A 68,607-nucleotide genomic window follows, 5' to 3' on the forward strand; every position below is an offset into this window, starting at 1 on the left:
AAAGGTTTGAGAAAAGGTAACGTACTACTTTTGCTCTCTGTTCTTGCAGGCGCTCAAATCTCAATTTCAATGAGAAGAAGCAGTGCAGGGCATAGCAGCCAGATAAGTTTCTCCAGAGTCAAGCCGGGAATCAAGCAAGTGCAATTGTGAAAGTATGGTCGAAGTCTACACTGCGGCTTGCAACACAGGTTGTTCAACAGGATGGGACGAAGAACAGGATAGGTTGGTCTACCTTGCAAATTGTGAATACAAAGCCATATGCATTCGTCCCAAGCAGCCTCGTGGACTGTGGAACCATCAGAAGTGTTCAGGAGGACAAAGAAACACGACGTTGGTTGCCTGGAACACGAACATGCACGTCTTCTATCAGATGCAACGAGAAGCTGGCCTGCCTCCAAACGCTGAGACTTTGCATGGAGCAGCAAAACATTGTTTCCTGGGATATGCCAAGAACAACCTTTGCTCTTGAGTGCTACGAGCAAACTGGCAGCCAAACGCTCAGACTTTTCATGGTGGCGCTCAAGGCACGTGGCGACTTAGCAGAGAATAGCTCCACTCGCAGATCCGGGAGAGCGGAATCCACTACTCACATGCTTGCTCAGTGTGGAGACATGCCTGCTGCTCGAGAAGTTTTCCACCCCAAGTTTAGAAGTACTCTGGCGTCACTGTCACGATGACACACTTCTTCTTGCACTACTCATTTGGAGTAACTAGAGAGCGCTTTACGAAGCATCTGAGAACTGATGTTCACAGGTACTCTAGTTTTTTCACTAGTTCATAGCTTTTTTGTTTTCACAAGATGTAATTTTAATGTGGAGAGGGTATTAAAAAGTCTTTTGCACATCTCACCTTGGAAGATATTTATCATACTTCCAATTTAGGTGTTTAGGAGCTGCTTGAGAACTAGGAATGGTGCATCAAAACTATCACTGAAGGCCAATTTTATGGATCTGAAGAATTTAATAAAAAATGAGAGAAAAGGTTTTCTCCAGTAAACTTTTCGAGAAAAATAACCAAACCCAAACAAAGAGAAAACAAGCGAAAGGATCTTAGGCGGCACATCATGGTCAAATATTAGAGACAATTGTTGGATCATATATTTATATATGCCGAGACAATACAAGATCTATGGTGATTGGTCTTTTATATAATTGCAGACTAAGTGCTTGAGTCTTTTGCAAGCCAAAGCTTACTTTAGGTCTCGATAAGATGAATTTACCCTGCCTGTAACTTTGCTAGACTAATGGTAATTGTTTTTTATTTAAATTTTCGTCTCGCTCTCTGACATTTTTATATACCGAAGAGATTTATAATGCATTGTTGTCCCACATGTACAATTTATAAAATTTATGCACGGGAAAAATGGATATGACTTCATGTGTGCAATCTCGCCCGAAAAAAAATTAATAAATCAAGCCCAGATAGTCTTTCAATCAATGCCAGAGTGGGATTTGATTGCGTGGAATGGAATGCTTGCCGCATATGCCACAGCTAGGCATTTGGCTGCTACCAAATCCCATTTCAATTCCATGCCCGAGAGGAGCCTCGTCTCCTTACACAATGCTCTCGGCATTCTTGGTGGCAGGGGAAATGGAGGGAGAAGAGGCGATCAAAGTGGCAGAGCTCTTCTTCGCCCAAATGCCCAACCGCGACCTCGTCTCTTGCAATGCGATGCTGGACGCGTATGCCAAGAGAGGGCATCTGTGCCGCGTACGTATCCTCTTCGTCGCCATGCCGGAGCACGACGCCATCACGATCACTACCATGATCCACACGCTCGCTCGGGGATTTGGAATCGGCGCGGTTTCTCTTTGATTCTACCCCCGTCCGGGACGAGCTGTGTTGGAACGCGATGATCACCGTGTATGCCCAGCTCGGGCATGCCGTCGAAGCGAGAAAGCTATTTGATTCCATGCCCGCCAAGATCGATTCTTCCTGGAATTCGATGCTCTTGGCTTACATCCAAGATTCAGATCTGGCGAGCGCCGAGGATTTCTTCTTTCGTGCCATGGCCAAGTGGAATCTCATCGCCTGCACAGCGATGCTCGCAGCGTATGCCCAAAACGGGCATCTGTCCAAGGCCGAGGAGATCTTCCCGGCGATGGAGGAGGTGAGCTTGGTTTCCTGGACTGCTATGCTCGACGGATACGCGCGCAATGGATTCTTTCACTCCATGCCGGAGAGAAACTTCGTTGCGTGGAGTGTCATGGCTTCTACGTTTTCTCGCAAAGAATGCCATCGCCACCTTTCGAGAAAGACGAGCGAATTCTTAGTTTTGGCTGACGTCTCAGTGTGAACTCTCTCCTGGCCTGTTGCGCTCAATCCCAGAGCGCTAGCCTTTGCTCGTAAAGAGCGTTCCAGATCTTGAGCTCGATGAGTTGCGATGGTTTACGGCCAGATGAGAGCTCTTTCGTCTCGATCTTGCTGGCTTGCAGTCGATCCGGCCACGTTGATGCTGCTCGTCGATGCTTTAGCTGCCTAAGCTCGGATTTCTTCGTGGTGTCCAGTAAGAAACTCCATAGCTGCGTCATTGACACACTATGTCGGGCAGCAGACGCGAGCGAGTTTGTTTTCAGCATGCCTTTCAAGCCAGACTCGGTGGACCTGAGCTCGATTCATCAACTGTTGTAAGAGATCGAGTGGATCGATCTAAGAGTTTATCGAAGAGCTTTTAGTTACCGGTTGATCCATTCATTGGCATGGCCACCCGACTCGTCCACGGCTTTGCCAATGCGTGGCCTCTCTTCTGTTTTCTCGAGGCTGGAGCGAATCACCGTGGCTCCCCAGCACTGGAGAGCGTTGGCCACATCGTCCAAGTGTAGGAGATATTCTTCCTCACTCAGTGGAAACGATCTCTGGAAGAAAATATGTAATTGTTCAGGGTTTAAACTCAAATGTCGCAATGTTTCACCTTGAATGCTTCTAGAAGTTTCAGGGGAGAGGAGGAAGGTTAGACACTAGATCAAACTTCAAATTTAAATCAATGTTGTTTAGAATTGTGGCAAAATGAGACCTCTCTAATCTCAAGAGATTACATTCTTGTCATCATGTCCAGGATTTTATGAGAGTGATCAAAGAGTTTCAAATCACATTAATTTATATATTTTTTAATTTGTGAACATGTTTATAATTTATAAAATCTCCAAAAAAAACTTTCTATGATCCAGGACTAAAAGATAAAAAAGTCTAGCCTCCCTAGGCCTCATCTTGAGGTTCCTCACCCCCAAGCTTTTAAGGTAGGTTAAGTTACTTACCCTAGGTGAATTTTCCCAATGCCTTAATGTAACTGTTGAGCTTTCCTTTGACTTATGTTGACCATGTTGCTGAAGTTAACAATGCCTCACACATTGAAAAGGTGCCTTAAGAGCCTCCCTTCTAGTACAAAAAACTAACACTTTTATTATGAGTTGAGTTTGGACACAAAAAAAGCCTAGAAAGTTGGATAGGTGACCTCTGCTAGTGCCTGTGGCAAAGTCATCTATATAAATAGGAAGAGAGTGTAACATAAGGTCAACATCATCAACTGCTTAAAGGTTGATAGAGTTCCAAAAGGGAGAACTTGATAAGAAAAAATTCCCCATGACGTGTGAAAATAAGTCTTAAGCTGGTCCTCTTTTGCAATTTGAATTTGGTTATAACTTGAAAACCCATCCATAAAACTGTGTACTTCCTTTCCTGCCATCACATCAAGAATAGTATATACACAGAGTCAGGACCTTGCTTACTTCTAAGCTTCCATTAGCTTTAAGTACTAGCACTCCAATTAGCAACCTCCACCAGCTAAATATAGTTGAATTGAATCTCTTGCTTGATAAGAGGCTTAAGAACAAGATTGATCTGGTGAGCTGGTTGTTGAATCAGTATTGCATTAGTCTTGAGTAGAATATGGTGCATGATAACATCAGGATCTACACCTTTCAAGTCCTTATAACTCCACACAAACATGTCTAAAAACTCCTTGGATAAAGCCTCCACAGATTTGTGCTTCTCAGAAACGATCTTCTATGTGCCTCGTAGAAACAAAAATTGGGGACTAATATGGCACTGAATACACCATTGGTTGCCAAGCCTGCATACTTGATAATACCGGAGCCAGTGGTGGTGGCCACTGAGGTGAATTGTGATAACTAGGAGGCACAGCAGTCTGATGGGAAACCACATCCTTGACCTCATGGTCTATAGTAACTGTTCACATGATAAGCTAGAAAAAATTCCAGAGGCAAGCCATCCTGTTGGTAAATAGACGTTTTTGCAACTAGGTCTGAGACTGTCGAGGTAACCACCGAGTTTATAGGAATGTGTTCCTATCCAAGTCATGTTGATGCCAATCAAGCTAGCAGCTTCTCTCTCTTGACCTTTGTCTATGGTAGTGAGAACGTCCTGCATGCAAATTTCCAATGATGATGTTGATTTCTGATGCACTGAGAATATAAAGATAGAGGAAGATGATCCCATCTCGATCAAGTACTTTGGCTCTTGAGTTTCTGCCTCTAATGTCACAGCCTTCACTATAGTTGGTTTGTTGTAATGTACTTTCTGAGCCAGATCAGGATGCAACACATGAATGTAGGTTCATTTTCAGATATACATCTAGAAGCCCTTAGAGACTCTTGCGGTTGCTGACAGATAAAATCAAGCTTTGCCATCACATGATCTTTGCTCTCTAGCATCTCAAAACGAGTAAGGAAAAGCTTTGTGAGAGACTCAAAGTTAACCGCCTGTTGTTGTGTGAGCTGCCACAAGAGAGCCTCACCAGAAAGTGACAAGCAGAAGTATGCCACCTGTGAGTCCTCCATCGCTGCTAGAAATGATTTCACACTTTCCAAATGCAGCCTAGGTCTTCCTCCAATTCTCCTATGAATTTAGGGAGGTTTGCTACTATGGCATCAAGAGCATTTTATTGTCTCAGGGCTGCCATCGCTTTTGTCCTTCTTTTCCTTGCAAGCAGCAAAGAGTAGATTTCTTGAAATGTTTATCGGTTTTGGAGCAAGTTGACTCCAGTACAGAAAAGCACACCCTCCCCCTCAGCGTCCCAGGGCAGTTCATGAATTTCTGTATACATGCAAGCTCTAATCCATCTTTCAACCCTCAAATACCCTCTAAATTCCCAAATCTGCCTGCACCAATCTAATCCCCTGAGTCACAAAGATCCCTTAACTCAAGATCCATACCTCTCAATGTAATGGTTGTTTAATGTAGCAAAAAGCAAGCTAGGTAGTGATCACAAGAGGCCAAAGACATACACACCACTGAAAATGTCTCCCAAAAGGACACAAACTGTTACCCTAATCCCTCTCTTTCTCCCCTTTTATTTCCCTTTTCTTCTGTTCTCCCAAAAGGACACAAAGTGTTACTTTAGTCCCTCTATTTCTCCTATTTTGCACCGTACATCATCAAGATCTCTCCATATCACTCTTGAATTTGCTAAGCAAAATTTCAGTACCCTTAAAATGTAAATGTGGTCACAACCATTAAAAATATTTTAAACAGGTGGCTGCATTGTGACTGTCGATTTCAAGCACCACCACTCATATTATTCAAAGTTTTTGCAACAAAATATTCTCCTTTGACTGAAAAACTTAAAACTTACATATTGAAAATGCCAAAAAGAACCCCTACAATGCACATACATCTTTGGGTTAAGAGTGTCCAATTAGGAAAGGGGAAAAATGTTTTGCTTGAATTCATTTCCTGCAATGACTAAAAATATCTATTTATCTATCTATCTCCATCTCTTATAAACACAACACCTTAAAGAGATCTTAATTTCAGAATTATATACCTGATCATATGCCATGAAGTGCCATAGTGAAAACCTATATTTTCTGAGTGCTCAAGACGATGCACTGACTTTGAAACAAGACCAATCAAGTCTGACAAGGTTCTTTAGTTATTTCACTAACCTGGATAATTTGCATCAGAAATTTTCAAGACTGGATTTGACTATGTGCAAGCTTGTCGTGTTTGTGGGTGATCATGTACTGTGCTGATATAGATTTTGCTGTAACTTTGCAAAGCCATGATATTTGCGCAACCGTGCCAAGACCGCAAGTACAAATAAAACATATCTCAACATTCTGGCTTAAAACGAGGAAGCCATCCTTTGTGAATTTTGCCACTTCTTCACCAGAGTATTGTCACTCTCCAGAAGAGAAGGCTGCTCCCAACGACACACACAGTCGAGAAGGTATTTTTGTAACGAATTCTCATCACAGTAGACAAGAGCCACAAAGACGTCGTCGAGACATGAATGAGCAATCAGAGAAGATCCAAAACGCTGTGCTAAAGACAATAGAGGAAGGGAAGTACCTGACGGGCGATCTGGGAGGCAACGCTGGCACAACCGAGTACACGAATGCTGTTTGCGAGAAGCTATAGGAAGAGTGACGACGAAAGGGAAAACAAATCAAGGAAGCGAACGAAGGAACGAACCTGTGCGCGTTGCTCATTACGACGTTAGGCTCTCCGGTGGCTTCGTTTTCATCCTCTCGCCCAAGACAAGTTTTACAGTAAGATCGATTTCCAGGCTCGCGATGTCTCTATTGACAGAAGACCGTTTCTCTCTCTTTTTTTCTTCTTCTGATGACTCGAATGAATAAAACTGGTGAAGCAAAGTTTGCAGACAAATAAATTTTTACGAAAGAACTTCGAGAAGAAAATAGGAAATTCTTTGAGCTTAAGAAGATCGAAGGTAGAAAGAAATTTCTGCCCTGGATCGGAAAATCCGGTTGTTAGAAACAAAGATTTTACCTTTGGTGCATGCAATCCTCCGTGTGAGCCACAGGCTGCCAGCTGCTACGCCCATGCCAGCCCCAAATCCAAATAAAAAACCAATGGATCTCCTCTTCTTTCCCACACAGCTCCAATTCTCCATCTCCAGTCCATCAATCACAAGCTCTTCGATCGCCATGGCCTCCAACTACAGCGATCTCGCCAAGTCCAGATCCAATGATTCCGGCATCACGCTCCAGCATCTCAAGCAGCGATCGCCCTCGGCACGCCGCGTTCTTGGCATCCTGGCGATCCTGGCGGTGGGAGCGATGGCGCTGGGGGGTGGCGCCGTGGCACTCTTGCTCATCTCGCCGATACTCCTCTTTTTTAGTCCTATCCTGGTGCCGCTGGCGGTCCTGGCGGCGATGGCGACGGGGGCGGCAGTGGCATTCATCGCTTTCGTGGCGGCCAGTACCTGGATCTATAGGTATGCCAGAGGCGGGCGGCCGGTTGGATCAAAGAGCCTGGATGCAGTGAAGACCCGCTGATGGAAAAGGCTTAGTGACAAGTACTCGTTCCCTTTAGCTCCCGCCCAATGTTTTAAAATAAAAGTTATAAATTATTTCTGGTTTGCTTAGGCACTAGGATAGTAGTGAATATACTTAGGATATATTTAAATGTTCTAGAATATTTTACCATCTAACGGTTATTATTTATTTAGATTAATTTTTATTTATAATTTATAAACATGTTTTTAATTTAGAATTTTTTTTAGTATATTCTTCTTTATATCATTAGTTTATATGCAATAAGATTAATCTTGTGTTTATAAATTATAAACATGCTTATAAATATAAACTTTATTTGATCAATTAATAATACTACTATTAAGTATTAAGTGTTGTTACATGAAATGTGTAGTAACTTATTATTATTTGTTAATGGTAAAATTGAGATTTCATTAAAAAAATGTTTTGGCTAATGGATTTGAAAAATAAATATGATATCAGGCATGGGTAATTGAGAAGAAAATTTTATAATTTTTTTTTCTAAAAGTGAGTTTTGTATAGTAATGAATATATGATTGTATACACATAATTATTTTTTTGATTACTATATAAAAAATTGAAATATGATTATGTATATACTCAAAAAATATGACATCACCACAAATTTAGCAAAGGTTTTACACAAGTATGCAACATAGGTTTTACACAAGCAAAATTCATAAGCAATCTGTGGAAAAATGGGATGAGAAGCACCACACCAAAATTAAGGTATTAAATAAGAGTTTTCTGTCTTGTCACAACATCACACATTACAATAGTGCTTAGTTAATGTTTTCTTGGTTATGGCTGCTAACTTCTGTTCTTTTAACAGACATACAAATGTTAATTTCTATATAAATTAGCCATAAGTATATATGTAACTTTGTTCCTTTTATCAATCTTCACTAAAGTGTTGTATGCAATTTTCCCAACCTACACATCTTTCTATTTCTTACACATGCTCAAAATGGTAGTTTAGGTTATACAAGTTGGCTCTAGAGACATAGATTTTAACACTATCATTGCATTATCCAAATGATTTTACTCATCCTAAAAGATCAATCACTCCATAATAGTACTCACATCCAAGATAAATTTTATATTTTATCTCCATTGCATACAAATACTCATTTCCTTGTTTCACAAGCCCAATGATTGAGAGAAATATAAAGCTATCAGAATGAAGACCAAGATCTTACATGCTGTGAAAGCTTTTAAACATGGAGGTAGTGTCTTCTTAGCCATTGTATCCACTGTCCAGGCCACAAGATCTTTCAATGGCATCAAGTCAATAATCTATTGAGTTAAGACCACGCTTCCAACTTTGTAGTAAAAGTCCACTATGACTTGGATTCTCTCTAGTTCAGAGCAACAAATCTCTACGTAAGCTCTTCATCCCTATTGCTAGGCCCCAATACTGCTGCAAACTTTGAGTCCCCACTGTTGCTTTTGTTGCTTTGAGTTGCCTAACAGTGCAAAGCTATGCCTCACTCCAGTGCCACTAGTTTCACAAAACCTATATCTATCTCCTTGCTTTCTTCTTTAGTAGCAAAACTCAAGCATACATTGAGAGTAGTCATATAACTTTGTGAATTTAGTATATAACCTTTGGATTGCATGGCTTGAAGTAGTTCTAATGTTATATCATATTACTCATCCTCAAGTGGATTTCTCGCATAACCCCAAGAACATAGAGATGGTGAGTTTAGCCCGTGGTATCCAAAATACTCTCAAAGATCTAACTTGCCCCACTAGAAAATATCATGAATCTTGCTGATATATAAAAAAAAATTGATATAAAGTTGGAATTTACATAGCAGAAAAAATTGCATATGTCTGGACTTTTATATGGTAAGCACTAAAGCATGCCCATGCATAAAAAAATTGTTATGTTCAAAATATTATTTTGTAAGTCATAAATATATATTACAACAATTTAAGCACATATATGCCTTTTTTCATATATTTTGGAGGCTACCATAAGTTTTTGCATGGCTGCTTACCCCAGGTATACCTCCCCTCAGGAGGTGTACTTCCCCTCAAAGTATTTCTTTAGATGCTTGAGGCATCAAGCGCAATAGTTTTTTTGTGAGTAAATAGATCTTGTTATAGTTGTGATAGTTTCATAAATTTCTTGTGTTTTAATCATCTGAAAAGTGTTTTTCATTACTTTCACCAAGGAAATAGCCCCAAGCACACAATGATGATGAGTTTAGCTTGTGGTATCTAGAAGACACTCAAAATCCAACTAGTGTGTTCTATTTCCTTGTATGAATTAAAATACATTTTAAAATAATATTAATATTTATATAAATTAATATATATATATACAAAAGAGGTAATAAAAGAAATAATAAACTAAATAAATCTATAAATATGTTCCTAGTTTGGATTAAGCTTTTCACCATAATTTTAGCTATGGAGAATGTGGAATTATTGGGCATAAAGAGTGAATGATAACTCTCAATTACAAAATTACAATCAAACAGTATGTAAGGTATGAACTAGTTTTAGGTATATCTTTTATTACTAAGTAACATGTCTTTCCACAAATCTTTCTATGCAAGTTTATATATGCTACATAAATTAATGGCTAATGGGCTTCTCCCAAACATCAAGTTGCTTGTTGAGGAGATTGGAATCTCTTGGATTTTTTAGTTAGGTTGCTTGCTAAGGAGATTGAAATTGATTAGTTTCTTTAGTTAGTGCCTCTTGTTCATAATGTAAAATCAGGCATAACTTCTGTACTTCACTGAAATAATATATTAAACAAATACCTTTTATTACCAAAACATACATTTATAAGTTATAGTGACTTTAATCTTTCTCAGGCACTCTAGACCAATAAGCCACTACTTTGATTGGTGTGGAGGGTAGGGAGGTTTGCCTCTGAGCAGCAAATTGAAACAGGGGGACCTTAATGTTTGGGTTTAGCTTTATAGGTTAATGATCTTGGGAAAAAAACCAATTGCCCCTCTATAATTAATATATATACATATCCTATCCTATGGTTCATTGCCATAAAGGACCAAGAACAAAAGGATATAAAACATGTAATAATAATATAAAACCATATTTGACTCTAATATCTAATATAATGTGAACTTCTTACTTGTTTATCTTATATTTGTTTATAAATATATAAAATGTAATGTCCAATAAACTAATCCTCCAAAAATTATGTATGTATAGAGGCTAAAACACTTCGTATAAAGAGATCAAGAACAATTAGCACCACTTACAGATCTACTAATATCTCCTCCTAATGTTCCTCCAGATCTTGGCCCATCCACTAGAGAATCTTGACTATCTTTTATCATTCCGAGAAGAGGGGATGATATGAGGTCCAAGTGTACAAGTATGATGCCATATACTAATATTAGTGTAGTGAGATTGTTTTCAATTCAAACCACTCACTCATATATATTAGCTAGGGTTTTTGAGCTAATTAATATGTATATTTCTATATTCCATTTCCATATTCTATGCATTCATGCCAAACCTTATAAACTTGCGATCCAACTTGCCACAACACATGATATGGTCCCTTCCACTGAGTAAAAAGCTCTTTAGACAAACCATGTACTGTAAGATTAGGAAAATAGATTAATACTAAATCACTTATTTTGTACTCCATATGTGGATGACGATGGGAGTTATAGCGTTGTTGTTGTCCCACTTGTATATGGCTCAAGTGTTTAGTAGATTGTGCTTAGATTAGTGGAAGAATGCTTGTCAAATATTAATCCCAAGATTTAACATCGACAACTCATGGCAATTACGAAGATAAACTCAATTCTATTAGTAGTATCAGATCATTGTAAGGAACCAACTCGCCGAGGTGTCGTAGGTTAAAGGAACCCCGAAAGCATGACCAAAATGACAAAGAGTTCATCGAATGGGACCAAGTCGAAGATCGAGTCCAAGACCGACTCTAGGACCGAGTTCGAGATAGAGTCCGGAATCGAGTCCGAGACCGAATCGGGGACCGAGTTCGAGTTCGAGTTCGAGACCGAGTTCGAGACGGAGTCCGAGATCCGAAATCGGGTCCGAGACCGAGTCCGAGGTCAAGTCCGAGGTCAGGTCCGAGATCGGGTCCGAGGTCGGGTCCGAGATCGGGTCCGAGATCGAGTCCGAGATCGAGTCCGAGACTGAATCCGAAGTCGGATCCGAAATCGGGTCCGAGATCGAGCTAGAGACTAAGTCCAAATACTAATACGGGTCAAGGGGTGAAAGCCCAAAGCGTGCGTCTCCCGGGGGGGGGGGGGGGGGGGGGCTGTAGGCGGTTCCAAAAGTATAGTAGGGATAGTGAGGTCCAGGAACCAGTTTTGAAGGGACTCTCCAGATGGGATTCCAAACTGACTTGAGGTTGAGACTGGGACCGAGGGGCCTTGGGTGGGAGTGAGCATGGACTTGGTTGGTGCCAGAGGGGCCATCGAAGGAAGTGCTCAAGAGCAGCTCCCACTCCTGAAAGGGAAACCGATTGCGGTGCTCCCAGCTCATGTGGAGTGGTGCCCCACTTGAGTACCATGCGGCTCATTGGTCCTCGCCCTTCCTAGGGGCTTGGGCCTTCCTTCGGGATGGAAGTGGGGGGGTAGAGGTACCCATACCGGGCCGCTAGGCCACGGTGTTTCGCCCCGGCGTCCCGAAGCAAGTGTTGCACTCAAGACTTGGGATTTAGAGGGTCTTATGATCAAGTCTTGTGGTACCAAGGAATGTTAGGAACCTGGAAGCTTGGTGTGCTTGGCTGCTTGTGCTTGCGGGGAGTGTAGCCGAACCTTAAGTCCAGTCTAACCCGGAGAGGGGGATTGGGAGTGATTTGGGAATCCGTGGATGGATGGCTAACACTCCGTTGCTCATGCAGTGAGTAGCTGAAACCAAGTAGGTGCTGGTACCATAGGCGAGAACCTTGGCAAGGGAACTTAGCAAAAGCCAAGACAGTGTTGGACGGATAATCGAGGTAAGTTGGCAAATTGGAAAGGAAAAATTTGTGGCTTACAATTTGGTATCGGAGCCTTTTCCTCAGTTCTAGTGAAGGATAGAGGCGGATTGCTGGGAGATGGCAAGGGCAGGGCATAAGCGAACCCAGGCGGAGACGGAACCTCCACCAGAGCTGGAGCCTCCGGTTGAACAAGAGGCTATGGATGAGGAATCCTTGCATGAGGAGGACTCCAGTGAGGAAACTTCCAAACAGGAGTCCTGTGGCGAGGTTCGGTCGTCCAAGGCTCGATTGGACGTGCTAGAAGGACAGTTGGCACAGACCAATGCCCTGCTGGAGACTCTCGTACGCAAGTTAAAGCGTGACGAGAAGCGGAAGAAAAAGCGAAAGACTGCGGATGCTGGCAGCGCAGAAGGTGCGGACCCTTTGGCAGGGATTGAGGCAAAACCAGACAAGGTCGAACAGACCGAAGTGGAATCAGTCCCTCAGGCAGTTCCCAAGTATAAACCAAAGCCCCCACCGGTGTTCAAGGGAGTGAACGACTATAAGGTTGTGGAGGATTGGTTTTACGATATGGAGGACTACTTCCGAGTGTGGCGGTTACCGAGCTCGGAGAAGGTCCCATGTGCAAAACCATACTTGGCAGATAATGCCAAGTCTTGGTGGAGAACAACGGAGGCCAACGAAGGACCGGTGGCCACCTGGGACATGATGAAGGCGAGGATCCGCGCAACATACGTTCCTCTGAATGCCACTCTACATCTGAGAGATGAGCTGAGTAGGCTGAAGCAGACTGGAACCATCCAGGAATATGTGATTGGGTTCATGGCAAAGAGGATACTTGTCACGGACATGGGGGATATGATGCGTTCCATGCCTTTATATCAGGTTTGCAAACCTGGGCTCGCGGTGAGGTGATGCGCTGGAACCCGACCAACTACAAGGAAGCGTTGGATGTGGCCATCAAGGTGCATTTCAACGATAACCTGCGAAAGGGGAACACGACGGGGTTAGGATTCACATTTAGCAAAGGGGCCAAACCAAGGGGAACATATAGCAGGGGGAAATTCAAGAAGAGTTTCTCTAAGAATGAGTCCTCGGGGTTCCGGAAAGGCAAATCCGGTGGCCAGCGAACGAGTACGTGGGGGAGTCAAGCGAAAAGAGACAAACCCACGGATAAGAAAGTCAAGTCATATAGCAGCGTGGGAAACAACGTATGCTACAACTGCGGTGAAGCGGGACACTTTTCGAGGGAATGTCCCTACCCGAAGAAGGCCAGAGCCAATATGGCCATCAAGTCGGGTGAAGTCCAAACTGAGGTATGTGATCCAGTCCCTAACTCAAAGTTACTCATTACACGAGCAACTTTGGTAGAGAGTCGTTCGCGACATCTACTAGCCCTCCGAGGGAAGCTCGGAGGTAGCTTTGTTAAGATCCTTATTGACATGGGTGCTTCGGATAATTTTGTGGCTGCAGACATAGTCCGGCAAGTCGGACTAACGGTGCAGCGGCTAGGCAAACCAAGGACTATAGAGTTTGTTCAAGGTAGCCAAAGCACCGATGAGGTACTTCGACAAGCGAGAGTCGAAGTAGGGACTTGGAAAGTAGACATGGACTTCACCGTGTTGGACATGGCGGGATTTGACGTGATCTTCGGAATGGATTGGTTCAATCGGTTCGTGGTAGCCCTACATGGACAAAGTAGGAACCTTGTGGTACTGGCGAATGCCCAAGGAAGAAGATCTAGGGTGGAGGCCCAGGATCTAAAGGTAGGGCAAAGCAAGGCCAAAGAATCCTGTTTAAACCTGGTGTCCACGAGAGGACAACTCACTAAAGGAACTAAGGCAGCCTTTTTGTGCTTACTCTCAGTGAAGAGTGACAAAAAGACAGGAACGAAAGAAGTACCTTTAGTGATCTAGCGGGTGTTGGAACAATTCCAGGATACCATGCCGGAGGAGCTACCGGCGGGGTTGCCCCCCGCACGACCGATAGAACATAAGATTGAGCTGGTCGAGGGCGCTGAGGCGGTGGTTCGTCCACCCTATCGTTTGAACGAAAAAGAACTCGTGGAGCTCAAGCGCCAACTAGAGGAGTTGGTGGACAAGAGGTATGTTAGGTTGAGCAAATCGCCGTATGGGGCGCCAGTGCTATTTATGAAAAAGAAAGATGGGTCTATGTGCATGTGCATAGACTACCGGTTGCTCAACAAGTATACAAAGAAGAACAAGTACCCTTTGCCAAGGATTGAGGACCTGTTCGATAGGTTGGGAAAGGCCAAATACTTCTCGAGAATTGACCTAAGGTCAGGATACTACCAGATCAGGGTAGCGGAGGAAGATGTCGAGAAGACAACCTGTCGAACGAGGTATGGGAGCTTTGAGTTTCTGGTGATGCCCTTCGGACTATACAATGCGCGGGCAACGTTTTCGGCGTTGATGAACCATATCTTTGTACCTTATCTGGATCACTTTGTGGTCGTCTATATTGACGACATCCTGATCTATAGCAAAACGTGCCAAACACTTGACGAAGGTGTTTGAGAAACTAAGGGAACACCAGCTGTATGCTAAAGAGAGCAAATGTGACTTTGCTCAACAAGAGGTAAAGTTTCTCGGGCATGTGGTGGGCAAGGATGGGCTCAAGGTGGACCCTGAGAAGGTCCAAGCGATCCAGGATTGGGAGCGACCATCGAATGTACACGAGTTAAGGGCATTCTTGGGGCTATGCAACTACTATCGAAAGTTTATCAGACACTATTCGAGAGTAGCCCTGCCCTTAACAGACCAAACGGGAAAAGGGAAAATAGTATGGACAGCAGAATGTGAGGCGGCATTCGTCCACCTCAAAGGGAAGTTGAGGAAGGCCCCCGTGTTGGCATTACCAGACTTTGGTAAAGACTTTGAGGTAGAAACAGATGCTTCAGACTTTGCGTTGGGCGCAGTTTTGAAGCAGGACAACCATCCAGTAGCATTCTTCTCGAAGAAGTTGGATAAGGCTCAACGGAAGTGGCCTGCCCATGAGAAGGAATTGTTTGCGGTGGTCAAGGCGCTCAAGGAGTGGCGACACTACCTTGGGAGACACTTCAAAGTTTACACGGACAATGTGGCAACGAAACACTTCTTGTCACAGCCCGACCTAAGGGGAAAACAAGGTCGGTGGGCCAATGCTTTGGCCGAGTTTGATTGCGAGATCCTGTACAAGCCTTGGAAGAGCAACATCGTGGCAGATGCGCTAAGTCGAAAAGCGAGCTTGAAGTTGGCGATATCTAGCGCGACAGCAACCTTTTGGGATGATGTGTGGACCGCATACGAGAGCGATGGTCTAGCACAAGAAGTGTTGCTGAGGAATCTAGAGGCGCGGGAAGCTCACCAGAGAGGTGAGCTGCCAACGGAAGAGAAAACGGGCTATGCGGAACGCAACGGACTCATATATTACAAGCAAACGAGGGTGTATGTTTCAGAAGGGGAACTAAGGAAGGTAGCCTTGGAAGAGTGTCATGACGGACCTCTCACGAGACATGGCGAAGTGCCCAAGACGATGGGCTTACTCAAAAGGAAGTATCACTGGCCAGATATGGCTAAGGACGTCCAAGACTATGTAAAGACATGTCCAACATGTCAGCAAGTCAAAGCCATGACGAAGGCTAGTGGGGGCTTGTTGCAAAGCATTCCCATTCCAGATCGTCCGTGGAAATGTCTCACGATAGACTTCATCACGGGACTACCCCCAAGCGAGGGGTTCGATGCGATATTCGTGGTGGTTGTCGCGAATGTGACTTCGGGTATCGAAAGATACTTGTCGGCCAGTCCTTACGGGCACTCTTTCCTTACTGCCACGACGGCAGGAGGTCAGTACTGCTGGTCCCTTTTATGGTCTCCACTCAAGCTAGTTGAGAAACTGGTCATCGCATGTGCACTTGACCAGATGAGCATAAGGACGGAATTCCTACATGCTATTAGTCAAGCATACTTGACCTGGTTAGAGAAACTCATTCGTTGACTTGCACTTGCTAGTGTTGGGAACCCCCGCAATATTGAGACTAGTCCTTCAATATTCGCTAGATGATAGCTTACCGTGTCTGCCAAACACCCTCGCTATCATACCCTTTGTGTTGGTCTCATTTCGGTCCCAAATGCTATTTATGGAAAGTGTCTAGATTAGCTCATTTGGCATATCTACAGAATGTAGAGATCGGCCTGAACACAATGGTGTTTGTTCCGTGTCCAAATTCGCAATCTAAGGACATTCCATATTTAGTAAGTTTCGGACTTGTCCCAAAGACTAACTCCTGGTACTAAGGGAGGCTTGGGGTGAAAGCCCAAAGCGTATGTCCCTCAAGGGGGGGGGGGGGGGGGCTTTGGGGGGTTCCAAATGTATAATAGGGATAGTGGTTGGAATGCATGTCCCACCCCCTGAAACATTAGTTTGGCTCCCGCTGGGCTGTGTCCCTCCTTGTTCTGCGTCCGGCTTGGGTCTAAGCCCAAGCTCCACGCTGCTCTAGTCGGGGGAGTACCCTCCTTCTCGCGTTAGGCCACCGGTATGCCAAAATTGTGCCAGACTCCGTCTGACACCATTTTGCATGCAAGTGCTAGATACGGGGAGCTGGTGCTCGTGGGATTGTACCGGACCCTCGTTTCGTAGCGCAACCGGCTTGGAGTTCGGCTCTAAATTCAGGTGCGCTACATTTGGTATCAGAGGAATTGTCTTAGTGATTTCTATCCAACTTTTGTCAGATTTTCTGACTCAAGTTGCATACGCAGAGACTTTTCTAGTAGATCCGAAGCGACCTGTGTAGGATTAGTTGGATAGCACCATTCGGTAAGAACGTTGTATGCATGTTCAGTTACTGATAGAGGCATGCATGCAGCTAGCAGGATGGTGAAGAGGAACCGTGCTGATGACGCTGAAACCTCTAGACGGGCGAATCGAGAGGAGGAAACTCCTGCTAGAGATGCTGCAGAAGAGGCAGAGGCTGAGTCAAAAGAGGAAGAGCCGAATGCTGCGGTGCTGCAGCGTATGGCTCAGGAAGTCGAGATCGAGAATTTGCGAAAGGAGATTCGCAAATTGAAGAAGGAGAACAAAAAGAGGAAGAAAGAAGCTGAGGCAGCTAAACCAGCTAAGCCTAAGCAACCAGACTCCTCTTCAAGTTCTGAGGACGATGAAGTTTTGCAGCCGCCCCCGGTTGCACGAGTTTCAAAGTTCAAGCCCCCAAAACCACCCAACTTCAGAGGCATGCGGGACTATCAGGTTTTGGAAGACTGGGTCTATGATATGGAGAACTACTTCATAGCGGCAGACGTAGATGATCGTACGAAAGTTGCATGCGCGCAATCCTTTCTCACCGATCATGCCAAAACTTGGTGGCGCCAAGTGTGTGCTGAAAAGGGGTAGACTAGAAGTTGGACCAAGATGCGGTCTCGTATCCGTAAGGAATACTTGCCGGATGATCTTGGTCTGAGACTTTGTGCGGAGCTGCGGCGGTTAAAGCAGCGAGGGGATCTCATGCATTATGTTAATGCGTTTGCTCAGAAGCGCATTATGATTGCAAATATGAGTGACGAAGATGCTCGGAGTTATTTTCTGGAGGGTTTAAGTTCATTTTCTCGCAATGAGATTTTGAAGTTTAAGCCGAAGACGTACCTGAAGTGTAAGGAGGCAGCGCAGCAAGTTGCCTTTAGTCACTCACTCATGGAACAATATCAGCAACCGTATGCTAGTAACTCAGACAAGAATAAGAATTCTGGGAATAAACAAAGTGATCGGAAACAGAGGGTGGAAAGTAGGTTCCGCCCTGGAGGCTCACAAGCAACAGTTAATAAAGGTGGTGGTGGTTGGACACCACCAGCAGCTTCTTCTGGTCCTAGGCCCTCTGCTCCTCCTCCTAGTGGGTATAAGCAGTAGCAACCTGCAAAACCTGCCCCTAGCGGAACGGGTAGTGTGGGTCATTGCTTCCATTGTGGAGAGTCAGGACATAGGTCCTCAGAATGTCCCAACAAGCATAAGACAAAGTCTCGGGTTAATGTCATGAGGGAAGACGGTGGTGATGGAGCTGAAGGGGTTGACGAGTTAGTCAATGCAGACTATGAGGAAGAAGAGGTGAGTAACTTTTGTTGCTTTCCTCAAGCTTTTCTTGCAGTCAATGCAAACACTGATCTGTTGATGTATCTGGTAGGCTTTGTCCGTGGACACCGAATCCGAGTGATGATTGACACGGGAGCTACGCACAGCGTGATATCCGAAGACTTAGTTAAGTTGTTAGGATTGAATGCTGAGCAAATGTCGCCTATGCACTTCTGGTTTGCGGAAGGTGGGCAAGTAGCCAGAAAGTTTGTGAGTGATGTTCCAATAAAGATATCCAAGTGGAAAGAAAGAGTGGACTTGGTAGTGTTGAAGATACCAGATTTTCAGATGGTGTTTGGTATGGACTTCTTCAACAATTATATAAAAGGGATTTATGGTGCTGGACAAAGTTGTATCACATTGAAGTCAGAAGGACGTCCTGATGTATCCTTTCAGTTGCAAAAGTGTTCCTCAAAGGATTGGGATGCAAAGTTCCTGACTGCGAGGGCCGCTCAAAAAGCAGCTAAGAGGGGATGTCAGACCTTTTGGGTTCAAGTGATGGAAGCTGAGGGTGTTAATGACTCAGTTCGAATCGGCGACAGGGTTGATCCTGTACCAAAGAGGATATTGGAGTTGTTGGCGAGGAACCAGGATATCTTTCCGAAGGATTTGCCGCCAGGGCTACCCCCTAGCCGTGAGGTTGATCATCGGATTGAGGTTATTCCGGGTTTTAAACCACCCACGAAAGCTCCGTATCGGTTGAACATCAAGGAGATGGCTGAACTCAAGAAGCAACTCACGGAGCTTCTTGACAAAGGTCATATCCGACCAAGCAAGTCACCTTATAGAGCACCAGTTCTTTTTGTTATGAAAAAGGATGGAACCATGAGGATGTGTATTGACTATCGGGCACTCAATAAGATCACGGTCAAGAACAGTTATCCTTTGCCTCGCATTGATGACTTGTTTGACCAACTCTTAAAGGCTAAGTATTTTACGCGACTTGATTTGCGGTCCGGGTATCATCAAATACGGGTGGCAGATCAGGATGTGGAGAAGACAGCCTTTAAGACTCGGTACGGATCTTATGAGTTCCTTGTCATGCCATTCGGGTTATGCAATGCTCCGGCAACGTTCAGCACTATGATGGATAGAATATTTGGAGATTATTTGGATGCATTTGTCGTCCTATATATTGACGATGTTCTAGTCTTTAGTGAAACATTGAAGGATCATTTGAAACACTTGGAGCTGGTGTTTCAGAAGTTGCGCGAACACAAACTGTATGCTAAGGAAAGTAAATGCGCTTTTGGTCAATTGCGCGTATACTTTCTCAGACATATAGTTGGTGGTGGCGTGATTGAAGTCGATCCAAAAAAGGTGGAAGCGGTGAAGTCCTGGGAAGTTCCAACCACTGTATTAGATGTTCGTTCCTTTCTCGGTTTGGCGGGATACTATCGCAAGTTTGTCCGCAATTTTGCAAGAATTGCTCTTCCGTTGACTGAGTTGACGAAGAGTAGTATTCCGTTTCATTGGACACCAGCTTGTCAGCGTGCTTTTGTATGGTTGAAGGAGATCTTGACTACAGTTCCTATTCTTAGGATCCCAGATCTTGATAAACCCTTCGAAGTGCATTGTGATGCGTCTGGCTATGCTATTGGTGCTGTGTTGCAGCAAGATTGTGACAAAGCGGTTGGTGTTACGCTAAGGCGACATGGTTGTCCCGTTGTGTTCTATTCCAAGAAATTAGATGAGACCCAACGAAGATGGCCAACGCATGAGAAAGAGATGTTTGCTATAGTGTCGGCCTTGGAACACTGGAGACACTACTTGGGTGGACATACCAAGGTTTATACAGATAGTAACACACTAAGCTACTTTGCTACGCAGCCTAAGCTTACACCGAAGCAGGCTCGTTGGCAAGAGAAGCTTGCTAGATATGATATTGAAATCATATATAAACCTAGTAAAGACAATATTGTTCCGGATGCATTGAGTCGTCAAGCTCAATTCCGGGCAATATCAGCAATCAGTTCGGACTGGTTGGAAGACGTTCGGGCTTCATATGGAAGTGATCTATTGGCGAAGATAATCTTACGCCGTGCGGAGTTGTCGAAGCAAAGCCCTGGTAGCGAAGCAGCGAAAGTTGCTAGCCGCACTAATGCAAAGCTTCACTTCTCAGTTCGGGATGGGCTTATATTCTATAAGCAAGAAAGATTGTATCTTCCCTCTAAGGATCTTCAGCAGTTATTTCTGCGGGACATGGTGGACAGCAGCAGGACATGGTGGACAGCAAAAGACTCTAGCTTCATTGAAAAAGGGATTTTTCTGGTCTGGTATGGTGATGTAGCGGCTTATGTCCATTCCTGCCCGATATGTCAGCAATGTAAGCACAGAATTGAGAAGCAGGCTGGAAAGTTGCAATGCATTCCAGTACCGGCATGGCCATTTCAAAGTGTGACACTTGATTTTGTCACTTGTTTGCCGAAGTCTAAGGGTTATGATACTTTGATGGTGGTTGTGGATCGGCTGTCAAAGATTGCACACTTCATTCCAACTGTGAGAACAGTAAATGTGAAACAAGCAGCAAAGCTCTTTTTCCATGAAGTAGTGCGAGTTCGTGGTCTTCCTGAAGAAATGATCTCAGATAGAGATTCGAGGTTTACGGGGAAGTTTTGGGGAACCCTATTCCAGTTGTTTGGTACCAAGTTGAAGTTTAGTACAGCTTATCATCCTCAAACTGATGGGCAAACCGAACGCGTGAATGCTCAAGTTGAGGATTATCTGCGGTACTATGTCGCGGCGGACCAACGTGACTGGGTTGAGCATTTGGATACAGCAGAAATCTGTTATAACAACACATTTCACAGCGCTATAGGCTGTTCTCCATGGGAGATGCTGCAAGGGAATGCTTGTGGGGTTCCTCAACAGATTGTTGTACCGAAACCAATGACTGAAGTGTTGGTCCCAGCCGTTGAAACTTATGCGGAGCAGCTACACCAAGGTTGGTCTAAAGCTACCGAGGCGATGGGCAAAGCTCAGGATAGGTATCGACGTGATAAAGATCAGTATCGTTGGAATGTATCCTATCAAGTGGGAGATCAGGTGTGGCTATCTTCCCGAAACTTGAACATTAAGGGTTCTTTGTCTCGGAAGCTCTTGCCAAGATATGTTGGACCCTATCGGGTGCTAAAACGCATTGGTGATGTATCCTATCGGTTGGATCTGCCTGTGGAGAATTCCAATGTTCATAATGTATTTCATGCCAATCTATTGGCTCCTTACACTATGGATGCTGCACGTCAAGGGGAGATTCGTCTGCCACCAGATGTTGTGGACGGTTAACCTGAATACGAAGTTGAAAGCATTCTGGCTTGTTGCCGGAAACATGGTGGTTGTGCAAAGGAATATCTCGTTAAGTGGAAAGGTTACCCGACCTGTGAATCAACCTGGGAACCTCTTAGTAATCTTACACATGCTCGTGAGCTTGTCACGGAGTATGAGCATCGTAATAAAGATTAGTTTTTGTAAATCTTGTAATCAATCTTGCAAATTAATAAAGTAATATATTTCTATAAATCAAAATGTCATTTCTCTCGTTCATTCGTACTTGGGTCAGTTTTGGCAGGCTGACTTCGGCACTTCGGTGCATGGGTCCAATCCATAACCATGGGGATAACTATTATAGACTGATCACAAGTCCCCGCCTCTCTCTCAGTGACTCACTTTTGAAAAGGGGCGTGGTCGTGTAAACAACTTAATTTGCCAGTTTATAATAGTTGTCTAAATCTTCCCGACGGGGTTGATTTCTTGCTCAGGGGATGTGAGCCTCTAGCCTTCTCCCTATGTCCCTGCGGGCAGGGATATATCATTCCTTTGTAAGCCGAGTGGTACTCGGAGCAGCAAGGGGGGCTAACTCTGTTAGTCCTTTCCTTGTCGGTGACGGCCGGAGGGTGTCTGAGTCTTAACGTCTTTGGACGTAGAGGAGAGGTCGTTCCATAACTCATTTAAGTCAGTATGTTTCCCACATAGTGTGCTTTCCGTTAAATTTCGGAGTTGTTTCCTTGACGGTTTGCTAAACTCGGGTATACATCGACGAGGACGTCGATCTTCCTCAAGGGGGGGAGAGTGTCGCGAATGTGACTTCGGGTATCGAAAGATACTTGTCGGCCAGTCCTTACGGGCACTCTTTCCTTACTGCCACGACGGCAGGAGGTCGGTACTGCTGGTCCCTTTTATGGTCTCCACTCAAGCTAGTTGAGAAACTGGTCATCGCATGTGCACTTGACCAGATGAGCATAAGGATGGAATTCCTACATGCTATTAGTCAAGCATACTTGACCTGGTTAGAGAAACTCATTCGTTGACTTGCACTTGCTAGTGTTGGGAACCCCCGCGATATTGAGACTAGTCCCTCAATATTCGCTAGATGATAGCTTACCGTGTCTGCCAAACACCCTCGCTATCATACCCTTTGTGTTGGTCTCATTTCGGTCCCAAATGCTATTTATAAAAAGTGTCTAGATTAGCTCATTTGGCATATCTACGGAATGTAGAGATCGGCCTGAACACAATGGTGTTCGTTCCGTGTCCAAATTCGCAATCTAAGGACATTCCATATTTAGTAAGTTTCGGACTTGTCCCAGAGACTAACTCCTGGTACTAAGGGAGGCTTGGGGTGAAAGCCCAAAGCGTATGTCCCTCAAGGGGGGGGGGGGGGGGGGGGGCTGTGGGGGGTTCCAAATGTATAGTAGGGATAGTGGTTGGAATGCATGTCCAACCACCTGAGACATTAGTTTGGCTCCCGCTGGGCTGTGTCGCTCCTTGTTCTGCATCTGGCTTGGGTTTAAGCCCAAGCTCCACGCTGCTCTAGTCGGTGGAGTACCCTCCTTCTCGCGTTAGGCCACCGGTATGCCAAAATTGTGCCAGACTCCGTTTGACACCATTTTGCGTGCAGGTGCTGGATACGGGGAGCTGGTGCTCGTGGGATTGTACCGGACCCTCGTTTCGTAGCGCAATGGGCTTGGAGTTCGGCTCCAAATTCAGGTGTGCTACAGTGGTGGACCGATTTTCAAAGATGGCACATTTCATACCCACCACAACGAAAGTGGATGCGGAAGGTGTGGCGAAGCTGTTCTTTGAACAAGTGGTTCGAGTGCGGGGAAGGCCGGAAGAGATTATCTTAGATCGAGATAAGATCTTCACCAGTAGGTTCTGGAGGACACTCCTAGAACAGTATTGCACCAAATTGAAATTCAGCACAGCCTATCACCCACAGACAGGTAATGGGTATTAAGTCAAGATTGATGGCACTAACACTTCTTGACAGACGGACAAATGGAAAGGGTGAATAGGCAGCTGGAGGATTATTTGCGATGCTATGTCTCGGGAGACCAGACCGACTGGGTAAGTCATTTGGGACTTGCGGAAATGTGTTACAACAACTCACCACATTCGAGCATCGGGGTGAGTCCATGGGAAGTCATCAATGGGCAAGCTATTGAAGGTCCTGTGGAACTCGGCGTGGCCGAGTATCATGGAGAGTTACCCGCAGTGGAGGCATTCACGGCGGAAAGACTCAACATTTGGAATCTAGTGAGGGATTCCTAACGGGCTCAACAAAGGCAAACTAAGTACGTGAACCAAAAGCGTCGGGATGTGGAGTTCCAAGCTGGGGAGAAGGTGTGGCTGAACACCAAGAACCTTAGGCTACCAAGTGGGATCAGCCGGAAGTTGACCCAAAGGTAAAAATGCATGTATTCCTATAAATGAATTGATCTTGAGTTCCTTAAGCAGATTCGCGGGGCCTTACGAGATTGAGGCTCGAATCGGTAAAGTGGCTTACCATCTCCGACTTCCTCGAGAGATGGGGAAGATGCATCCCGTGTTCCACGTGAACTTACTCAAGCCGTATTTTGAGGATCCGCTTCGCAAGGACCAAGTAAGACCTTTACCTGAGGTTATCCAAGGGGAGGAGGAATACGAAGTCGAGGCCATCCTCAATGCGCGCAAGAGCAAGCGACAAGGACGCGAGGTGAGAGAGTTCCATGTGAAGTGGAAAGGATTTCCACACTGCGAAGCAACAGGGAACCGGAGGAGAACCTAACGAACGCGCGAGATCTAGTGGAGGAATTTTTGCATGGCAGAACTCTATGTACTTATGCAAAGTTCAATTAAAAGTATCAATTTGAGAAGTTGAGCAATGGCATATGTTGGGACCCGAAGGCGCGCCGAAGGTAAGCTAATTAGCATGGGTTAGCTAGGTCGACCAAGCGTAGGGAGCTACGCCCGACTCCCTGCGGGGATATCGAATCCGTAGACGTATTCTACGGAGGTTGGGTTCGAGTCCCAACCCCCTAGTAAAGCAAGGCTGGGTTCAAGTCCCGACCCCATACTAGGGCATGGTGAGGTGAGGAGTATAGAGACACCTATATTCCGTTGTCATGGGCTCTTGGCCGGGGAGGCTAACTTAGGCACACCGCTAAGTGGGGGGATGCCCCCGGAGACATGGTCAACAAGTTGTAGGATAAAACGAGATGTTCGATGTGGGCATCGAACTTCTTCTATGGGTGGTGGAGTTGTAAGGAACCAACTCGCCGAGGTGTCGTAGGCTAAAGGAACCCCGAAAGCATGACCAAAATGACAAAGAGTTCATCGGATGGGACCAAGTCGAAGATCGAGTCCAAGACCGACTCTAGGATCGAGTTCGAGATAGAGTCCGGAATCGAGTCCGAGACCGAATCGGGGACCGAGTTCGAGTCCGAGTTCGAGACCGAGTTCGAGACGGAGTCCGAGATCCGAAATCGGGTCCGAGGTCGAGTCCGAGGTCGGGTCCGAGATCGGGTCCGAGATCGAGTCCGAGATCGAGTCCGAGACCGAATCCGAAGTCAGATCTGAAATTGGGTCCGAGATCGAGCCAGAGACTAAGTCCAAATACTAATACGGGTCAAGGGGTGAAAGCCCAAAGTGTGCGTCTCCCAGGGGGGGGGGGGTTGCAGAGGGTTCCAAAAGTATAGTAGGGATAGTGAGGTCCAAGAACCAGTTTTGAAGGGACTCTCCAATTAGGCTTCCAAACCGACTTGAGGTTGAGACTGGGACCGAGGGGCCTTGGGTGGAAGTGAGCATGGACTTGGCTGGTGCCAGAGGGGCCATCCAAGGAAGTGCTCAAGAGCAACTCCCACTCCTGAAAGGGAAACCGATTGCGGTGCTCCCAGCTCATGTGGAGTGGTGCCCCACTTGAGTACCATACGGCTCATTGGTCCTCGCCCTTCCTAGGGGCTTGGGCCTTCCTTCGGGATGGAAGTGGGGGGGTAGAGGTACCCATACCGGGCCGCTAGGCCACGGTGTTTCGCCCCGGCGTCCCGAAGCAAGTGTTGCACTCAAGACTTGGGATTTAGAGGGTCCCATGATCAAGTCTTGTGGTACCAAGGAATGTTAGGAACCTGGAAGCTTGGTGTGCTTGGTTGCTTGTGCTTGCGGGGAGTGTAGCCGAACCTTAAGTCCAGTCTAACCCGGGGAGGGGGATTGGGAGTGATTTGGGAATCCGTGGAAGGATGGCTAACACTCCGTTGCTCGTGCAGTGAGTAGCTGAAACCAAGTAGGAGTTGGTACCATAGGCAAGAACCTTGGCAAGGGAACTTAGCAAAAGCCAAGACAGTGTTGGACGGATAGTCGAGGTAAGCTGGTAAATTGGAAAGGAAAAATTTGTGGCTTACAATCATGACCATATAGAAGTTTATATGGTAAAGCACTAATAGCACCTTTATAAAATCCATATACTAAAGAGATGACAAATAACCATCCCAATTCGAATGTTAAAAGTTCATGTACTTCACGATTATCCCTTTAAAGATTCGAATAAACCATTCTACCAAACTATATGATTGTCGATGATAAGCACTCGTGAAAGTGTGGCATATCCCCAACCAAGATGTTAAGATGTGAAATGACTCAGCCATAAATGCAAGACTATTATCTGAAAGAATTCGCTCTAGATAATAATGTTAGAACACCACTTGATTGAGGAGGAAGTATCTAATAACAATTGCAGGCGAACTAACAACTTCTACCAAGTCAAGTAATTAGAATAATAATGACATACTCATTGCCAGTAGTTGAATGTGGAAAAGGCCCCATCAAATCAAATGCTTGTACTTCCGTAGCACAAAAAGGAGTATTACAAGCTTGACACTAAACGTATAACATCACGTCATATCTTCAGTTAATAGAAAAACCTAGTAGCTTCTCAATCATATGATGATGTCCCATATTCCTACATATCATGATAGGTATGGAGAAAGTATAAAATAAAAATTGAAGGCACCACCACTCATAAATGATCATTGAAATTCATCCCCACAAAATAAAGAAGTTTGTCCTCAATGTGATATTGAGAATACAAATGCCAAAATGGCAAGTTATCAATAAGTGATGCAAAATTCTCAAACTTATTGTGAAAACTTTAGATCCATAACTCAACTTTTTGAGCTTTATGAACCTCATCACGAGAAGGTAAATTATGAATACTAAACATTAAGTATAACAATTGCTAACGGCACGGAATTCTTGTCTAAAAAATCCATAAACCTTGGAACAACAAACTTGTTAAAAATATAAAAAGAGAGCAAAGAAGGAAGAGAAGCTCAAGAAAGGGTGTCATAAAACTCCCCAGGTGATGAATAACATTGAAATCATATATATGAAGTTTTAAAACCCATCAAGTAGTACCAACTGAAGCTTGAGATTGCCCATATGCACAATTACATTTGCCTCATCTCGTGCATATGGCTATAAAGAATGAAAATTGGCTCTACTACATGACGCAAATAGAGACGGCAACTTGTGTTAACAGACTAAGCAATAAAGGATAAACTCAAGCTTGTATCAACTAATATGGAAAAAATAATAAAAGACCTCTTATTACAAAAATAAACTTGGAAAGTAAACATTTGATGAATTGGTGCCAAATAAACCCCTTGATAATACTCTTGAAAAAAACATAGAGGGGTCACCAATTTATTTGCACAAGGACCCTTTGTTACTTGTATGATTCCTTATTTCCTAGAAGCATCTCAATGTCCAGACTTTCTACTACAATAGCATTAATAGGACGTCGTTGATGCTAAGGTTTCCACCCAGAAAATGGAGATTGTCAATCTGGAAAACACTAATAATGTTGACAAGTGTGACCAATTGCATCATATGACTAGCAGTAGACATCACGACCACAACTATGTCCTCGCCCTTGTCCTTGAACTCAAGTAATAATAGCATTAACCTCAATTGGAACAAAACCATCTCTTTTATGAAATGGAGTTGAAAGACATGCAATAAGAATTGGAAGATGTGATGTTTCATAATGTTATGTCAAGTGAAGTGCATCATCAAAGGTGGTTGGACTAAGTGTATGCACAAGTTTTACAAAATCTTGGCGAAATATTGGCCACAACATTCCCAACTTGATCCACTTTGACATATTTGACTCCGCATGAAGCAAGAAATTTTAGAAATGAATATTAAATAGCTCTTGATGATGCAATTGTTAGAAAGTGTCATTTCAATCATCGGCATGTCTAAATGCAGGTTTGAAGATGTCTAGAAGAATGCTCCAATCCTTACGAGTGGCTGCACTCAAACCATTCTACCACTGTAGTGTCATCCTTTGGAGATATGTGGGAAACTCACGCAAACACTAACTCATCCCTAAAATGACATGTGACAATCATTATAAAGTGATTGACTCAATAGTACACATCATCCCTAAGACTCCTATGAAAGAACTTTAGTTGAATGTGAGGATTAGCAATAAAAGCAAGAGGAGTTGTACCACATGCCATAAATACTGTCATTAATTGAGTTTGATTGTTCAACTATAAACATATAACATCAAGTAATTGCACCAATTGTTGCTCCAAAGTCAAAGGAGGAGGAGGCTAATGCTCTATCATGAAGATGAACAAAAAGGAAAAACCAAAAGAGAAAAAATTGAAAAAGTTATCAAGAAAAGGAGATCTAAATGATGCAAAAACTAATCTAAGCTCCTAAATTTGGACTTTCTGGGAGGTCACCTTACCCATTATTATTCAAACCCAAGGACAATTAATCCCAAGTATCCCAAGACTCTTAACCAATTGGAAAAAGGGGTGCATTTTTATTCATTATGTTGCAAATATGACTATAGGTATTGAAATTTATTTGTCAACTAATTTTTTCGAATATTCTTTCCTTATTGCCACGATGGTAGGAAGTCAGTATTGCTAGATCCTTATTAGTCTCCATATAAGCTAGCGGAGAAACTGATTAATGCCTATGTACTTAAATTGGATAAACATAAAGTAGGAATTCCTATGTGTTTTTTGCTGAGCAGACTCAACTTAGTTTAAGAAACTCCTGGCATTGATTTGCAGTTACTAATGTTGGGAACCCCCACGATATTAAACTTAGTCTCTTAATATTCACTAGATGATAACTTACCGTGTCTAGAGTGTTTAAGCCTAAGTTCCACACCATACTAGCTGATAGAATACCTATATCCTTGCATTAGGCCACTAATATGCTGAAATAGTGCTAAACTCTATTTGGCTCTGTTTTGTCTGCTGGTCCTGGCATTGGGATGTTAGACGCTTTATAACTATTTCAAATTGCTTTGTGCTCTTGTCCCTTTGCTCCTTGGGCTATATGCTTGAGAGTTGTTTCATGCTCCAGTACCTTTGCTCCTTGGTTCTATGCTTAGAAATTTAGCTTTGTTCTTGTAGCCATAAATTTTTTTCTTTCCAATTTGCTAGGTTACCTTATCTATTTGACTATCACAGACTTGGCTTTAGTTAACTTCCCTCATTAAGGTTCCTATTTATTGTACCAGCTTCTACTTGGTCCTACTTGGTTTTAGCAACTCATTACATAAGCAATAAAGCATTAGTTATTCATCCATGGTTTCCCAAATTTTCTCTCAATCTCCCTCCCCAGGTTAGATTGGACTTAAGATTCGGCTATACTCCTTACAGGAATGAGTAGCCAAGCACACTAAACTTCCAAGTTCTTAGCATCCTTTGGTACAACAAAACTTGATCATGAGACCCTCTAAATCCTAAGCCTTGGGTGCAATATTTGCTTCAGGACACTAGAGGGAAACACTATGGTTTAATAGCCCGGTATGAGTACCCCTACTTCCCCACTTTCATCCCAAAGGAAAGGTCCAAGCCCCTAAGAGGGGTGAGGACTAATGAGCTATAAGGTATTTAAGTGGGGTACCACTCCATATGAGCTGAGAGCACCGTAATTAGTTTCCTTTCCAGGAGTGGGAGTTACTCCTGAACACTTCCTTGGGTGGCCCCTCTGGCACCTCCTAAGTATATACTCACTTCCACCTAAGGCCTCTAAGCTCTAGCCTCAACCTCAAGTTAGTTTGGAAACACCACTAAAGAGTTCATTCAAGACTGATTCCTACTATCCCTATTATACTTTTGGAACCCCCTACAGTGCCCCCCCAGGAGACATATGCTTTGGGCTTTCACCCCATAACTTGTATTAGTATTCAGACTTGGTCTTGAACTCAATCTTAGACTCGATTTCTAACTTGACCTTGGACTTTGTCTTAGACTCAATCTTAGACCCAACCTCAGACTCGGTCTCGGACTCGGTTTTGAACTCAGTCTCAAACCCAATCTCAGATCTCAGACTCGATCTCGAACTCAGTCTCGGACTCAGTCTCAAACTTGGTCTCGAAGTCAATCTCGGACTCAATCTCAAACTCAGTCTTGAATTCAGTTTTAGAGCCAATCTCGAACTCGATCTCAGACTCAATCTCATTTGATGAACTTTTTATCATTTCAGTTGTGCTTTCGAGAATCCTTTAGCCTACAACACCTCAGGGAGTTAATTCTTTACAATTTCTTTATTCAGTGGCCCAAGACCCTAAAACTTGGGTTCCACTCCACTGTCCTTAAGGACACGTGGCATGTGATATGTGGCATATGGCATATAGAGGGTTTAGGTTCTACTTTATAGTTATAAAATAAAAGGTGAAAACCACATGAGCCCTTTTTTTTTATATTTAAACCCCATAAATCATCTTTTAAATTGTTCTCTTTGATTGTTTACAATCCATTATATATATTTTTAAATTCATTCCTTTATAAATAGAAGTTGAAAGCCATAGTGTAAACAATTAAATTTTTCCATTCTACTTTAGTCACTTAACTATACCTCTGACCGCTTGGAGGAGTCTCATTCACAACCTCCATAAGTCCAATTCAGGGCTTGGGACTTGTTCACCCCGAAAATGACATCCATACCACTTAACCTTTGCACTTGGTCCAAGTGCTCCACGTGTCCAACCCCATGATCGACACCCCAAAGTACCACCGACCTCTCATCCCGTTATACTAAAGCCATGCCCATTTACTTTGGTCACACTGGTGGTCTAACACCATTTGCATCGCAGTCCTATCTCTCAAAGACTAGGCCATTTGTCCTTGTGTGATCATCCTAGATCCACTCCTTAACATCCTTAGGATGCCCACAGACATGGGGAATAGCCTTCCCCAACATTTCTTTTCCAGTCCCCACCAAGTCCCTTTCTGTCCATGGCTGGGTTTGCCAACACTGCCACTAGATTGAGGCCCGTAGGCCCAACCTCTAAGTCCACTATCCTTTGGGACTTCCTCACCATGTGACGATGTCCTTAGTCACTACACTAGAGGATTGCTCCTCTTCTTTTTTATCGTCTGGGACTTTAGGACAACATTTCGGAACACCATAGCCTTACGTGAGCCTCATGGGTATTCTTCCCACCTTCTACCTTTGGGTGCTCTAGCTATGGGCTTAGAGCGAGGTTCCGTTAAGCCACATCAGGTATCCAAGTAGGTAGTGCCACTTACACTTGGATTGGGAGCATCGGCTAGTCGATTTCCTGGGGGAACTAGAGCCGGTTCTTGAACACTTCACCAAGCTACCCCACTTGTCAGTCTGTGTTCACTCTAGTCTTGGACTTCCTAGTGGGTAGCTCATCACCTAACACTACGTACAACCTTCCTAGGCCAAACTAGCCTTTCTTGGCCAAACTGGCTCCACTGCAGTCCTCCCCCTACTATACTTTTGGAGCTCACCAAACCCCCTAGGTCTGGGAGACGAATGCTTTGGGCTTTCACCCTCTCAGACTTGGACTCAAACTTGGACTCAGACTTGGACTCAGACTTGGACTCGGCTTTGGTCTCGGTCCCAGTCTCGGTCTCGGTCTCGGTCTTGGTCTCGGTCCCGGTCTCGGACTCCATCTCAGGTCCTTCTCGGACTCCATCTCGGGTCCATCTCAGACTCCATCTCGGATTCCATCTCAGTCCATCTCGGACTCTATCTTGGGTCCATCTCGGACTCCATCTCGAGTCCATCTCGGACTCCATCTTGGGTCCATCTCGGACTCCATATCAGACTCCATCTCGGGTCCATCTTGGACTCCATCTCGGACTCCATCTTGGGTCCATCTCGGACTCCATCTCGGACTCCATCTCAGACTCCATCTCGAGTCCATCTCGGACTCCATCTTGGACACTTCTATGTGTCCTGTGTTGGTCCTTTTGGGTCTATTTTTAGAGCCTCGCTTATTGCTCGCTTCGGGCTCATTCCTTAAGCACTTTGTTGGGAGTTCCACTCCCGCTCTCGACCTTTCCAGTCGGAGCTTTTGGTCCAAATGTGTTACGCTCGTTTGGCTTTTGTTTCGGCCACTACCACATGGCACCCTTCCGGCTCCACTTTGGGGAATAGGGATTTTGTGTCTCACACATAGCTTTCCCGAGAGCCTTTCTCTCTTGACACCCTACCTTTCGAATTGAGCTTAGCCGAAAGTAAACTAGACTTGCTAGATGTCAATCTCAACATATGGTATAATTCTCTTAACCCAACTAATAGAGTCGAACTTGAGACCCTCTCCTACCAGATGTTAATCTCAACATATGGTGTAATTTCCTTAAGCCAACTAAAAAAGTTGGACCCAAGACCTCTTTAATACCAAATGTAAGCTCTTGAATTTAAACTTCCCGGGAGGTTATCTAGCCTAGTATTATTTAAACCCAAAGACCCTTAATTGATTGAAAAAAGGGGTGCATATTTATTCATGGCCCTTTCCCTTTATATTTGAACTTTATAGATTGTTTTTCAAGTCATTTTCTTTGGTTGCTTATAGCTAGATCTAAAGTAAATCCTTAGAGACAATTAAAGCTACCCCTCATCTTCACCAATGTAGAATATAAAAATATATATATTAATTAACCCAAAAACCAATCAATCTGACAATTATCAAATCCCACTATGTTAATATTAGTATATAGTATCGTAGCCATACACTTAAACCTTACTGTATATTAATATTAGTGTAGTGGGATTTTGATAGCCATCAAGTTTAAAATGTATTATTTAAATTATGGTAATTTTTGTACAACAAACAATTTGTTTGCCAATCACTATAAAGTTTCTAGGTTGGTTTTGCTGGTCAAGATCCCCCGTGAGTGAGGATATGGGAACCAGGCTGGATTTGGGTGGAACCAATAATCGTAAGGGATCTATCAAACAATGACAAGAAATTTTAATCAAGCTCTCAAGTCCGGTCCCTTTCCCAGTCGTCTCTAGCGTTATAGCTGGGGAGAAATTTTCGCATGGTTGGGAATGAAGATCGATCTGTGCCTTGCCAAAGACAAGTTGTGGGACGGATTGATTGATTGATTTATGAAATAGAAGAGAAAGAGAGAGAACATCTCACATGAACAGTGCAGTGGAGTGTCCCTTTCTTGACAGAATGAGCTGAATCCAGCACACCAACAACAACAATGTAAGTAGCTAGGACGCGAAAAGAATTTATAAGGTTGGGGACACCTTTTTGGAAAGGTGACGACCGCGTTTGTTGGTCCCAGGGAAAGTTTTTTTCTGACCTAAGCTCTCCGAATATCCGGTCTTTGAATGCGATGAACCTTCCGAGGAGATCAGATCACCCGACAGCACAGCTAGCCAGCCTGTGTTTGAAAATTCACCCTCTGGGATTAAAATCTCCGCTTTTTTTACCACACACCCCTCCAGCCCATTTCCAGCCGTGGTGAAAGCGTCCGTGACAACAAACAGGCTTGCTTTTGCAGTGAACAAACCCACTTTACTTTATTTTTTTACTGCGTTTTGCAGGCTCAACACACACACACCATGCCGTATGTGTATATGTGCCTGAATGTGATATCTGTGCCACAGCATGGCAAGTCACCATGATATGTGTGCCAGAGCATGACAAGTTACCAGGAAGCTTCCCTGCGAGATTTAAATCTCGAATTTGAATCATCAAGAACCATGGCCTCCAAAACCAAATATAGTTTTATTTCCCCTCTAAACTAGATGCACACGTAAAAACTATGCTAGTCAAGGTTTGTCACCAATCATTGCACTGCTTACGAAAGAAAGGTGGCAGCTCAGCGGCAGCCAAGCCGCCAGTCCAGCGGTAAGATTTGGAAATTCCTGGAATATTTAAGGGGAATTTTTTTGGCCCTGCAGGCACCAGTGGCAGGCTCGAATCCAGGCACTATTGTTAACATTTCCAGTGTGTTACGTCGTCGGCAGGCAGGCCCCCGGGCCCCGATTAAAGTAATAATACTTTGGGATTAAAGTAATCGGGTTATCTCCACCTGCTTAAAAGCGCTGGAGAATATCTTGACCGCGCAGCTGGCAGCAAAGAAGCTGCCTAAACAAAGACCCTGGGCTTACGTTAAGCACGGGCCGTACGCTCGTACGTAACACGCTGGACGAATCCCGGCGTGGCGATTGTCTTGTTTTTATTTTCCAGCTCATGCCATCCTGTGGGAATAAATTCCTGGGCAAGGGGTAAGAAAATTTGAACCAATTTACCTTTACGAACCCATACTACATGTCATCATTGCCATGGTGACGTGGCGCCAGCATGGCCAGCGTTTATAAGCGTGGCCGGGCCGTGGAGCTGGAACATCGATCGAAGAACGCAACAGCGAGGAAGAAGAAGGCGCTCTTGGGAATTCCAAAGGGAATATCTTGTGTGTGGCTCTTTTGAGATTCGCATTCGCGGCAATGGGGAGGCTGGCCCTCTGCGTGTTGATCGCCACCATGGTGATCGTCTCCCAGGCTGCCCCTGGAAACTTCAACGATCTCTTCACCTCCAACAACGATCACGTCAAAGTGGATGGCTCTGGCCAAGTTCGTCTCGTCTTGGATCATCAATCAGGTTGATTCTTTTGCCTGGATCGATCGCATTGCAATGCTCACGCTCTCTCGGGCTTTGGGTGTTTGATTCCTTCTCTTCCACAGCTGCTGGCTTCGCGTCCAAGAACAAGTATCTCTTCGGCAGAGTGAGCATGCAAATCAAGCTTGTTCCCGGTGATTCTGCTGGAACTGTGGCAGCCTACTACGTAAATCTCCCAAACTCGCGCCTATCCATCGCCATTTCTTCCGCATTTCTGACCGTGGAGTTGCTTGTGACAGATGTCCTCGGACGATTACAGGACCCGCGACGAGATCGATCTCGAGTTTCTGGGCAACACGTCGGGCAATCCATACATCCTCCAGACCAACGTCTACGCCAATGGCGTCGGCAACCGCGAGCAGCGAGTCTACCTCTGGTTTGATCCCACTGCCGACTTCCACTCGTACTCGATCCTCTGGAACCAGAAGCAGATCGTGTACGTGATCACACCCATCTCGCCCATTTCCTCCGATTCTCTCCCTTTCGATCCACCCATCTCTCCGTGCTCTGTTTTCTTGGCGAGTTCTTTCAAACTTCTTTGGATCCATCGAGCAATGTGGTATCGCCCATCACCGCAAATTTCTTGTTCGATCGACCCACTGTTTCCTATTCTTTCCTGGGTCCTCTGGATCACTGTTTGTGCTCAATGTTCTTGCGATTCTTTTGGGATTCCTTTGCTTGGTGCAAGCTAGCTAGAAAGACTGATTGATCGTGGGCTTTGTCTTTGCAGATTCTTCGTGGATTCCACCCCCATTCGCGTGTTTAAGAACAACCAGGACATGGGCCTGCCTTTCCCCACGAAGCAGTCAATGGGAGTCTACTCGAGCCTGTGGAACGCCGACGACTGGGCGACCAGGGGTGGACTCGTCAAGACCGACTGGAGCCACGCCCCCTTCATCGCCTCCTACAAGAACTTTGATCTTGACGCGTGTCAGGCATCGTCGGGATCGTGCGGCCCAAACAGCGGCAAATGGTGGGACTCGTCCGCCTGGCAAGCTCTCAGCCCCAGCGACGCAGGCAAGCTCAAATGGGTCAAGAAGAACTACATGATCTACAACTACTGCACGGATTCGGCCAGATTCCCCTCCAGACCTGCCGAGTGCGCGCGTGACTGATCCATCCATCCATCCATCCATCCATCCGATCGATTTGTGAAGAAATGCGCCCCCAAAATCAATCCTCTTCCCATTCCATCCATCCACCCATCCATCCGTATACATAGTTCGCATCGCTTCGATCGATTCCCCTCCGCGCGCGCTCGCGCTCGCAGGATTTCTCCCTTGCTCGCTATGTTTCTGGATCGCGGAAAGCCGCTGTGTGTGGTGATTGTAAAAGAATAAACGGAGAAAACCATCTTGTTTCATTCTACTCGTTTGATTTCGTGGCGGACTTTTACCCGATCAAATTCAATGACCAACAGAACGCTGGAGCGATCAGACTGGATCGAATTGAAGGAGTGGCGATGCGAAAAAAGGAAATGAGATCTTCGCTTGTTTTTCTGGTGGGAAATGAATGCAATGCCCACAGCCACGCGAAACCCTAAATTTCGAATGGTGAAAGATGGACGGTCACGATAAGGGGCTGCCTCAGACAGATCTCCCGCCGTCCAGTCGCGAACGGTGGCGATGGGACCAAAGAGTAAGGGAAAAAAATTTAACCTGATCAGCTTGTTTGTGTGCGGTCGCGGCTATGGCGTGCGGGTGCGCCGCTTCTCTCCATTCGTGCGCGCTGCTTCTACCGTCACGGCGCCAGATCTGGTGAGAATCTCGCTTCCCTAGTTTGCCAGCGCCCCGGTTTCCAGCGATCCAGGAAATGCTACGGCCTAGGGGTTTGTATTCCGCGGCTGGGAGCTTGAATTCTCGATGAAGCTGCTGCCTTGCCGCAAGAGGATCCCATTGTGATGGCCGGAATGAACCCACCAATGGAGCTCAGGAGCGAGGAGAATGAGGATGCTTGCCCGGATTCTTGGGAACTGGCCGATCTGGAGGAGAGTATGAAGCGGCTTGTGCCCGCTGGTTGCAGTCTTGGCCTCCACAAAGAGAGTGGCGGCGGCGACGATGATTCGGCACAAATTGACGAGTTCTTGCGTGAGGCGCTCCAGAATCCTCACGACCGTATGACTAGTAAGTCTGTTTTTGGCATTTTCTTCTTTCCTAGTACCAATAATTGTGTTTTCTTTTCCAGTTCTAAGGCTAGAACACGACGTGGAGAGATTCGTAAGAAATCCAAAGCAGTTTCAGCTTGAGTTCCCTCCTATGGCGTCGTCCTACTTGCGCCTAGCAGTTCACAGGGTAGCGCAACACTACTACCTTATAACTTCGGTGATTGACAGCAACGTGGAAGGATGCAGGATCATAGTCCGGAAGAGTGGGGAGAATAAGTTTCCCTCGATCAGGCTCGCGGACATTCCTGTTGCCGCGGATGGTGGCAGCAACTCCAACACCAAGTTTGTGATCAAGCAGAGACCACAGGCTAGTTTTATATCCGGTGGAGATAGCAGCGGGGCTGCTAGTGGATCCGGAAGCAATGCCTCCAAGAGTATGGAGGAACGGAACGAGGAGTATAACAAGGCCCGAGCCAGGATTTTTCGGCATGAGCAGGAACAGAGAGCTTATGACGAGCTGCTGGAAGTAGAGAAGAGGAAAACTGCAAAGGTGATAGAAGTAAGAGAGAGCGCTTCAACCCCCGAGCAGGGAAGGCAGCGGATGAACGCCGGATCTGGCAGTAATAGCTGCAGCAGCAGCAGCAGCAGCAGCGGTGGCAGCGGCAGCAAAGCAGACAAAGATCAATCCAGCAAGTCGAGGCAAAAGGTTGCTATATTCCGTGACCGAGAGAAAGATCGCAAAGATCCCGATTACGATCGGAACTATGACAGGTATAAGTTCTTAGCCGAGGTTACAACCTTCGTTGATGCCTTTCTTTGCATTTGCAGGTATTCACAGCGGTTTGATCCAGGTTTTGGACTAAACCAGCCACCAGCCTTTGGTATGCAAGCTCGGTATACTCCTGTTGTGAATTATAACACAGAGTTTCCCCAGCTTGGCTGTCCTCCTGTAAGGCAAATGCCACCGCAAGTAACCAGTCAATCGGGCTGGAGGCACGCATACCAACAACACCAGGATATGATGCGAGCCCCGGCACCGTTTAATCCTCCGCCACCGCGGGTGTCTCCACACACCAACATGGCGACTTATATGTCGCAGTACCCATATCCTCGGCCTTCTATGGCCTATCACTACTCTTCGCAAGTTTCTCAGGCAAGTCTAAATCTCGTTGCTCGTTCTAGTAACTTTGTTTTTCTAACAATCGCCGATTCTTTCCAGCCTGAAGCTGGTTCTACACAGGCTCGTCGCCATTAAATGACCAGGCCTTCCCTGCTTCCGTCGGTGTCCAACGAAGAAGATAGACTCGATCGATGCGTCGGCTCAATGCTGAGGACGGAGCAGGGAATCTCTCGAGGAGCTACACTGTTATAGCTCTTCGTCACGCCAGTGCGCTGCAACTCTCACGGTGTTCGTGGTGACTCCACAGAAGCCACAAGCCAAAACTTGCGAGGCCGCTGCAAGCAATCAAGCGAGCAAGCAAGGCATCACGCAATCTTTCGAAATGGTACTTCGCTTTTGTTTCTTCTTTTACTAGTTGCAGGACTGATTCTCTTCCTTTTCGTTTCCAGGCTTTAATGTGGGATTGATTGATTGATCATCCATCTCTCACACCACACCGAAGTTTCGAGTTGGCAAAATTTGAGGTAACAGAATTTTAGCTATCACGAGCGCTGGTTCTTAAAATCGATCCATTTTGATTTCCAGGATATGTATGAAGCTTGTGAAATTCCCTGGAAAGCCACCCAACCCAGTTAGCTAGGCAAAAAAATTTCAAAGATTATTTGAGCATATTCTTTTTTCTTAAACCCTAGGAGAAATGCCTGATGTTGAGGACGAGGGCGGCGCTTGATCGTCTGCTGCTCCATTCTCGATCGTTTCTTCCCATTGATGGATCATCGCAGCTGCCATGGCAGGCGCCTGCATTGCAGTCGATCGTGTCCCGCGTCGCATTTGTCAGGCACAAGTATCACAACAGGATTCGCCCCCATCTCATGCAACTCGGCGTCCGCAAGAGCTATCGGCTGTATGAGCTCAAGATGGGGCTGGAGGAGAGCGACGACGAGGACGAGTTTCTCAATTACTTGCAGAAGGTCAGTTCGTGGTAGAATTCCATAAAAAAAAGCATGGAATCGTTTGTTCTCTGTTTAACAGGAGGTCACAAGCACGTACATTGAGAGATGGAGACGAAGAATGTCTTTGCTTCTTCAGTCTTCCAAGAACGAGATAATGTCCATGGAAAGTAAAGATCTCAAGTGCTACAATGCTATAAGCTACATTGCCAAAGAGCTTGGTCTCTACATGTAAGTAAGCTTCGATCGATCGATCTTTTTCACTCTGGTCTTTGAAAAAAATTCTCTGTGGATTTTCTTGTTCTTTGCAGTAATCTCTACTGGAAAACCATCGTTGTCAGTAAGCTTCCTCTACCATTGTATAGACCGGACTTGGATCCGGATCGTCCGCAACGACAGGTTCGGATCTTCAGCTTCATCTTTTTTGGAATTATCTTCTTTCACTTCCAGGTTTATGTTGCACCAGCCACGTTTTTCAGGGTTAAAGCGTTTCTAGACGAGTATAAACGGCACAGGAAAGAGAAGGAAGCCAAGGTGGAGCTTTTTCCAATCGTTGCTACAGAACAACCCCCTCAGTCTCTTCCGGATGTTTATGATCCGCTAGCTGGCATTTTTGGCGATGCGAAAAAGAGCAAGCTCATGTTTGATAGACAACGCGCATGGCAGGTGCAGCCTCAAAAATAGTTTTGTTTGTTTTTCACTCAACTCTGATGATATTCAGGACTCTCGAGAGGGACAAATAGCTCTTGGGTTTCGTAGTAAACTTCCAGCGTTCCAGTTAAGGTCTGCATTCCTCGAGTCACTGTCCCGTTGTCAGGTACTGGAGCGATGATCTAAAACATGAAATGTTTGTTGAAACTTTTCATACTAGTTCTTGGACAGGTTCTGGTGGTAACTGGAGGAACTGGCTGTGGCAAAACAACACAACTTCCACAATATATACTTGAATCTGAGATTGATGGTGGATGCGGTTCGTCGTGTAAGATTGTTTGCACCCAGCCCAGGCGTATCTCAGCTTCCTCTGTCGCTTTGAGAGTGGCGGAAGAACGCGGTGAAGTTCTTGGTGAATCTGTAAGTTTATAAGATCTGTAGAGCGTTTTCCTTACACATACTTCTGTATCCACAGGTAGGATATCAGGTGCGGTTCGACTCAGTGAGAAGCCGGTCTACGAGCCTACTGTTTTGCACCACGGGTATATTGCTAAGGCGGCTGATGTCTGATCCAGTTTTGAACGGAGTGACGCACGTAATTGTCGACGAGATACATGAGCGGGGTTTAAACGAAGGTTAGCTTTACCTTCTTTGTTTTTCTTTTTCAGATTGTAAACTTCCTTGTCCTTTCTAGATTTTCTTCTTATTGTTTTAAGAGATGTCATCCAGCGCCGTCCCGATTTGAAACTCATTCTTATGAGCGCTACTGTGGACGCTAAGCTTTTTGAGAAGTATTTCTTGGATTTGAATACTCGTTGCATGGATATACCGGTAAATAGTGTATTGTTTTTGTTTACTTGACTTCCGTATCACTGTTTCAGGGATTTGCATACACTGTGAAATCTTACTATTTAGAAGACGTTTTGAACATAACAGGATACAAATTGAGCATGCAGTCAAGAATGTGGAAGTATCTACGGCAAGCGCCTGAAGCCTCCGATCTGCGGGCTCATATTTCAGAGGAGAATATCGTCAGAGAAGCTCTTAATGCTGAAGATTACAGCAATGCTGGAGAAGAAAGTATCGATTTCACCTTGATAGAGAAGCTACTCTGTCACATCTGCGAGCATGGCCAAGAAGGTGCGGTGCTGGTTTTTATGACTGGCTGGGAAGATATTTCTGCTTTGAGGCGTCAGCTAAGAACCCATCCTGTGCTAGGCCATCCTAGCCGAGTGTGGCTTCTTGCGTGCCATGGAACCATGTCGCCCGACGAACAGGTTAGTGATCTATTTATCTTCTCAACTACGTGCTGGTTTTAACACTTCGAAGTTTTGCAGAAGAGAATTTTTGATCGTCCACCTTCACGTGTACGGAAGATCATCCTGGCAACAAACATTGCCGAAACTAGCATCACGGTTGAGGACGTTGTGTACGTTGTCGATATAGGAAAAGCCAAAGAGAAGAGCTATGATGTTGCAACAAACACTGCATGTTTGCTGCCAAGATGGATTTCCAAGTCGTCTGTGCGCCAGGTAAATAGGAGGGAGTGTAAAACATCTTTTCTTTGACATACACTTGTGTGGTTTTGGTGGCAGAGGAAAGGCAGAGCTGGGCGTTTGAAACCAGGTGTTTGTTACCATCTCTATCCAGAATCCGTTTTTCAAGCGTTTGAGGACCACAATGAACCTGAGATATTGAGAACAGCTCTACACAACGTATGCCTCAGGATTAAGGGATTGCAACTTGGAGATATCCAGACGTTCTTGGCAAAAGCTATAGAGCCTCCCAACCGACACGCAGTGCACATCGCCATAGAGTTCTTGAAGGTGATTGGTGCATTGGATGAAACAGAAGAGCTGACGGTTCTTGGTAAGTCTTTTTTTTTTAATCAACTTATGGTATTGATTGGATTCGTCCAGGAAAACATCTAGCAATACTTCCAGTTGAACCGCAGATTGGAAAAATGTTGATCATGGGGTGTATTTTTCAATGCCTTGATCCCATGCTTACTATTGCTGCTGCACTTTCGTCCCGGGATCCATTTATTCTTCCCGTGGACAAGCGAGAGGTTTGTGCTGGATTGATTTTAGTACAAAGCACATTACTAAGAAAGTTGAGTTGTCAGGATTCCAATCAAGCCAAGTTCAAGTTTTCCATAGGAGAAATGAGTGACCACCTCGCGGTTGTTCGAGCATTCAACGACTGGGAAGTGTGCATGAAGCACAATACGGCATCGGAGTTCTGCCGTGCAAATTTTCTTTCCATGCAAGTGTTGATAGGAATGACTTCCATGAGAAAGCAATTCCTATCACTATTGCAGGAAGCCGGTTATCTCGACGGCGGCTTGGCGAGTTGCGAAGCTTATTCATCTGATCCAATGATTGTCCGAGCTGTGATTTGCGCTGGTTTGTTCCCGGGAGTTGCAGCTGTTGTGGTAAGTATGTTTGCTCTCGAAATGTCCATTTGTGTTGATTTCTTCGTTCGTTCACAGGCAACTCCTGGATCAGTGACCCACAAGACAATGGACGGGACTGTAGTGCACGTTCATCCAGTAAGTCTCGCTTGTCTTTGCAAAGTTTCAGCTGACATTATACACGGATTTATGCAGCACTCAGTGAATGCAAGGCACGAGGAAAGCTGCTTTCCATGGCTGGTGTTCCTTGAGAAGATAAAGACATCTAACGTGTTCATTCGAGACTCAACGGGTATATCGGACTCGGTGCTACTTTTGTTCGGGGGAGCGTTGGTGTCGATAGGCCAGGTGACGACTTTAAGCTTTGTTTCTCTTCCTTTGGTGCTAATCCCGTTGCTGCTAACAGCCAGGACATTTGCAAATGTGTGGGAAGTGCTTGGAGTTCTTCATGGGTGAAAGCGAGGCCGAATTATTCCAGGAAATGCGAGATCTTTTGGATGAGCTTCTGAAGCTAAAGGTACCACGTCTTTCTCAACTTTAGTCTTTCGGCTATAAAACTTCTTCTCTGCAGCTAGCAAGGCCCGACCTCGACATCTACAAACACCGAGATGGTCTGCTCATGCGAGCAGTGATGCTCATGATCAGAGGCGACGCTCTTGCCGGCAAGTTCATGTATGGGAAGAGAACAGACGTAGGTACTTTCGATGGTCTCATCGGCGACAAGGACTCCAAAGTAGCACTCCGAGTAGCTCTCCTTCGGGAGGGCCTGACTAGAAGGCCGTCCGTGTCCACGAAGCTAAACCGAGCAAAGCAGCACGTCTCCACGATCCAGTTCCGAGGCCTCAAGTTTATCGGTGAGCCGGACAGGCTTAAGAGGCAAGCTGAGAGGAATGCTTGCGCCGAGGCGGTGGCATGGCTCGCAAATCCAGACAACGCCGAGAAGAAGAAGCTGCTCATGTGGGGGGGAGGAAAGCTCACCAAAGTCCGGCTTGGAGATTGCATGGGACAGCTGAAGAAGCTCCTGGGAAAACTTCCACCGGAGGACGAAGAACGCTTGCGAAGCTTTGAAGATCCCAAGAGCAAGAAGCAGCGAAGCAATGCTCTCGTTCCAATCGACGAGAAAAAGAATTCGAAGATCAGGAAGAGCAGGAAAGCGAACGAGGAGATTGTCACGCAACGAGCAAAGCGTAGAGCGAATTTCCAAAAACTTGTGGAGAAGAGCGAGACTCCGGTATTTGGAGGGTGCTCTCTCCCGCCAAGACCAGGGTGAATATTCGTTTTCAAACACTGGATATACTTTTATGGATATTTCTTAGGGTTTATCATGTCTGGGGCGAGCGTTCTCGGCGTCCTGGGGCACGGCTGCGCCCACATTCTCCCACCGATTGCCGCTCCATCCGCGAGGATCCACAACAGGGCGCTCGGATTCTCCGTCAGGTCGAGCCGCAGCGTCGCGTCGCCGATGGCAAATCTTGGGGGATGGCTGTCCAAGCTGGGAGTAGGGCGCGCGACTGCCAGGGTTCGCGATCCGGAAGGCGCCAAGATCGCGCAGGGGCCGGACGACGACGCGCCTGCGCCCGGGCAAGAATTCGCGCAATTTGGCGCCGGATGCTTCTGGGGTGTGGAGCTCGCATTCCAGAGAATCCCGGGCGTGACGAAAACAGAGGTAGGCTATTCCCAGGGCACTGTGCACAATCCCTCGTACGAGGACGTTTGCAATGGCGATACCGGGCACTCGGAGGTGGTGAGAGTGCAATACAATCCAAAGGAGACGAGCTTCTCCTCGCTGCTGGATGTTTTCTGGGACCGCCACGATCCGACCACTTTGAATCGTCAGGTAAGAGCTCTCTTCCAAATTATTATATTCCTTGCAGAAGAATTTTGCTAGCTTTGTTCCATCCCTCTAGCCTTTTCCTCCTTGTTCTTGTTCTGCTTCTTTTCTAGCCTTTAAAATATGTCCTTGTTCTTTGCAAGAGTATACAGTAGTATGCTGCTACGTAGCTGTTCCTATTTCTCTTGTAGAGATCTCTTTTGTAGCTAAAAGCTTAAGGTTGGTTGGTTTGACATCTTCCAGGGGAACGATGTTGGCACCCAGTACAGGTCGGGAATCTACTTCTACCACCCGGAACAGGAGAAAGCCGCCCGAGAGTCCATGCAAAAGCACGAGGAAAAGATCAAGAGGAAGATCGTGACGGAAATCTTGCCAGCTACAAAGTTTTATCGCGCCGAAGAGTACCACCAGCAATACTTGGCCAAGGGTGGCAGATCTGGCTTCAGGCAGTCAGCTGAAAAGGGCTGCAACGATCCTATCCGCTGCTATGGTTAGACAGGTACGCCTGTCGCATTGCCTGTGTACTACTACTCTCGTTTTTCTTCCCTTTTGCTAGCTCAGGAGCTGTAGATGATGAAAAGCTGGAAGAAAGCGGCGTCGGCTCTTCCTGTAAATAACACACGCTGCTGCCACCCTCGCGCTGTGCAGTTGCTGGAACTTAAAAAGAAATGGGACTTCCCTTTCTCTCCTGAAAAGAGATTTCTCTCACTCGCTGGCTGGCTTAGGACTTGTGTCAGAGCAGATCTAGCGTCGTCGTGTTGTTGTAAAACTAACGTGTGCTGGATGAGAAACAGGCTGCCTCCCGGCTGGATTATAATCACCTGTACTCGAGGAGACAATGCTGCGGCGCAATATATGATAATCATACGCTCAGGTTCTTCTCCTCATGAAGTTTGTTCTAGTAATGCATAAATCCTTTTTATCTTTTATCTTCTTTTTTTTTTTTTTGTCCTTTTTTCTTTTTTTTGATCCTGCTGCCAGCAATTTCTAGCCTTCGCGCAGCACAGGTATCCTTTCTACACTTGCAACCAGCTCGAAACTTTGCATCCAACGGGATCATTTTTTGCAGGGATTTCAAAAGAGTGATTGAAAATCTACTAGCTATCAGACTCGGACGAACTTGCAGTAAAAGTCTTCATCCTTTTTGAAGCTAATTACAGCATCTAGCTAGAGATCGGAGCGGAAAGAACTCACACTGGAAGGAACTTTACGAGACTGACCATGCGTAGTATGTATATGTATATTGTGTACTTCCTGCACATCTCGTAGCGCTGCTGGTGCAGGTGCTGCTTCTGGAAGTGCAGGAACTCGTACTGGCAGAGTGATCTTTCTCGAGATAATCCGGAATCGAATGTATTGGACAATGACGAGAAAAGCCAGCTATCTGTGCAAGAGATGAACAAGTAAGTCACTGACTTGACACGAATGGCTGAGCTAAGATATGTGGTGTTCTTTTGCAGGAAAAGGAAGAAAGATTGAAAGGAAAGTGATGTGCTCACCTCTTCCTCTTCTCAGTTGTGGATCTGCAAGCAGTTGGCACCAGGCTGAAGTCCCTGAGGAAGGAATTGCTGCTGAGGGTGATGGTGTTGGAGCTGCTGGTGCTGGATGAGAGGCAGGGACTGCTGAAGGACGTGGTGCTGCTGGTGGAGGTTGTGGACGGCCTGTTGCTGGGCGTGGGCTTGAGCTTGCGCATGAGCGTGAGCGTGAGCGTGAGCCTGGGCTTGGACTTGAGCGTGAACAGCGTGAGCATGATGCGCGGTGGGCGATGCCGAGGTGGGAGTGGAGCTGCTGCCGGAGCTGTTGTTGGTGATGCTGCTGCTGCTGTTGTTGCTGGTGCTGCTGGTGCCGGCGTTTGCAGCCCCGGTGTTGTTGCTCGACGGACGCTTGCGCTTCTTCTTCTCGTAAGCGATGCCGCGAGCTTTGGCCTGCATCTCACGAACTTCTCGCAGGTAGAGGCGGACGGCGCGAGCTCCAAACGGATTGGATTCCGGCTTGCCACCGTGCTCCTCGAATGCTGCTCGGAGCCGGCCGATGAGAGCGTCCAGGCTTCCCCAGGCTTGACGCAGCGGGCAGGCGCAAGGCGCTGGTGGATGGGCGATGCCGAAGAAGGGACAGGCCGGCGCGTGGATCTTGGTCTTGCCAAACTGGTCCAGGTAGCGCAGGAACTCGAGGACGTTTGCTCCACTGCAGCGAGGGAGAGTGAGAGGGGGCCTGTGGTTCCTCAGATACTGGCCGAAGGTGTTCCAGTCCCGCCGCTTCTGAGCTTCATACCTGGATGGTGGTGCTGTTGCCGACCCCTCCCCAGCTCCTGCTGCTGCTGCTGCTCCGCCGCCGGCTCCTCCATCTCCAGACGATGGGGAAGCTCTACTGCTGCCACTTCCAGCGATAGGCGACGCGTCTCCTCCGTGAATAGGGATTAGACCGCTCATTGCCGATCGACAAGTACCAAAGCTGCAAGACCAATTCTCTCTTTGTCCACGTTTCTTGCTTCGCAAGCTACCGCTAGACTGCAGCCGCACAGACAAGACAGCCACAGACAGACGGTGGTGTTGGAGTGGATCCTGGCACACAAAGTTAGTGTGCTCGAGGGGCGACTGCAACCAAACTGTTTCGAATCCGCGATCCTGTATACCGAGATGAGATGAAAAGCTGCGCGCAAGCCAACAAACCAATGATGCGTTCGAGGATGGACAACGAGCAAAGGGGAAGCCGGGAGATCAGTTGTTAAGAAGCCAGAGCAGTGAAACCTGGGAGCACTGTCAGCCAATGAGGAGCTCTTGGAGGAGATCTAAACAGGAGAAGCAAGCAGCAGCAGCAGCAGCCGCCATGGCACAGGACCACAGTCCTGGAGGAACAGAAAAAAGAAAATTAAAAGCGAGAAGCAGCAGGCAGAGAAGGATGAGGAGGAAAAATGACAGTGGTACTTAATTGAGGACGAGAGCTTCCGTGAGCTAAGGAGCAGGCCGAGTATATATATACTCACACACAGCACACAGGAGAAAGGGGGAAAAATTTTGAAGGAAAGGAGGCTATTGGAACAGTGCGAGACACTTGGAGGCTGGCTGGTTGCTCTCAGAACGCACACCTGAACTGACACGAACGAAAAAGAATTGGACGACTCAAGGAAGAGAAGGAGGGGGAAAAGAGAAACTCGGAGATCTACCACCACTCAGGAGGAAAGAGAAGTGCTGTGTACACACTCCCGTGCAAGTAGCAGATTTCTGGCTCGACTCTCGCCACTGGAGGACATTCGAGTGAGGAGCTACAGTAGTGAGGAAGGGGATTGATTGATTTGAGCCGCGGGTGGTATTTTCGAGCTCGCGGAAAAATCCAGGAGGGAAGCGTCTACATGCCGCTTTCTACCGATCAAAGTCGTGACGACGCTATAGTGACCGGACGCGAAGAAAAATTCCCCTGTGCAGGAGATACAGTACCAACTGGAGGCCAACAGACTGGTAAGTTCTTCTCTCTCTCTCTCTCTCTCTTTTTCTTCCTTTTTTTTTTTTTTTTGCTCCTTTCTCTTTAAATTCTCTTTGCTTTGCTTACTTGCTCGCTGCTACGAGGTGCTTCCAGTTGCGTTTCGTTTTGTGACTTCGCTATATAGCTACTCACTGTTCATGAATGATTGCCAGATCCAAGCGGACATGGACGGGTATATGGGGGGCCGGCATTGGCAAGCAAGCGTATCACTCCAAATATTTGGCACCACTGTTGATCAGCCTCTCGGGCCGGCCTCTATATATCTCTATCCGGTGTCGACACAAACAAGGTACTGTGGCTCTCTACAGTAGCTCTCTCGGAATTTGATCTCTCGATCTTGTCACAGCGGTGGCACACGCTTGCAACCGAAGAAGAGCTCACCACACTCGGAATTTAAGACCAAAGTAAGATCGATCGAAAGGTAAGCGCTTGAATTCTATCTTCGCTTTCAATTGTCTTTTTTTCGGTGCAGTGTATACGTGTACGTCTGTGAGAAGTCACTAGTAGAATCCGTGAGCTCCTGTTTGGTCAAGTAAAACGCCAAAGCGCTGAGAGATGCTCCGAGCAAAGAAAAAGAGCGAGAAATGGTGTACGCTTCTCGCACCGCGTTGCATTCTGTGTCTTTAGCCGGAATGAAAAACGTGGACGCCCGCCCCGCACTATATAGTCCAAATTCCTTCCAAGATGCTCTCTCGCTTAATCGCCCGGCTTAATCCGCGATTAAGCCACCTTTTTTTTTTCCCCCCTTTAGCTGGGCCACTCTTGAGATGAGATGGACAAAGAGGAATCAGACAGGGTGGACCCATAGTCGTGCTCAAAAATTGACGTGACCCATGAGCACCACCCTCCCTTCTTCCTCAATGTCCAAAAAAATTGTATACATATAAATTAATAGAATTTAAACATTAGGAATTTTAAAAATGCTTCTTCGGCCTCTTCGTCTTCGTCACCTTTTGTATCGTATTCTCCCCTTTTTCTTTTCTTCCATTTTTCCTTTTGTAATTGCCACCTTACTCGATAGGATAGCAACAATTCTTCTTCCTTGTCTAAAGATAAATCTTTTAGTTCCTTGGATGGAGATGGCGGGAAGGGATGGATGGATCCACTAAACAAAATGGTTTTTCCGGGGGGGCAAAGGGGTCCCAGTGTTTTGAGTCTTGTATAAACAAACCCCATCGTTTCGTAGCTGCCTAGACTAGCTTGGCTCCATCTAAGTGTATGTTTATATTGCGAAGTTTAAACCTCCCCTTATGATATGTGAATCTTTCAAGCATTTTCTTAGAATTTCCTGGGCGATGGTGGTAGGGTCACACAAACACACACGACACACACACCCACACAAAAGCTTGAATGCTCTCTCCTCTTCGAATTTGGAGAGAAAGATACGGCGATTAAACTTGAAATATATGTGGAGGAGGGGTGACGAAACAATGATGCTTGTTTGCAAGTGAGGAGAGGAAAAGAGGAGAATGCCGGGCCCCAATTCACCGGACAATGGCAGGCAAGCACACGACTCTGTGCTGCAATTACCGTGTAGCATCAAATCTCCTTTGATTCTCAGACTTGGTTGCTAGTATATCTAGCACGAGTCATAAGCACAAAAAGAGTGACCCCATTTGGATCTTTGAAGCTACAAAGCCTCTTGTAAGTTGAATTCATCCTTAAAGTTTTTTTTTTATTTTTTTATTCCCCCTTGTAAAACAATGGGTCTCCAGGCTTTTTTTAAAGTGTTTTAGTGTTTTTCGCGGGGTTGGCTGCTTTTGTTGTTTAGCTGTGCTGGCTTTGAAGCACTTCTTTGCTGGTGGACGCTTTTGCTAACACAAATAGAAAGATGGCCTCCAATATGGACTGTAGACGAGTAGATGAGAAGAAAATGATATTTATTTTATAAGAAAGAAAACGATGTTAAAGGTCGTTGTTCTTAGTGTTACGTTGCGTAGTGAGTGTATTGTGCGTACAATCTTGTGTACACTGTACGTTGAATCAAAGACGAAACTTCTCCGGAAGAGCCTGAGGGAAAAAGCAGCTTGAGAATCGGATCCGTCAGGTAGCCGTGTCCCTGTCCTTCGCAACGCAGCCAAAATTTTTCACACCTATTGTACATTTCAGTTCAATGGTCTTATGCTTCAAGATGGTTGCTGTAAAACCCAAAAACATGTAATATTAGTATTTTGGTAAATTCATGTCCTTCTTGGTGGTCGTATTCAGATTCTGAGAATTCAATTTTGCTGGGCCCTATAAACACTAAACCTCAAAGTTCGTCTTGAAAATTCAATAAAACTAAGACAAAAGTGTCTTTCGGTTGGCCATTGTAGAGATTTTGCACAGTGCCCGCAAAGGTCCCTCAGATTTGCTTCGTTTGGGCTTCATTGCTTGATCGGTACCATATATACTTCTCGTGTAGTCCACCCCCGAGCTTTGGGTCATTGTCTTGGTCAGAGGCTGTCCATAAGCATATATAAGCGCGGCGGGAGATAATTGACTTTGACCACTCCTTTTTTCGTTCTTCTTCCACTTTATTCTCTTTTTTTTCCTCAAAGCTGATCTGACTAAACAGTGCATAACCGACCCTTGACCGCTGTAGAAACAAACGGGTCAAGCAAAAGTCAAACTGGTCAAACAGTAGTCAAGCAACCTCGTATTGTTCAATGTCAGCAGTGCTTACACTGAATTCCAAGTCTCGTGGGTTGCGATGTGGAAATAATTGTGACTGCCTCGAGTCGTTCGCCTCTCCTTTGGGTGGGAGGAAACAAGCCCAGGTTTTTTCGAGTGAAGCAAAGCACTGGCTCAGAATTATTCTTAATAATATTTTATTATTTCTAAATGGTCAGATCATACAATGCACCAACACCACAACACTTAGTGGGGGTGTGGATTCGCTCCCGCAAACACACATATGGAAATACATTACCGAATTCACTCGTCTCAAAAACTTTCCTGTCAGTTTTAAATATCTTAATCTAAACTTATCAAACGACCACCGAAGGAGGTGAATTTTAAATCGATCACAGCTAATTTCTTAGAGATTCTAGCTCGCAGCAGTATTAATCTTGCTACTTTTTTACTAACGATTTTAAAAATCATGTACTATTAACAGAAATCTGAATATAAACCAACGTACGATCAGACCTTTAGTTCTCTTTTCCTTGTGTTCTTCAATATGATATGGCAAGTAACCAAAAGACGAAATCAAAGTGATTTGATTTCTTTGTGTGTGGGACTGATTGATTGATCTGATCAAATCAACCACGAGTTTTTTATATGTATTTTTTTAATTTTCGATATGCAAGGACAAACACATCTCTCTTTCACACATTGAAGCTTTCGAAGGCCCATATGCTTCCCAAGTCAATGTGCGACGAATATCTTATATTTGTTTCAAACAAATATTTCTTCTCTTTTTCACCCTGCCGCTGTTGATTCTAGAAGCTCCACCGCAGTAAACCATCCGAGGTAGTTTCCCCAAGCCGCTCCACAGAGGAAATATTTTTAGAATTATTAAATATTATAAATTGGAAAGCTTCATAGTGGGAATTTGAGACTTACACTTACGGTCTAAGATAGTATCAACCTTATAAATTACGTGAATCCAGCTTCTCCTTTTCTATTTTACTGAGGAGGAGGAATTATTGGCACTAGTGGAGGAGAATTTGGCCATCACAATAAGCACTTGTTTGTTCTTTAGGTTACGTTGCTTCTCTTGTCTCCCATAATCGTTGCTCCATACACATCACCCACAATTTAAATACCATATTTTGAAAGCGAGGTCCGCAAATTCAATCACAACACCCATTTTTTAATCCTTGTTAGTGGTTTGGTACGATTGTTCGTTGTGCATTATCAAAGTTGCAAGTGGGGAGGGTGGCATGGTCAATTTGCCTCCATGAGATTTGCACCTATGTCTTCAACTTCTCTAGCTCCTTTTGCATAGAATACTTGTATACACGCCCATATGAATTTCAAGAGAAAATGGGATTTTAATATAGTTCTTCACAGGCAAGTGTTGATTGATTCCTATGTCATGTCATGCCACCAAAGGTAGAAGAATCGTTCAAGGAAAAAAAAATGAGGGTGAGAACATGGCGTATGCCGTATGCATGGAAGAAGAAACGGTGTGTCGCAACTTTGAAATACGTTCTTTGTCGAGTTATCCATGTCGTCTTGTGCGTAGCACCGCCCAGATAAGCTAATTAATTCCCCCCGATTAGAGCGCTAAGCTCCTGCATTCTAGAAGCAGCTCCCTTTGTACCGAACAAAGGAAAAACAAGGATAAAAGAAAACAATTAGGGTTTGCGATGTTTGGGGAGATGGATGCGGTTGCGGAGCTCAAATTTTCGATCGGTTCTTGGGATAGAGACGCGTTGATGGGTATGATCTTGTATTGGTTTTTCTTGGGCGCCGTGTCGATCGGCCTTTTTACAGATGACATGTTTCGCCTGTCTTCATCCAAGCCGCGAGTTCCAGTTAAGTTGTTCTCTATAGTTTTTTTTTTTAATCCTAAGGACAGTACATTCTATAGAACAAGAGCAGAAAGAGAGGATTGTTGAGCAAATCTGCCGCAAGATTGGTGCTCCAGAAATCGGTGGCTTGTCGATCCTCGGCCCTGAGACAGGTAAAATGATTCGAGTTTTTCTTCTTCTTAAAAAGAAAAAGCGTCTCTTTCTTTACAGGGGAAGTTTGCTGTAGCTCGGAGTGGAAATGGAGATGGCCAGAATTTCCCTGCTGCCAAAGCGGCCGAAGTGAAAGCTCGAGCTCAAGCTGTCACTCTTGTTGGTAAAAAGCAAAAGCTCCAGTAAGTTTCTTACTACATTCTTTAAAACTACTTCACAATTACTGTTGTCTCTAGTGATTCCAAGCCGAGTGCCTCCAAGCTGAAGATGATGCTGCTTAAGAAGCTCCACGCCAAATAATATTGTCCATATCAATATATTTTCAAAGATATTTGAATATTCTCGCATTTTTTCTAGGGTTCTCCGTTGTTCTTGGTAGCAGCGTAGCAATGGGCAGAGGTGGTGAGAATAGTGGCGGTAGCGCTTCTCACTCGCCGAGCATGGAGGATCTAGTGAAGCGGCTGAGCGGCGTGAGGGTGGCGGCGCCGCCCCAGCCACTGCCGCTGCCACACTTCTCCAAGCCCGATGTCCTGCGCCGCCACAACGCTGGCGTGGCCCGGAAGCGGATGTTCGACAACACCGGGCTGTACAAGACGTCGCTCAACTTCCGCGGTGAGTCCAATCCCCACGCCGCCTCCCTGGGCGATCCCGAGTCCCTGGCACTCTCCAATCCCATCTTGCTCCAGGATCTCCAGCTCGAGCGTGTCCACCGCAACCGCGTCCTCTTCGCCACCCTCATCGGCGAGCCATTCCGCGCCACCTCCGTGATCACGGTTCTGGAGGATCAAGCCGGCCATGCGAGCATCATCACGCTCTCCTTCCCCAGCGCCGGGGAGTCTCACTACCCAAGCGGCACAAAGGTGGCGATCAAGGACCCTTACTTCAAGACCGCCATGGACGGCTCCATTTGCATCCGCGTGGACAACCCGGACCTCATCGTACGAGTCAATGACGTGTCCATGGCGGTGGCATTCCGGCTGCAGGGGAACAACCTCTTCGCGTCCAAGGCCTACGCCGACGCCGTGGATCGCTACACGGCGTGTATCAACGGCTGCCTCGACATGCTGACGTCGAATACCCGGGTGGCGACCGTCCTCGAGGTGCTGCTGCTGGCGCTGTCCAACCGCGCTGAGGTGTACCTGAGGGTGGCGGAGTTTGGCAAGGCTGTGGCTGACGCGGATGCTGCGCTGGTGATCGACGTGGAGCACGTCAAGAGCTTGTATCGCAAGGGCCGCGGGCTGATGGGCCTGGGGGAGTACAAGGAGGCGTGTGTCTGGCTGCAGAAGGCTGTGGACAAGGATCCCGAGAAGGCCGAGGCCAAGGAGAGCCTCAACGAGGCACGAGAGAAGGCTTCTTGCTCACTCTAAAGCTATTTGTTTCTAGCAATAGTAGTTTCTAGGAATATTGGAATAGCCTCGACGAGGCACTAGGCTTGCGTAGATTAAGAGCTTTGGTACAATTTTCTTCATTTAAATTTTAGCCAATTAAAAATATTTGGAAGTTGTCTACAAAATAAAGATTAATGGTGTTTGTGGTTATTTATTTATTTTGTTTCTCAACAATTTTCTTGAGGCTGATGAACTTCACTCCAGAGAACAGGATTTGAATCTTGTAGGAGAAAATACTACAAATAACATTATTTCAGACTTACTCTTGATGGTCAATTGAATTCCACATAATTCTGGAATACCATCTGGACAAGGTATAAGAACCTTTCTATTAATTTACAAATTTGGATGCTTAGCCCTGGTACAAGAGGTAGAAGTCGTTTTATATGCTCACCGAAGTTAGGACAAGTTCAAAGCACTGAAAGAATTAGAGTAGAATTAGCTAATGGATTATCACCCTAGCTTGGTAATATATTAATTTCCTTAATGTATGGTATCTATTATTTTATTCGAAATATCTAATGAAATATCTAGAGAATATAGATCAAGAATAAATACATATGGTTTTAATGATTATAACATTTATACTTTTACTTTAATTTGTTCAACAGTTTTTGATATTCTCATACCCATGAGCTTCATAACTTCTCCAAATAAAAAATCATATCTTTATTTACATTATAATTGTAAGTTAGTGCTTTATGTGGGCAATATAAATAAATGGTCAATCAAAAGAAATGACAAAAATTGCTTATCTTAAACTTCAATATGATGGAAATTTAGTATTATACAATGAATATAAGGTAGCAGTTTTGTCACCTAATAAATATTATTTGCCTCAATTAAATTATTTAATGAATATGCATCTTTCTTTATAAAATGATTGTAATTTGGTGTTATATATTGTTACAAGAAATATATTCTCAAAAACACCTAAGAGTGAAAGCCTTTAAGAATATGAGACATTTTGTTAATAGTTCTTGATGAATGTTTATTTGGCTTGCACATATGAAATAGATAAGAATAAAATTTTAAAAAAATATTTCATATAATTAATATTTTATTGTGTGTTGCATGTAGCAACATTTGGTTTTTTAAATAGCATTAGCATTATTGAATATCCAATTGATCAATTACAAGTATATTTATAATTTATAAATCAAGATTAATCTTATTAAATAAAGTTTATTCTCTTTATTACATATAACATTTTTCAAAGATATAACTTATCTTCACATATCAAGGGCTACATTTGAATTTTAATATACACATGTTACAATATACCAAAATCTATAAAAAAAAAAAGTATAGAAAAGAAGAATGACTTATAATTATTGTGTCAAAAAGATTTTTGCAACTTTTTGCAATTAAAAAAATATGATGGAAATCCCTTTAAATAATTGTGGTAAACAAGAAGATGTAAAGTGGAATTTAAAATTTTAATTAAGGTAAAATATAATTTTTAAGACTAAAAACTTAATTAAATGTTATTTAGGCAATTGTACACTATAGTGGTATAAAAACGTGGTAAAAATTGATTAAAATATTTACTATTTAATTAAAAAAATTAACTAATTTTCAGGAAAACAAATTTTGCAACTAGTTTTATTCTGAAAATAAATATAATCATATAACTAGTCCAAATAATCAAATATAAAATATTTAATAAATAAATAATAATAAATAAATAAATATTTTTAATAGATAGTCATTTTGGTTACTTTTTAATCTTGTAATTTGCATTCGCTCAATTATAAAGAACTTTATGTACTTGAATTAGCATTGTTTTGAGATCCAATTTAAGCTAAAATATCAAATTCATTATATGTTGGTTAAATGATTATATATGATATGTTTCATCTAGAAGACTACCACAATAATACCCCTATCCTCCAAACCAACAAGTTCTACTTGATACATTAAATATGTTTAATAGGGTAACAATTGGGCCGAAAGGGGGAAGGGGCAATAAGGGGTGGGGGATGAAAGGGGTTTATAGGAATGGCTTCCCCTTGGGTAGTGTTTAGTATGTAAATGGAGAAAATGTTGATGTGCATGTGTAAATCCATCATCTGTACATCTATTGTAGCCTTTGAAGGTTCAATGAGAACATTAAATTAATTACTATAGTATTTGCATTTGGTCTTTTAAAGCAATAGGGGTTATTGTTATTAGAGTTGGCAATGTGGGGGGATGTTTTATTGAACATGCCTGGAGTGGCCAAATTTATATAAGCAATAGAAGGGTGGGCTATATTTCTCTCTAGATCACTTTGTCTTAATATAGTTGGTAGAAGCATCAAAACCTAGGACCCTACCCCTACCCTCAATAGGAACCATTCTTGCCCCACTTTGTGGTGGGTTGCACTTATGATCTAAAATGCTCTTGATTGATAGATAATGGTCATCTAACAATAATGTGTTAGTTAGTGATCACTCCATACCCAACCTATGGGGTACTAGGCTTTGGATCATTTATTACGTGGCTACAATTAGGGCAAGATATATAATGGGTGTGGATAACATTGTAAGCTCATGAATTGAAACTTCCTGAGAAGTCACCTAGCCCAATATTATTTAAACCCAAAGGACGTAACCCCAAATATCCTAAAACCCTTAATCGATTAGAAAAAAGTGCATTTTTATTCATGGGCTTTTTCCCTTTATATTTAAACTTATACAAATCATTTCTTAAGTAATTCCCTTTAGTTGCTTATAAACACTTAGGCAAATAGTGAATGCTTTACTGTCCCACTTCTTCACCCAATTGTTTGACATTGTAAGGATTGTTGAGATTAACTTGGCTTGGTTGATGATATACTTCTCTCAAAGGGTAATCACCCCACTCTAATGCCAACCTTAATACTGATCAACCCACCCACACCACTCTAATAAATCATGTTTAGCTCAACATTGTTAAATGGTTAGTGAGACCATCTACTCTACCAAGTGGCCTGCCTCATAAATGGTGCAAGATAGAGGCTATTATGGCCAAGGAAAGGGTTTATGGGGATAAGGCAAGGCATACAAACACAAGAAATAACCATCAAGTGTGACAAAGCATAAGCTCTTGAATTTATATTTCCTAAAAAGTCATTTAATAGTATTTAAACTCAAGAACACTTAATCCTAAATATCCCAAAACTTAACCAATTGGAAAAGGAAGTACACTCTTATTCAAACCCTTTTTCTTTATATTTATTCTTTTTGGTTACATACAACACATTTTCTTAGGAGGTATGTTTATTTGGGGGAGAGATGAGTGAGAAGATTGACATTCTAAATGCTTAATTTTGCTTATACAGAAGTTGTGACCTAAGTTGATATGTTACCACTCCACCTACAATAAAGGTCCAGTAAATGCCCAATTTTGCCATCCATACCATCCATTAGTTGAAAATATCCATATCCATTAAAAGTAACTCCTATAAAATATCTATTATGCAATGTAAAACTACATTTGTCGTAAAAACCTTGACTATATCTTTTACTTTTAAAAACATTACCATAACGCCATACAATTGCATTTCCATATTTATTACATCTTTCAACTTCACCTATCATTTGAGGAGCCCAATCATAATCATTAATATAATCTGTTTGATTTGTACTAATTGAGTTATTCATTTCTTTATATGTATTTAAAGAATGCTCTACAGGAAAATAGCAATTTACATGTGATAAAACTAGAAACAGAGAAATATAAAATAGTGCCATATTGAATAGCTGGATAAATATTGTTCTCTTTATATTACATTTTTATTATTGTTTAATATTAAGCTTCATTATTATTTGTTGACTATAAACATAATTTGGTAGGACAAGGAATATTTTGTTTGAATTTGATTAAATCTAGGTGTATTGGGTTTAAGGCCTTAGTTTCTTTTAAGAAAGAGAATAATGCTGCTACTTTGCTTTTTTGTCATCATATTCTGGACCTGTGTTCACAAGATGCTGGTGCACTGCTGCATAGGGATCTTGTTGAAACTGTGGATGTGATAAAACAGCTGCCAGCTGCTTCGTTTCTCTGATTCTGTATGGTAACGTATCTGATCAGATATTGAGAAAAAAAGGAAAAGTGCAGAGAAATGACTGCTTACATGAGCTGTTGTCGATGCTTTTGTCTGTTAGATTTCTTGGTGCAAACTCGCTGCTGGTTTGGAATGTCAGGTAGAAACTCTCCCAGCGAAGGTAAATCCTGCAGAGTTGTTCTTGTGTTTCTTCGTTTTGGCTTTGATTTCTTCTGGAAGTCAGGACTGTTAAAACTTCACACAAGAATATTTCAGCTCGCTACCTTTGCCTTGGCCAACGCAGTCTGTGTCTCTCGCAATTCTGAAAGAAAAGAGAAGTAAAACAAGCATTTGCAGAAAGAAGTACACTCACTTGCTAGAAACCGCTCTTGTTTCGCCAGTTTCTTCCTGACACTCGGCTTGATTTCTCTTTCAGCTTCCACATTCCTAAAACAAGAAAAGAAGTAAAGAGTTACAAGATAAACCAGATCACATCCATGCAGTGTCTACTTTGTCTCGTTCTCTTCTTGGGTTTTCTTTTCCTGGAACGAAAAATCAAAATCGAAACCGCAAACCCAAAAACACAAAGAAAAACGGACCTGGACTTTTGCGGATTTCTCACGCACTTTCTGCCGAATCGTCTTCAGCGCTTTACCAAAGCTAAAACCCCTGCCCTAGCTCCAAAATACCGGGATATTCTCCACCACTTTTTGTTCGTTTGGACGTACAAGTTGGACAGCAACAAGTAAGACATCTTCTCTCCGGGCAGCGCGAACTCTGCTGCTCGCTCCCCTCGCTCGCCATCACCCTGCTCCTTGCAGGAATTGAGGAAAATCTTCGACAACGCCAGGACTTCCATGTCCGGTGGGAGCTTTTGGATGAGCTCCTCGGCCTCCAATCGTCCCAGCAAATCGATCATGCACCCAAGATGCATAGCTGATCGCCGGAGACAGTGATCCGTGGCCATGGACACGAACAGCCCGATTGCCTCGTCCAGGAACCCTGCATGGCTTCCTGACGAGAAAGGAGATTCCATCGGGCTTGACACCCTCTTGCTGCATTCTCCAGAGAAGCTGGAGTGTTTGTTCTCCGTGTCCGTGCTGGGCAAACGAGGGGATCACCGGCAATCACCGAACTTTATGCAAACGCGGCGATCTAGACTTGTGAATGCGAGCTCCAAGTGGGTCATTTTTGGTAGTGGTCACAAAAATAACTTCAAGTAAACATAATTTGCTACACTATCTATATATTTATTATTAATAATTATGTGATATTAATTGAAAATAATAAAGTGTATTTGAATAACATTAATTATTTTATTTTGTTTCAACTTATTACCTTTGCGATGCTCTTTCTACATTTTCATATTGCCATGGCAGACTTGAGAGAGGTTCAGAGATGGCAGGCTGAGCTACGATGCTATGCCGCATGGCGCCCATCTTGGGGTTCCACCGCAGCTGGACGCCATCGCAGTTCTTTGCTAGCCAACAAAGGATAGAGTATGTCATTTTTTTCGAGACTGTTAAGTTTTTTCAAACTCGAAGTTGGAAATTTAAGGGAGACTCAACAACAACTCGGCAGTTGGCAGGAGTTGTTCCATCATCGATGCAGTGACAATTTTAAAAGTGCTGCTAAAAGAGACCATCATGGCCATGTTTGCATTGAGGAGAAACCACTAGCTTCGGAGGAAACTATCACAGTTAGAGCACTAACTTTGATTCTAGAGTTTCACAGGGAAACACTTCTACGGGGATAACCACCAGGATTTTTACAGCGATTTTGAAGAGTTACAGCAATACTTATAGAGAAGAGACTTCATAGCTTGATTCTCCAAAATCGGATGAAGTGGACCAAGACAAGGCTTGTGTGCCGCATAGCCCCCGTCTTTTGACAGCATAAGTGCTCAATCCGGCTCAATCAAAGTTCCACATGTTCTTCCCTCATGCAATGTAGAACATAAAAAAAAAAAAAAACAGTCTTCCAGGAAGAAAAAAATGAAAGTACCATTTCCACGTGCATAGCTCCAAAGAGGTGGCAGAGAATATAAGCTTCGATAACCTTGGTGCATAAGCTGGCTGGTGCTCTTCTCGCCATGGCTCACGTCCATGCTCGGCCCTGAAAGAAGAAAATGCTTACGAATCAAAGAAAAGCAGTAGAGAATAAGCTTCGACCTTGGCTATAAGCTGGCTGAGTGCTCCGCCCTGAAAGAATAAAAGCTTAGCAATCTTAAAAATGCAGCAAAGAATAGCTTCGACCTGGGCTCTTTGGTGCTGGTGTGGCCTAGTTCGCCATTGGTCATGTGCATACTCCGCCCTGAAAAGCAATAGCTTATACCTTGAACCTGCAACCAGACAAATTACAGAGTTCGAAAGCCATCGAAAACAAGTTTACCTCATGTCATTTTCTTGCTTTGTGCCAAAGACGGCTCTTTCGTGTTCTTCTCGTTTATAAACTTCATTCCACAATGAAACGTAGTATGGATATCTTTCCCAGTCACCACCCACCACGGTCCGGTTCCGATCTGCAAATCCCTCGCTCTGTGCCCGTACCTACGTGCATCGCGATCAGAAGCTGACAAAAAACACCTCGGGGAAAAGCAGCTACTTGTCACTGAAACCTGGAGTATCAGCGAGCATAGCCCCTCTAAATGGCAAATGCAAGAGAGAAACGTGCCGATCCAGTCCGATACCACACCTCATTTATGTGAATGACTTCATCGTCGACGTCGTCTAGCGCCTGTACACGCGACAATCGAAGTTAGTTCTAGACGAACTTCGAAGGTATACAGACCTGGATGTCATCGGGTGGAAGGCAAGACTTCCGTGTAGAAAGTTTACCAAGCTCGAACTCTGACAACACTTGGTCCAAAAACGACTGATGTTTTATCTTCGAGGAGAGCAGCCATGTCATGAACCCCCATACCAAACTCTTCACTGCATATGTATGGTTTACATCCCGACTCCATCAGCCACTATCTTTCATCTGAAAACTAAAAATGATCCTTCTATCAGCTTTGCAAAAGCGAAAAGAAAGAAATAAAACGGGTACCTCCTGAGTAACAAGATCCGCCTTGTTGAGCACCACTGCTAGAGGTACTCCAGGACTATTATTCAGTATCACAGGATCCAAGCGCGGCCTATCGAGTGAGAACAACACCAGTAACAAATCAGCATTGGCCACTGCTGGATCTGAAGTCTCCGATCGTCTCTGTAGTAGAACATCTTCAATCATCCCACGTTTGTCTGTCCAATCCTGATCTTCTTGAGAAGCGCTCTCACCACGCAAAGAAGCTTCATCCCTGCTCTAAAGCCCTTCTCTTGCAAGCCATCGTCGAGCGCTCCAGCTCGTTCCACCACGGCAGTCATGACATTCGCCTGCGCCGAGGTTACCTGACCGACTCCTCAGCTAAAAGATTGTCGAATCGCTTCACATCGGGCAATGTCGTTACATCACGCACCTGTTGATTCCACTGGCGAGAGACTTGCTTGGAATTGCCCCGCCACTGCCGATCCCACTGCTTGTGGAGCTGCTTCCTGGCCGGGCCGTGCGCATTCTTCCTCTCGCATCGCACCACCGGCAGCCGCTGCTCAAGAGCCCTAAACGTTCTTTTTTCGCGCCAAAGGGTTTTTGGGCCGAATTTTCATCATGTAGTGTTTGCTAAGAGCAAATGCCCATAGATGGAATGCACTGTAGAGGAGGAGGGAAATCCAAGCTTTAACTTATCTTGCAATCCACCATAATATGGATATGCCGAAAACATTACAGCACTTGCTACAACCATAGTGGTTCCAACAACGCTTAGACAGGCAAGGTCAAAAGGCATGCATGGCTGCATCGAAAGAAGCATGTAGCTAAGATCTGACTTTGCATGGCTCATGCTTCAAGGGAGATGGATCGATGTAGTAGTAGCACCAAAAAAGGCTTCTCGATCGATCTCTACAATTCTTGTGACAAGACCAAAGGAATCAGGCTCAAGAAATCAGTGCAAAGAAGACGAACTGGTCGACGGCATTGGGTGTGCAAATCTCACAGCCTCGACATTGGCCGACCTCCTCCGGCACTGCGCTGCGCACAAGGCGCTCGATCGAGGCAAAGCAATCCATGAGTTCCTGGAGAAATTCGGATGGATCCGCGACAGGCTGCTGGCAAATCTCCTCATCGTCTTCTATGGCAAGTGCGGGGAGTTGCAAGAAGCGCTCAGGGTCTTCCAAAATATTGCAAGTCCGAACACTATCTCTTGGACAGTGCTTATTACAGCAAATGCCCATAATGGGCATTGCGAGGAGGCATTACATTTCTTTCGCTCTATGGATCTGGAAGGCATCACGGCCGACACAATCACCATCTCGGCCGCCCTCGAGGCATGCACGAATCAAAAGTCGCTGCGGGAGGGCCGCGCTCTCCACAGCGCCATCGCCAGCCATGAATTCCTGGTCGATTCCATGGTGAAAAACAATCTGGTAAACATGTATGGAAAGTGTGGAAGCATCGATGATGCACAGTCTGTGTTTGATTCCATCTGGGATAAGAACTTGATCTCCTGGAATGTGATGATCTCCGCGCTCGTCCACAACGAGCGTGGCGAGGCCATCGTTGTCCTCTGGAAGACGATGCTGCTCGAGGGATTCAAACCGGACAAGGTAAGCTTCGTGACCTTCATCGATGCTTGTGCCAACTTAGCCGCTCTTGACGAAGGAATTCTTGCTCACAGGCAAGTTTCCAGCCAGGGATTGGAATCCAATCGAGTCGTCGGCAACACTCTTGTCAACATGTATGGAAAGTGTGGAAAAGTCGAGCTTGCGAGGGATTTCTTCGAGGGAATGCCGGACAGAGATGCAGTGTCCTGGAACACCATGATCGCTGGTTACGTCCTCCACAACCACAACGTCGAGGCTCTGGAGCTCTTTAAGTTGATGGATCTAGAGGGCGTTGGAGCGACGAAGGTGACCTTTGTGACGACGCTAGATGCTTGCTGGAAGCTGGATCAGACGAGAGTGATCCACGAAGCCGTGAGAGATAGTGGCCTGGAGATCGACGAGGTCTTGGGGAGAGCTCTCATGAACGCTTACAGGGCCTGTGGAAGCCTGGACGAAGTGAGACAAGTTTTCGATCAAGTCTCTTTCTCTTCCGGTGGCTACAGTGCGCTTCTCTGGAATGGGCTGCTGTCTTCTTTCTCTTGCTGCGACGACGATCGCTCGGCTGCCAGAGTATTCATTCAGATGCAACTCGAGGGAGTGAAATCGGACAAGCTGACACTCATCTCGATCTTGGATTCTTGCGTAACTCTCTCGAATCTCAAGCTCGGGGAGATCGTCCACGCCTGCATTGTGGAGCTCGGCCTCGAGCACGAGTTGTTCCTCAGGACAGCGCTGATCAACATGTACGGTAAGTGTGGCCAGCTCCAGCAAGCTCGGAACCTCTTTGATTCGATGAAAGCCAAAGACTCGGTGGCCTGGAACGCGATGCTCTCGTCCTACGCTCACAATGGACGGGCTCTGGACGCGATCCATCTCTTTCTTTGCATGGACTTGGAAGGAGAGAAAGTCGACGGCCTCACCATTGCTCGGGTTTTGGATGCCTGTGGAGAAACCTCCCAAACTATAGCTCTCGCAGAGGAGCTCGGCGAGGGATTTCCCTACGGGGACTTTGATATCCAGATTGGAAACTCTCTCCTCAACGTCTACGCAAAGTCACGCGACCTGGACGCCGCAAAGTGCCTGTTCGAGAGAATGAAGAACAAAGACGTGGTTTCTTTCAACACCTTGATGGGAATCTACGCCCAGTTGGGTCTTGACAGTGATTGCGTGAAAACATTCCATGGGATGCAGCTCCAAGGCGTGAGGCCGAACAACATCTCCTACGCAAATGTTCTCGACGCTTGCTCGAACCTCTCAGCTCTCACTTCCGGCAAAGCAATCCACGAGAGCATGAAAGCGAGTGGAATCACGCCCGATCTCGTCACCGAGACGGCGCTCGTCAACATGTATGGCAAATGCGGCGGCTTGGAGCTCGCCTGGAAGATCTTCCAGTCGATGAGAAACCGGCGAGACTTTGTCTCGTGGAACGCGGTGATCGCCGCGTTTGCCCAGCACGGACATGGAGAACAAACGCTCCAGCTTCTCCGGAGGATGCAGCAAGAGGGTGTCAAGCCCGATGGAATCTCCTTTCTCGTCACCATGGCGGCTTGCAGCCATGCAGGGTTCCTGGACGAGGCGATCGAGCTGTTCGTGTCCATGGCCACGGATCACTGTCTCCGGCGAGCAGCCACGCATCTTGGGTGCATGATCGATTTGCTGGGACGATCGAGCAGGCTGAGTGAGGCCGAGGAGCTCATCCGGAAGCTCCCACCGGACATGGAAGTCCCGGCGTCGTGGAAGATTTTCCTCAATTCCTGCAAGGAGCAAGGTGATGGCGAGCGAGGGGAGCGAGCAGCAGAGCTCGCGGTGAATTCGCTGCCCGGAGACAAGATGCCATACTTGTTGCTGTCCAACTTGTACGTCCAAACGAACAAAAAGTGGTAGAGAATATCCGGGTATTTGGAGGTAGGGCAGGGGTTTTAGCTTTGGGGAAGAAATGGTAAAGCGTTCTGCGTGTGTGTGCATTCAGCGATCATTCCCTTGTGCAGGTTAAGAAGAAGACGATTCGGCAGAAAGTGCGTGAGAAATCCGCAAAAGTCCAGGTCCGTTTTTCTTTGTGTTTTTGGGTTTGCGGTTTCGATTTTGATTTTTCGTTCCAGGAAAAGAAAACCCAAGAAGAGAACGAGACAAAGTAGACACTGCATGGATGTGATCTGGTTTATCTTGTAACTCTTTACTTCTTTTCTTGTTTTAGGAATGTGGAAGCTGAAAGAGAAATCAAGCTGAGTGTCAGGAGGAAACTGGCGAAACAAGAGCGGTTTCTAGCAAGTGAGTGTACTTCTTTCTGCAAATGCTTGTTTTACTTCTCTTTTCTTTCAGAATTGCGAGAGACACAGACTGCGTTGGCCAAGGCAAAGGTAGCGAGCTGAAATATTCTTGTGTGAAGTTTTAACAGTCCAGACTTCCAGAAGAAATCAAAGCCAAAACGAAGAAACACAAGAACAACTCTGCAGGATTTATCTTCACTGGGAGAGTTTCTCCCTGACGTTCCAAACCAGCAGCGAGTTTGCACCAAGAAATCTAACATGAGACAAAAGCATCGACAACAGCTCATGTAAGCAGTCATTTCTCTGCACTTTTCTCAATTTCTGATCAGATACGTTACCACACAGAATCAGAGAAACGAAGCAGCTGGCAGCTGTTTTATCACATCCACAGTTTCAACAAGATCCCTATGCAGCAGTGCACCAGCATCTTGTGAACACAGTTCCAGAATATGATCACAAAAAAGCAAAGTAGCAGCATCATTGTCTTTCTTAAAAGAACCTAAAGCCCTAAACCCAATACACGTAGATTTAATCAAATTCAAACAAACATTCCTTGTCTTTTTTCATACCAAATTATGTTTATAGTCAACAAATAATAATGAAGCTTAATATTAAACAATAATAAAAATACAATATAAAGAGAACAATATTTATCCAGTTATTCAAATATGGCTGCATTTTATATTTCTATGTTTCTAGTTTTACCACATGTAAATTGCTATTTTCATGTAGAGCAATCTTTAAATACATATAAAGAAATGAATAACTCAATTACTACAAATCAAACAGACTACATTAATGATTATGATTGGGCTCCTCAAATGATAAGTGAAGTTGAAAGATGTAATAAATATGGAAATGCAATTGTATGGCGTTATGGTAATGTTTTTAAAAGTAAAGGATATAGTCATATTTTCTATGATGAATGTAGTTTTACATTGCATAATCAATATTTTATAGGAGTTACTTTTAATGGATATGGATATTTTCAAACTGATGGATGGTATGGATGGCAAAATTGGGCATTTACTGGAACTTGGAAACGTATAAACAATCAAATTGTTGAATTTTCTTAAAACTTGTTAAAGTTCATTATACAATAAAGTTTTACAAGTCTATTCTATAAAGTTACAATAAAAGTTAAATATTTGAAAATTTAACAGAAATTATATGTATCATTTAAAAAGAGATATTAAAATTATTAAAATCTTTTTAATAAAACATTGGATAAATGGCTTTTTAGTAATAAAATATTGAATTTTAATTTTTAAAATATATTTATATTAACTTGTACAAAATGTGAGTTCTAGTTAGCTAAAGCTTTATCTCAAAATTGTTTAAATTTAACTTTATTTTATAAACATATTCATATATAAAATAATGAAAATTCGAAAATTATTGGTTTGTTTAAACATAACTTGAAAGGAGAGGGTGGTAGAATATTCTTTGATATTCTGGAATATTTACTATTTAATGGTTGTTATTCTTTAATCTTGTATTTATAATTTATAAACATGTTTATAATTTATAAGCTTTTATAAATGCTTCCTAGTATATTCAAGTTTATTCTAACATATTATGGTCGATATGGAATATGATTAGTTTTGTGTTTAAAATTATAAACATGTTATAATTATGAAGTTCCAATTGATCAATTGGATTAATAAATAATACAAAAATTAAGCAAACAAAGCATTCATACATGCAACACACATGAAATTATTCATAGACTAATACTTGCCCAACATATGCTATCTTGTTAGCAAATACTGTTTTGAATGTTATAGTTATAATACAAACCTTTCAAGACCATTTTTTGAAATCAGAATTGGAGTATTCTAGATAGGCCTTTGTTTGTTCATAAGACTTATATCAAGAATTTCTTTCAATGCTACAAACAATGTATGGAGCAAGAATCAAATTAAAGAGGAAATTGGTGGAGGTGAAAATACTTAATATAAAACTTCTTTATATACTGTATTGATAGTGAAAGTAAAAAGGATTTATTATCCTTGGAGTGATGTGTTTTATACTTTAATACCTAGTCTTGCTAGTGATGTGCATCTTGATAAAGCTAGCCATAGATGAAAACTGGATGTGGTCAGTGTATTCTGACTTGATCAAATGTTTAGCCCTTACACTTAGAGATTGTAAGGAAATAATTGGAAATTTTCTTCTAAACATTTTAAATGGAATTTCTGTCTGAACATGTGAGTGTGATTTGAGGGATGAAAGCTCACATACCTTTGAATTGGCTTAATACAATTTCATAGTCTAGAACTATTAGTAAGGATGTTTAAGGATGAGGTGTGTACCATTACATAGTCTAAATGATGGACATATATTCTTTTATAGAATAAAGATAACACCTTCTTTAAGCAAAAGTTTATATGGTGGAAGAATAAGAGTAATGGAATTTAGAAATTCAATTAGAATTTTTTTTAGATGTTTAGTATTAAAAAAGTTAACACTTTCATGAATGTGTAAATATAGCACATGTGATTTTCACCCTTTATTTTATAGTGATTTACCATAGGATAACTATGAAGTGGAACATAAACCCTCTATGTGCCACATCATATGCCACGTGCCATATGCCACATGTCTAAGGACAGTGGTGTGGAACCCGAGTTTCAAAGCTTTGGGTCATTAAACAAAGGTATGAAGCCAAACTCCTAAGTATAGAGCCAAGGAGCAATGGAATCCGACCATGGAGCAACTCCCAAGCATATAGCCCAAGGAACGAAGGGACAAGAGCACAAAATGACTTGGAACAGTTCTAGAACATCTAGCATCCCAATGCTAGGACCAACATGCAAAACGAAGCCAAACAAAGTTTAGTGCTATTTTAGCATACCGATAGCCTAACGTGAGAATATGAGTACTCCACCAACTAACATGGTATGGAACTTGAGCTTAGACCCAAGCTAAACACAGAACAAAGACAGGCACGCAAGCAAAAGCTAAATTATGCCTCAGGTTGGTCAACTATGCCCAACCTACCCACTATCCTTACTATATAATTGGAACCCTTCATAGTGCGCCCCCCAACCCCTGCCCCCCTTCTTTGAGGAACATACGCTTTGGGCTTTCACCCTAAGCCTCCCTTAGTACTAGGAGTTGGGATAAACTTAAAACTTACTAAATATAGAATGTCTTTAAATTGCCAATTTGGATAAGGGATGAATACCATTGTGTTTAAGATAATCTCTACATTCTGTAGATATGCCAAATGAGCAAATCTAGACACTTTCCATAAATAGCATTTGGGATTGGATTGAGACTAACAAAAAGGGCATAATAGCGAGGGTGTTTGGTAAATACGGTAAGTTATCATCTAGCGATATTAAGAAACTAGTCTCAATACACGAGGGTTTTTATCACTAGCTAGTGTAAGACATAACGAGATGGGAGCTCTTTACTGGGCTAAGTATACTTAGCTAATAGCACGTAGGAATTTTGTCCTTATGCTCATTTGGTCTAAATACACTCAAAATGCCCAATTAACTCCACTAGCACAAAAGGGACTGATAAAGGGTTTAGCAATACTGACATCCTGCTATCATGGCAGTAAAGAAAAATATCCAAAAGGACAACTGACAAGTAATTTTCGATACCTGAAGTCACGTTTGTGACACTCTTCCCCCCTTAGGGAAGATTGATGTCCTCATTGATATATATTCTAATCTAGAATATTGTTAAGGAAATAACTTCACAAAAAGTTCACGGTATTCACTTTGTGAGAAATGCACCAATTTAAATGAGTTAGGCTAACCTCTTTGTCTAATGCAAATGCGCTACCAACTCAGACACATTTCGGCCATCACCGACAAAAAAATGACTAGTGGAGTGTGAGACACAAAATCCCTAGGCCCCAAAGTGGAGCTGGAAGGGTGCCACGTGGTAGTGGCCGAAGTGAAAGCCAAACGAGCATAACACGTTTGGACCGAAAGCTCCGACTTGAAAAGTTGAGAGCGGGAGTGGAACTCCCAACAAAGGGCTCGAGGAATGAGCACGAAGCTAGCAATAAGCAAGGCTCCAAAAAAAGGACCCAAAAGGACCAACACATGACACGTGGAAGAGTCTGAGATGGACCCGAGATGGATCCGAGTTGGAGTCTGAGATGGATCTGAGAAGGACCCGAGATGGAGTCCGAGATGGACTCAAGATGGATCCGAGTTGGAGTCTGAGGTGGAGTCCGAGATGGACCCGAGAAGGACCCGAGATGGATCCAAGTTGGAGTCTGAGGTGGAGTCCAAGATGGACCCGAGATGGAGTCCGAGATGGAGTCTGAGATGGACCCAAGATGGAGTCCGAGATGGACCCGAGATGGAGTCCGAGATGGAGTCCGAGATGGACCGAGACGGAGTTCGAGATGGAGTCCGAGATGGAATCCGAGATGGAGTCCGAGAAGGACCCGAGATGGAATCCGAGGTCGAGACCGAGACTGGGACTGAGACTGAGACCGGGACCGAGACCGGGACCGAGATCGGGACCGAGATCGGGACCGAGACCAAGGCTGAGGCCAAGACCGAGCCCGAGTTTGAGTCCGAGTCCGAGTCCGAGTTCGAGTCTGAAAGGGTGAAAGCCCAAAGCATTCATCTCCTAGACCCTGGGGGGTTTGGTGAGCTCCAAAAGTATAGTAAGGG

At 44.4% G+C, this 68,607-nt stretch overlaps 8 protein-coding genes, 1 long non-coding RNA gene and 1 pseudogene across 11 annotated transcripts; 8 read left to right on the forward strand and 2 right to left on the reverse strand.

Moving 5' to 3' along the window:
• Positions 1-5,767: 5,767 nt before the first annotated feature.
• On the forward strand, positions 5,768-21,603 carry LOC112350473. Its single transcript, XM_024686727.1, has 5 exons — positions 5,768-7,254; positions 8,891-8,958; positions 11,286-11,345; positions 21,253-21,305; positions 21,426-21,603. Exons 1-5 carry the CDS (start codon positions 6,804-6,806, stop codon positions 21,601-21,603), a joined length of 810 nt encoding a protein of 269 aa, XP_024542495.1. The 5' UTR covers positions 5,768-6,803.
• Positions 21,604-34,215: 12,612 nt separating this feature from the next.
• On the forward strand, positions 34,216-35,866 carry LOC9629153 (probable xyloglucan endotransglucosylase/hydrolase protein 5). Its single transcript, XM_002961308.2, has 4 exons — positions 34,216-34,480; positions 34,564-34,664; positions 34,738-34,934; positions 35,229-35,866. The coding sequence occupies exons 1-4, from the start codon at positions 34,327-34,329 to the stop codon at positions 35,611-35,613; spliced, it is 837 nt and encodes a 278-aa protein (XP_002961354.1). The 5' UTR covers positions 34,216-34,326; the 3' UTR covers positions 35,614-35,866.
• Positions 35,867-36,753: 887 nt separating this feature from the next.
• LOC112350481 lies at positions 36,754-38,358 on the forward strand. Its single transcript, XM_024686774.1, has 3 exons — positions 36,754-37,755; positions 37,991-38,107; positions 38,308-38,358. The coding sequence occupies exons 1-3, from the start codon at positions 36,754-36,756 to the stop codon at positions 38,356-38,358; spliced, it is 1,170 nt and encodes a 389-aa protein (XP_024542542.1).
• LOC112340408 (DExH-box ATP-dependent RNA helicase DExH5, mitochondrial-like) lies at positions 37,867-43,056 on the forward strand. The gene is made up of 19 exons (XM_024686513.1): positions 37,867-38,107; positions 38,172-38,246; positions 38,308-38,693; positions 38,755-38,903; positions 38,984-39,071; positions 39,123-39,338; positions 39,394-39,489; positions 39,555-39,743; positions 39,799-39,958; positions 40,018-40,154; positions 40,205-40,600; positions 40,661-40,855; positions 40,919-41,192; positions 41,243-41,391; positions 41,449-41,757; positions 41,815-41,874; positions 41,932-42,084; positions 42,143-42,253; positions 42,308-43,056. The coding sequence occupies exons 3-19, from the start codon at positions 38,427-38,429 to the stop codon at positions 43,004-43,006; spliced, it is 3,648 nt and encodes a 1,215-aa protein (XP_024542281.1). The 5' UTR covers positions 37,867-38,107; positions 38,172-38,246; positions 38,308-38,426; the 3' UTR covers positions 43,007-43,056.
• Positions 43,022-44,275, forward strand: LOC9656531 (peptide methionine sulfoxide reductase A1). 3 transcript variants are annotated; one of them, XM_024686541.1, is made up of 3 exons: positions 43,022-43,573; positions 43,811-44,066; positions 44,124-44,275. In XM_024686541.1, the coding sequence occupies exons 1-2, from the start codon at positions 43,061-43,063 to the stop codon at positions 44,060-44,062; spliced, it is 765 nt and encodes a 254-aa protein (XP_024542309.1). In that variant the 5' UTR covers positions 43,022-43,060; the 3' UTR covers positions 44,063-44,066; positions 44,124-44,275. The 3 variants fall into 3 exon arrangements, with proteins under 3 accessions (XP_024542309.1, XP_024542315.1, XP_024542303.1); XM_024686547.1 differs by having other exon boundaries at positions 44,129-44,275; XM_024686535.1 differs by having other exon boundaries at positions 43,811-44,275.
• Positions 44,276-44,604: 329 nt separating this feature from the next.
• LOC9656532 lies at positions 44,605-47,016 on the reverse strand (annotated as a pseudogene).
• A 4,323-nt stretch (positions 47,017-51,339) lies between these two features.
• On the forward strand, positions 51,340-52,009 carry LOC9656533. Its single transcript, XM_024686557.1, has 5 exons — positions 51,340-51,415; positions 51,470-51,510; positions 51,567-51,659; positions 51,718-51,839; positions 51,894-52,009. The coding sequence occupies exons 1-5, from the start codon at positions 51,343-51,345 to the stop codon at positions 51,955-51,957; spliced, it is 393 nt and encodes a 130-aa protein (XP_024542325.1). The 5' UTR covers positions 51,340-51,342; the 3' UTR covers positions 51,958-52,009.
• Positions 52,010-56,874: 4,865 nt separating this feature from the next.
• On the reverse strand, positions 56,875-57,718 carry LOC9656534. The gene is made up of 6 exons (XR_002993468.1): positions 57,654-57,718; positions 57,565-57,596; positions 57,428-57,501; positions 57,339-57,376; positions 57,145-57,287; positions 56,875-57,077 (listed from the first exon to the last, which is right to left on the reverse strand). It is a non-coding gene; the product is annotated as an uncharacterized LOC9656534 (long non-coding RNA).
• A 3,643-nt stretch (positions 57,719-61,361) lies between these two features.
• On the forward strand, positions 61,362-63,575 carry LOC112350569 (pentatricopeptide repeat-containing protein At5g27110-like). The gene has a single exon (XM_024686959.1). The coding sequence runs from the start codon at positions 61,362-61,364 to the stop codon at positions 63,573-63,575; it is 2,214 nt and encodes a 737-aa protein (XP_024542727.1).
• Positions 63,576-63,605: 30 nt separating this feature from the next.
• LOC9629155 (putative ribosome biogenesis protein slx9-like) lies at positions 63,606-64,516 on the forward strand. Its single transcript, XM_024686481.1, has 7 exons — positions 63,606-63,630; positions 63,680-63,733; positions 63,791-63,822; positions 63,886-63,959; positions 64,011-64,048; positions 64,109-64,245; positions 64,304-64,516. The coding sequence occupies exons 1-7, from the start codon at positions 63,628-63,630 to the stop codon at positions 64,428-64,430; spliced, it is 465 nt and encodes a 154-aa protein (XP_024542249.1). The 5' UTR covers positions 63,606-63,627; the 3' UTR covers positions 64,431-64,516.
• Positions 64,517-68,607: the final 4,091 nt, after the last annotated feature.

Source organism: Selaginella moellendorffii, unplaced genomic scaffold (genome assembly GCF_000143415.4).
Source record: "Selaginella moellendorffii unplaced genomic scaffold, v1.0 SELMOscaffold_1, whole genome shotgun sequence".
In the NCBI taxonomy this organism is placed as follows: Eukaryota; Viridiplantae; Streptophyta; class Lycopodiopsida; order Selaginellales; family Selaginellaceae; genus Selaginella; species Selaginella moellendorffii.

Coding starts and splice junctions, on each gene's coding strand:
- LOC112350473 (XM_024686727.1), top strand. CDS start 6,804: ATGCCAGCCCCAAATCCAAATAAAAAACCAATGGATCTCCTCTTCTTT. Junction 8,959..11,285: donor ACCCCAAGAACATAGAGATG/GTGAGTTTAGCC, acceptor GAGTTCGAGACG/GAGTCCGAGATCCGAAATCG. Junction 21,306..21,425: donor ATGGGCAAAGCTCAGGATAG/GTATCGACGTGA, acceptor GCTCTTGCCAAG/ATATGTTGGACCCTATCGGG.
- LOC9629153 (XM_002961308.2), top strand. CDS start 34,327: ATGGGGAGGCTGGCCCTCTGCGTGTTGATCGCCACCATGGTGATCGTC. Junction 34,665..34,737: donor GAACTGTGGCAGCCTACTAC/GTAAATCTCCCA, acceptor TGCTTGTGACAG/ATGTCCTCGGACGATTACAG. Junction 34,935..35,228: donor TGGAACCAGAAGCAGATCGT/GTACGTGATCAC, acceptor TTGTCTTTGCAG/ATTCTTCGTGGATTCCACCC.
- LOC112350481 (XM_024686774.1), top strand. CDS start 36,754: ATGGCGTCGTCCTACTTGCGCCTAGCAGTTCACAGGGTAGCGCAACAC. Junction 37,756..37,990: donor ACTCTTCGCAAGTTTCTCAG/GCAAGTCTAAAT, acceptor TCGTCACGCCAG/TGCGCTGCAACTCTCACGGT. Junction 38,108..38,307: donor TCACGCAATCTTTCGAAATG/GTACTTCGCTTT, acceptor TTTGATTTCCAG/GATATGTATGAAGCTTGTGA.
- LOC112340408 (XM_024686513.1), top strand. CDS start 38,427: ATGTTGAGGACGAGGGCGGCGCTTGATCGTCTGCTGCTCCATTCTCGA. Junction 39,072..39,122: donor CGGATCGTCCGCAACGACAG/GTTCGGATCTTC, acceptor TTTCACTTCCAG/GTTTATGTTGCACCAGCCAC. Junction 41,875..41,931: donor CTGTAGTGCACGTTCATCCA/GTAAGTCTCGCT, acceptor GGATTTATGCAG/CACTCAGTGAATGCAAGGCA.
- LOC9656531 (XM_024686535.1), top strand. CDS start 43,061: ATGTCTGGGGCGAGCGTTCTCGGCGTCCTGGGGCACGGCTGCGCCCAC. Junction 43,574..43,810: donor CGACCACTTTGAATCGTCAG/GTAAGAGCTCTC, acceptor GACATCTTCCAG/GGGAACGATGTTGGCACCCA.
- LOC9656533 (XM_024686557.1), top strand. CDS start 51,343: ATGTTTGGGGAGATGGATGCGGTTGCGGAGCTCAAATTTTCGATCGGT. Junction 51,416..51,469: donor GGATAGAGACGCGTTGATGG/GTATGATCTTGT, acceptor GCCTTTTTACAG/ATGACATGTTTCGCCTGTCT. Junction 51,511..51,566: donor CATCCAAGCCGCGAGTTCCA/GTTAAGTTGTTC, acceptor TACATTCTATAG/AACAAGAGCAGAAAGAGAGG.
- LOC112350569 (XM_024686959.1), top strand. CDS start 61,362: ATGGATCTGGAAGGCATCACGGCCGACACAATCACCATCTCGGCCGCC.
- LOC9629155 (XM_024686481.1), top strand. Junction 63,960..64,010: donor ACAAGAGCGGTTTCTAGCAA/GTGAGTGTACTT, acceptor CTTTTCTTTCAG/AATTGCGAGAGACACAGACT. Junction 64,246..64,303: donor AAGCATCGACAACAGCTCAT/GTAAGCAGTCAT, acceptor GTTACCACACAG/AATCAGAGAAACGAAGCAGC.